We start from the raw sequence: 72,089 nt of genomic DNA, 5'->3' as shown, positions 1-72,089 counted from the left end.
GCATAAGGAAAGTAGAAACACTATATTTGGGAGTTTTCATGCAATTTGGAAACCCCCAATACCTTTATTATTTGATCACATGGTCAAATCTTGTTGTCTTACTTAAAGGTGGAGTCTATCATAAATGCTATATAAGCTACCTTTCCAAATCCCACTTTCGAATATGGATCAAGATTTAGTCACGTGATCAAATATTTATCACTTATTTGAAATTGGGACTTGAAAATTTCCCAAATTCTCTAATATGGTGTTTAGGACAAAATCTGATGTATCATTATGATGAGGGGAGGAAAACTACTCTTCCATGGTTCTATTCCATTCATCTTTGTGGGGACCTTCAAGAGCATAGTGAACACATAGAATATCCTATTCTTGTAGGATGGAAGGAAGTTCTACATCATAAATTTATCGTGTGGTGATGAGAGTAGTACCATAGAGTTGAAAATTTGTATGCTTCCATCCTGGTGGAGTGTGAAGAACAGCCATTCACACAATATTGTAGGACATAGGTGAATGAGGAGAGAGAAGATGGTGTTTTGGTGTTGAAGAAATGGAGATCACTGAAGTAGGGATAGGGGAGAGAAGATAATATCTTAGTCAAAGGAGGACAATAACTAAGAGAATGAGAGGTATCATACTTTAAGAAAGAGGCGTAATAAAGAAATAAGAGTTTGTGGGGTAAGGAATTTGGAAACAGTTGTGAAGAAGACTTGACTTGGGGAAGCTCATTGAGTTCAATTCCATTTGAGAGATGAGCACTCAATGGAATTGATGAGCAAGAGCCATGTGATGATTGTGATGGGTGATGTACTCTTGGTGAGGATTGATAGAAGGGACGTTGCTATATGAGATAGAGGAGTTCGAGAAGGCATTGTGATGAGGTGTAATGTAAAGTTGAAGAGAATGGGATGGAGTTAGTGTCATGAGGTGTAAGTTGGAATGATGAAGCATGCGTGATGGAGTTAATGTCATTCGGTAAAAATTGGAATGATGGAGCATGTGATGGATTGGAATGTGTGATATGAGATCAATAAAATAGCATGAATTGAGTATTCCAGAGAGGAGGAACTACAAATGTAGGAGCACTTAGAAAGGAAAGTGGGGCTAAGAGAAGTGATAGAGATTATGAACATTGCCATGTCGATGAACATCCACTATGTGAAAGCTGTAGAAGTAGTAGGCATTTAGAAAACTTCAAGATTATATAGGTAGTGCAACAATGTCACTAGAAGAGAGGAAACTAATAAAACATGAAGAGCTATTGCAACTATGCATCAAATTCCTGAGAATCTTTAGAGTGCATAAAGAGGCAATGCTTATCAAGAATAATGTACTCAACAAAGGCTAAGAGAGGTTGTAACTCAAACAATTAGCCACATGGAGTAGCTTGTAAACAAAAAAAAAAGGCCCTTAGGTATAATGATGACGGAGCATATGCAAAGAGTGCATTGATTTATGGATATAAGGCCAATGACATGAAGCTAATTCCCATTGAGTTATGCTCTCAACTTTACCAAGTCAAGGAACTTGTATTGCATTCCGGACTAGCAATTCTCAGCCCATCGGAAAAAGATCTCATCAATTTTTAGTGGGGATAACTTGCAATTTCTACAATAAATCCTAATTTACAACAAAAATTAGGTTTTACTAGCCACCTTGGAATTCGTACTAGCCACATTGTTGTTTGTAGGATAGTAGACAAGTCTGATATCCCTTGCATGTAGCCTCTCTTTGACAAAGTGATAATGTATCTCAATGTGTTTCGTGTGTTAATGAAACACTGGGTTCCGTGCCACTAGAATGGCACTTTGATTGTCAATAAACAAAGGAGTAGGCTTCGTGATAGATACATCAAGATCAGCCAACAAATGTCTCAATCATACACATTCAACTGTAGTAGTGAAAGATGCCTTGTATTCAGCTTCCCAAGATGTTGTGGCAATAGTCGATTGTTTCTTGCTAAGCCAAGAAATGCAAAAAAAGCCAAGAAAGAAACATTTTCCACTTGTAGAGTTACGAGAATCAAAATTCCTAGCCCAATTACAATCACTATAAGCATGTAATTGCAACAGCTCCCCCTTGGCCTAAAGCAATCCAAGAGTCCAAGTGCCCTGCAAGTAACGGAAAAGATGCTTCGCAGCTTGCCAATGTGACATGCGTGGGCTGTGCATTTATCTGCTCAAGGTTGAAACTACAAACTGAATATCTCGCCTTGTGTTGCATAGATAAATAAGGCATCCAACTATTGGAGCATATGTATAAATGTCAAACAAATCACTGTCATCATGCAAAGACAACTTAAGTCCACTCTCCCTTGGTGTACTTACTGGCTTGCAATCCTGGAAGCCAAATCTCTCAAGGAGTTTACCAATATATCTTGATTGTGACAATCCAATGCCTCTAGTGTCATGAATAAACTAAATGCCCAAATAGTAATGCAAAGGCCCCAAATTTGGCATATCAAAAGTTTGCTACAAATTTTTCTTAAATGCTGAAATTTGAACAGTATGTGGCCTTGCAAAAACTATTGTTTAACATCTTGATGTAAATTCTGATCAGCCATAGGCTAAATTTTTGCATTATTAAATGGAGAATAGGATAAGGGGTCTTCAGGAGAAATATGTCAAATAAACAGACTCACAAGGATTCACGGAGTTCAAAAGTAGTAAATAAAGCATATAGAGAAAGAATCAACAGTAACCACAATCAACTGACCCAAAAAATAGGTCAATTGAGCCTGCAAACAATAAACAGAAATTGCTGTAGCCAAAACAGAGATCAGTAAGGGTCAGAAACAGGTCCAAAATTTTGAAACGAAAATGGCAGACTGCAAAATACTCACAAAAGATGCAATAAAAATGGCTGAAAACTGTCAAAAGATTGTCGCCCAGGCGTAGATAAGTTGCAATAGTCATAATCAAGCTAGATCAGTAGCAGAAGATCGAAAAACAAACTTGAAACAGGAGAAAACTATTCTCCAAACTAGTGGATCAAGTTCCAAAGTACGTTATCCCCAAGTGGCAAGCTTATAGAGTTAGACATGTTAGCAAGTGTGTGATTTCTGAAGAGTTAACAGAACTCCCGCCTCAAAGAGAAGTGGATCATGAGATCAAGCTAGTGCCAGGAGGGGCACCAATTGCAAAGAGACCTTATAGAATGTCCATCCCGAAAGAAATTGAGCTGAAGGAATAACTCAAACAACTGTTAGATCAGGGCTACATCCGTCCTAGCAGTTCACCATGGGGAGCTCTAGTATTGTTCCAGAAAAAGAAAGATGGAACGCTTCGACTGTGTATTGATTACAGAGGGTTGAATCAATCAACTATCAAGAACAAGTATCCTATTCCTAGAATAGATGAGCTTCTTGATCGTCTTCAGGATGCGAAGATCTTTTCCAAGATTGATCTCAAATCTGGTTACTATCAGATAAGGATTAAGGAAGAAGATATCCCAAAGACGGCCTTCAACACCAGATATGGACACTTTGAGTTTCTAGTTATGTCATTCGGGCTTACGAATGCGCCTGCCACCTTCAACAGGTTAATGCAGGATATCTTTAGGCCATATCTTGATGACTTCGTGCTCGTCTTCTTCAATGACACTCTAGTCTATTCCAAACAGGAAGAAGATCATGAACCCCAACTTCGGATTGTCCTTGAGACAATGAGGGCACACAAGCTGTATGCTAAGATGAAGAAATGTGCATTCTTCAAGCGTCAGATTGAGTATATGGGATTCATCGTATCAGCGGAAGGAATCTCAATGGATCCATCGGCCAAAGTTAGAGATGTGCTAGAATGGCCAATACCAACAACCGTCAAAGAAATACACAATTTTCTTGGATTGACAGAATGGTATAGGTTTTTCATCAAAAGTTATGCTTTGATATTAGCAGCACCTTTGATGGATCTACTGAAGAAGCAAACATCCATTCCATGGTCAACCGCTGAACAATCTAGCTTTGATAGATTGAAGCAAAGTTTGGTATCAACACCTATCCTAAAACTTCCAGACCTCAGTAAGGAGTTCGAGGTAGTAACGGATGCTAGCACGCTTGCCTTAGCATGTGTGCTCATGTAGGAAGGTCATCCTGTAGCGTACTCTTCAAGGAAACAGAAGAGCCATGAGAAGAATTATGCTACCCATGATCTAGAATTGTTAGCTATCATCCATGCTCTAAAGCTTTGGAGACACTACCTGTTGGGTAACAAGTTTATTCTAGTGACTGATCATAAGAGTCTCAAGTGGATCTTTACCTAGAACGCGCTCAACATGAGGCAACGTCGGTGGATTGAAGTGTTGGAAGAATACGACTTTGAAATCAAATACCGACTTGGAAAGGAGAATGTAGTTGCTAATGCACTCAGTCGCAAGGCATTCCTTAATTCTCTAAACTTGCAAAATCCATCAATAGCTAGATCTCTAGCTACAAAGGTATCCATGCCAAACAATCCAATACTTGAGCTAGCTAGAGAAGAAGCATGCCATGATCCAGCCTATCAAAAGATGCAAGCCGAACATGTCAAGATGACAGGGAAGTTGCAACCACTTGACATTCCCCAAATGAAATGGGAATTCATGAGTATGGACTTTGTTGTTGGCTTACCCCAAGTTTAGGGAGGATACAACTCCATTATGGTTGTGGTTGACATGCTGACTAAGGTTGCACACCTTATTCCAATAAAGACAAACTATAAAGCCTTAGACATTACAAGGTTGTTTATCAAGGAAATATTCAAGCGACATGGGTTACCCAGAAGAATCATTAGTGATCATGATTCTCTCTTCACATCACACTTTTGGAGAGCTATCTTTGAAGCTATTGGGACTCAACTCTATTTTAGCACAGCTTACAATCCCCAAATTGATGGCCATGGAGCGAGTCAATCAAGTCATTGAGGATATGCTAAGGGCACACTGCTGTCATGAACCAAAAAGGTGGATTCAATACTTTCGTGTTCAAAGGAGACGGGCCAGGATCATAAGTCCGCGACCAAGGCAAGAAGGTCGAAGTGTCGATGGCTCCTAAGAAGACTCAAGGCGCAAACGCAGGAGGATCATCTCCTAACATCCAAGTGGACATTTCACCACAAGTCCAGGTTTCCCTCCTAATTTTGTTTTACGTCGTAATATTTCAATTGTGCATGATTCATTTACGAAAATTAGGATGCATTTCTTTTTCCATTGAAATACCTTGGCTAAATTGAAGGAAATAACTTCGATCAAAGAATCGGTCATCTGTATTAAACGAATGAAATAGAAGAGCATAAGATCTCTATGCATTACTAACAAGTGGTTTTTATGCATTGTAAAATAACAAACTTAGATTAACTAAATGCCCATCTTTACAAATCAAAAGAATGATAGTACACTTCAATTATGCATGGAAGGAATAAATCGCATGTCGCATTATTGAACATCTTTTCTTCGAATTAATTCTTTAAAGAAGGTTGCTAACAACCATAGGAAATTGCTAGGCATGGAAATGGTTCTTAAATTTGCGTAAAGTAGATTAAAATCTAGTCAATTGGCTTGAATCTCAATCAACTATGTAAATAGTTACGAAAGGTTGTGTAATACTCATTCAGCGTACGAATATCTCAGTTAGAAAAGAAGTAGGAAAAATATTGCAGGGTTCACATAAAACCCTAACGCTTAGTAGCATAAATTTTGAATGCATGTTCTAGATGAATCAATAGAAGTTATGCGGTAACTTAGCATATGCTTTGATTTTAACCAGAAAAGTAGGGTTTGTACATCTACTCAAATGTAGGCAATGAATCAATGTGGTTACGAAAATGGTATCGTAAATATCTTCAAGAATAGACAAGTGAATTGGTTTAAACCTAAAAACCTAAAAATCGTGAGGGACTCGTTTAGGAAGGGTTATTTCAATGCAACATATCCCAACGAGCTAACTAGAATTTAGCACGTTGAGGACATGACCTAATCGCTCTTATTGCTAAAATTGAAACTCGTAAACCTAAAAGACTTACCCACATTCACGGAATGTAGGGACAATAGGATGTACTTACGAGAGACGATCTAGGGTTTCTACCCTAAGTATCGCTCCCTAAAAAGATGAAACTCAGTTTGAATTTGGATCCTTAGAACCGACAATATCGGCCTAGTGCAATCAGGAACGGGTTATTATTAAGACATCCTAACCCTGTTTCCTATCTAATCATGATTTCGTGATTAGAAGACGCCATTCGATGGGTAGAATAGTCCCATGGATTAGGTGCGACACTTGGCAACAAGTTGCAGAGTCGCATGATCTTGTGATTTGATCACAAGGGAATGACCAATTCCTCGAAATGAGATTGGCAAATTCTTACACAAGTTTATCTTGCAAGAGGATGAATAATCGTACTGATATAGTACCTTTCTTGGGTAAAGTGACCAAGATACGGGGATTAGATATTTGCTTGGAAGCAAAAGACCAATTAGTAAATTGGCATCCTGTCAATCTGAGAAAGCTATGTATCTCTTTGACAAATGTTGGTATTGGCCATTCTAGCACATCTGGGTCCATTGAGATTCCTTCTGCTGATACTATGAATCCCAGATATTCAATCTAACGTTTGAAGGATGCACACTTCTTCATCTTAGCATACAGCTTATGTGACCTCATTGTCTCAAGGACAATCCGAAGTTGGGGTTCATGATCTTCTTCATGTTTAGAATAGACTAAAGTGTCATCGAAGAAGACGAGCACGAAGTCATCAAGATATGGCCTAAAGATATCTTGCATTAACCTGTTGAAGGTGACAGGTGCGTTCGTAAGTCCGAATGACATAACTAGGAACTCAAAGTGCCCATATCTTGTATTGAAGGCCGTCTTGGGGATATCTTCTTCCTTGATCCTTATCTGATAGTAACTTGACCTAAGATCAATCTTGGAGAAGATCTTTACACCCTGAAGATGATCAAGAAGCTCATCTATTCTAGGGATAGGGTACTTGTTCTTGACAGTTGATTGATTTAACCCTCAGTAATCAATACATAGTTGAAGTGTTCCATCTTTCTTTTTTTGGAATAGTACTGGAGCTCCCCACGGTGAACTGCTAGGACGGATATAGCCCTGTTCTAGCAATTGCTTGAGTTGTTCTTTCAGCTCAATTGCTTTTGGTATGGACATTCTATAAGGTCTCTTTGCAATTGGCGCAGCTCCTGGTACTAACTTAATCTCATGATCGACTTCTCTTTGAGGTGGGAGTTCTATCAACTCTTCAGGGAATACGTCCGCGTATTCCTTTAGCCAAGAAGGTCCTTCATTAGACTCTTGTTTCTGATCTAACTTGTTGAGTTTGATCAAGTAGATAGGTAATCCTTTTCTGACTCCTTTTATGATCCGAGATACTTTGGCCAATTGGATTCTTGGCACTCCAGCCTCACCTTGAGTTGTGACTAATTCCCTTTCAGAGTTTCGAAAGGAAACTTAACCCTTTTCACAGTGAATGTGGGCATCATTAGGCTTAAGCCAATCCATTCTGAGTAGACCCTCGTGGATACCTAAATTCATGACTCTCAATTTGACCAAAGTCTTCTTTCCTCCCAGAAAGAATTCCACCTTAGCAGTTTTCCTCATACAAGTAACCTCACGACCATTTGCCAATTCCACAAACAAGGTAGGTGCTTCCACTGTGGCTATTCCTAATCTTTTTGCACATGTTGGTGAGATAAAGGAATGTGTACTGCCACAATCAATCAAGGTCTTGAAACTTTTACCTTGATAGTCCGACGGTGTCTTTGAATCACCGAGAATTGGCGATTCGGGCCTTTCTTGGGTAGAGCGAGATGGACTGTTGCCCTTTCGAACTCTGCTTCCATGGTTGGATCTTCTTCTTCTTCTTCTTTGCACAATTGCCTATGGGCAACGTAGGCGGTTCTTCCTCTACCTCTGGTAGTGGCTCCTTGACCACATCCCGTTCCTTGGAAAGGTGCTTGGTGATGTCCTCCACCAAGCTTGGGACATTGCCTCTTGAAGTGACCGGGTTTGCAGTGGAAACATCGGAGGTTTCGGCCATTGCTTTGAGTAGGAACAAAGTTGTTGACGTTATTAGTCCTTGCTTTCTTTCTTTGTCCCTGATTATGACCTTGAACTCTCTTCATCTGAGGTTTGAATGCTCCTCTGTTCGGGTCATTATAAGACCAAGCTTTGTCACCCCTTGGTCTAGATTGCACTTCCTGAATTATGGGCGCCACTCGAATGAGTGCATCCAGAAGATCTGATGGATGCATAGATTCGAGACGGGTATTTACTAGTGGATTTAAACCAGCACAAAATTTGGACACCTGTTGTGTCATGTCCATCTGCGGCGCATACTTTAAAAGTGATACGAATTTAGAATAGTATGCATCAAGAGTGAGTCCCAGCTGTTTTAGCTCATAGAACTCATTCATTTTCTGCATGCGATATGCAGGTGGTAAGTATCTTCCCTACACGGATTTCTTCAGCTTCTCCCAGGTAACGAATCCCTCTGCAATCCCTGGATCCCTGCACCATTGCTTCCACCAAAGCCTGGCTTCGTCGGTGAGCTTTAGCTTGGCGAGCATAGCTTTATTGGTGGGTGTAGTACCGGCTGCTTCGAAGTAATCCTCTATGGATTCAATCCAAATTTTAGCATCAGCTTGAATGGACTTGCCTCTCCCGTCAAACTCGGGTGGCTTAATCTGTTTGAGAAGAAAATTCTTCTCCTGGATTACAGCAGTACTTGATGTAGGAGGTGAATTAGGAACCTGTACCTGGGGTTGTGCCTGGATAAAGATTTCTTAACGTTTATTATACGATAATTGTTATTGATTACATCTTCAATTCTATTTTCACGTAAGCAAGGTAGCTACTTAACTTTTTATCAATTCTCATGCACAATTAGACATTGATAAAAAGAAGTCTTATTTGTATTTATATGGGCATTGCCCTTTCGGAATACAACATTTCTTGCGATGATAAGCCAACTGTTATATTTAGTTTGTGGAGAACAACGTTGTATTACATTTATCTATAGGAACTATCTAATATTATGGTTTCGGGTCATGGATCTTCAGGAATTGGTAAGTCATTGGAAGTTCAGGGTATCCTTTCCTCTGGAACCCATTGTTTTCATGGCACCCTAACTCTTTAATCCTGTGCACACATCCCAAGGCAAGTATGCTAGCATTAGTTACTACCTCGAACTCTTTATTGAGGTCTGAAAGTTTTAGAATAGGTTCTGATACCAAACTTTACTTCAATTTGTCGAAGCTATTTTGTTCGAGAGTTGACCATGCAATGGAAGTTTGCTTCTTTAGTAAGTCTGTCAGAGGTGCTGCAATCAAAGCATAGTTTTTGATGAAGACCCTATACCATCCTGTCAATCCAAGAAAGCTACGTATTTCTTTGGACAGATATTCGTATTGGCCATTCTAGCACATCTCTGACCTTGGCTGGGTCCACTGAGATTCCATTTACTGATACTATGAATCCCAGATATTCAATTTGACATTTGAAGAATGCACACTTCTTCATCTTAGCATATAGCTTATGTGACCTCATTGTCTCAAGGACAATCCAAAGTTGGGGTTCATGATCTTCTTCATATTTAGAATAGACTAAAGTGTCATCGAAGAAGACAAGCACGAAATCATCAAGATATGGCCTAAAGATATCCTGCATTAACCTATTGAAGGTGGCAGATGCATTCATAAGTTCGAATGACATAACTAGAAACTCAAAGTGCCCATATCTTGTATTGAAGGTAGTCTTGGGGATATCTTCTTCCTTGATCCGTATCCGATAGTAACCTGACCTGAGATCAATCTTGGAGAAGATCTTTGCACCCTGAAGGCGATCAAGAAGCTCATCTATTCTAGGAATAGGGTACTTGTTCTTGACCGTTGATTGATTCAACCCTCGGTAATCAATACATAGTCGAAGTGTTCCATCTTTCTTTTTCTGAAATAGTACTGGAGCTCCCCATGGTGAACTGCTAGGGCGGATGTAGCCCTGATCTAGCAGTTGCTTGAGTTGTTCATTCAACTCAATTGCTTTTGGTATGGACATTCTATAAGGTCTCTTTGCAATTGGCGCAGCTCCTGGTACTAACTTTATCTCATGATCCACTTCTCTTTGAGGTGGGAGCTCTGTCAACTCTTCAAGGAATATGTCCGCGTATTCCTTTAGCCAAGAAGGTCCTTCATTAAACTCTTGTTTCTTATCTAACTTGTTGAGTTTGATCAAGTAGACAGGTAGTCCTTTTCTGACTCCTTTTATGATTCGAGATACTTTGGCCAATTGGATTCTTGGCACTCCAGCCTCACCTTGAGTTATGACTAATTCCCTTTCAGAGTTTCGAAAGGAAACTTGACCCTTTCCACAATGAATGTGGGCGTCATTAGGCTTAAGCCAATCCATTTCGAGTAGACACTCATGGATACCTAAATTCATGACTCTGAATTTGACTAAAGTCTTCTTTCCTCCCAGAAAGAATTCCACCTTAGCAGTTTGCCTGGTACAAGTAACCTCACAACCACTTGCCAATTCCACAAACAAGGTAGTTGCTTCTATTGTGGCTATTCCTAATCTTTTTGCACAAGCTGGTGAGATAAAGGAATGTGTACATCCACAATCAATCAAGGTCTTGAAACTTTTACCTTGATAGTTTGACGGTGTCTGAATCATCGAGAACTGGCGATTCGGCTCTTTCTTGTGTAGAGCGGCATGGACAGTCGCCCTTTCGAACTCTGCTTCCATGGTCAGATCTTCCTCTTCTTCTTCTTCGCACATTTGCCTATTGGCAACGCAGGCGGTTCTTGCTCTGCCTCGGGTAGCGGCTCCTTGACCATGGCCTGTTCCTTGGAAAGGCGCTTGGCGATGTCCTCCACCAAGCTTGGGACATTGCCTCTTGAAGTGACCGGGTTTGTTGTTGTGGAACCAACGAAGGTTTCGGCCATTTCTTTGAGTAGGAACAAAGTTGTTGACATTGTTAGTCCTTGCTTTCTTTCTTTGTCCCTGATTATGACCTTGAACTCTTTTCATTTGAGGTCTGAATGCTCCTCTATTCAGGTCATTATAAAACCAAGTTTTGTTACCCCTTGGTCTAGACATCTCCTGAATTATAGGCGCCGGTAATCCTCCATGGATTCAATCCAAATTTTCAGCATCAGCTTGAATGGACCTGCCTCTCTCGTCAAACTCGGGCGGCTTAATCTGCTTGAGAAGAAACTTCTTCTCCTGGATTAGAGCAGTTTTTTATGTAGGAGGCGAACTAGGAACCTGTACCTGGGGTTGTGCCTGGATAAAGGTTTCTTAACGTTATTATACGATAATCGTTATTGATTTATATTACATCTTTAATTCTACTATCACGTAAGCAATGTAGCTACTTAACTTTTTATCAATTCTCATGCACAATCAGACATTGATAAAAGGAAGTCTTATTCGTATTTATATGGGCATAGCCCTTTCGGAATACAACATTTCTTGTGATGATAAGCCAACTGTTATATTTAGTTTGGGGAGAACAACATTGTATTACATTTATCTAGAGGAACTGTATAATAGTATGGTTTCGGGTCATGGATCTTCAGGTTCCGGTAAGTCATTGGAAGTTCAGGGTATCCTTTTCGTTGGAATCCATTTTTCTCATGGCGGCCCAACACTTTAATCCTGTTGGTGGGGATTACATGGGTTACTTCCTCATATACATATGAGTTCATCTCAACCCTCCGACCTCGAATATGTAAAGTTGAGTTTACGTGAGCTTCCAAAAAAATGAACAACTTCACGATTTTCAGGTCTTCCAACCACTTGATTCTTTTTAGGTTGGTTTGTAGGTAAGCAAACCGGTGGGCGGCTATATAGTAGATTCCTGAAACACCCGTCGATCTTCGTTCCATGTACAAAGGTGATGGATTATAGATTTGCTCTAGGATGTTTATCATCTTAACCCTTTGTCGATAATGCGAAGAATGCATTGCAGTCATAACATGATTCGAAATACTAAGAACTTGTTCCACGCTTCATAATTCTGCAAGACAGCATTGAAGGTAAGGAAATGTTTGGAACATCAACATGTGCTTTACTTCTTCTTATTAAGATTTCATAAAAATAATTCCGTTGTTGGTTGACTCTGATACCAACTGTAACGTTTCCATTTGTATCTTCAGGACACGTCTTAGCAATCCATCGAAAAGGATGTCTAGAAAACTCCGCCCGGCACTCCCATGGAATGTTACGGGGTTTGCGATCTAGGGCTTTCCGCGTCTGCCATATAGCAGAAGTATTCCGAAGGATCGACCTGAATTAGGGTTTTCTTTATGGGTCATTTCCTAATGGCAACTAGCGTGACCCAAGCGAACTACTTTACGCAGAAACGACAGGTCCGAAGCGGATTCACGCTGCACTTGGTTCAAGGAGAATGAGAAACGAGAGGGATGGAAAGCTCAACCTCTCTGCCATAAGGCATAGTCCCATTCCGTTCCCCTAAAACAGCGTAAATCGGGTTCAATCATAACTCTAGGTCAACACTTTTGTTGTTCGTGTTCTTTGACGTTCTTCCTACTGTCCATCGTGATTTGAGAAAAGGTCCCGGCCAACTGGGACCACCCATCCGTAGGACGGACCTATGGCCCATCCTCCGCACTTTCCACGGGTTGTTTTAGTTATTTAATTACTTGACACATTACTTAGACATGTAACAACCAACTTCTTTAATTAACCCATTAGGCACTGGTTCCTTCACGTAATCTTATCACTTGACATAGAAAAACAATATCAGACAAGTTCCTTATTAACAGGTTATCATATTTATCTTTGAAAGACAAAGAGTCCAGCCTATAGGCTTATCCACAATCCGCCTGAAGGCTATCCAGCAATCCACAGGGATTGCTAATCCAAATCTGCCCGTAGACTAGTATGCAGGCCTCGAGATCCAATCTCGAGTCATGTTAGCCTCTTCTGCAGGGCCCAGAAGGCAAGGAATTTATGGCTAGAGCCCCCCTGGCACCCAAGCGTCCTCCTGCTCCAAGTAGCGCTCAATGGAGAGACCTCTCGCGGCAGGTTCGGTCCACTTGCCCGGTGCGGTTAACAACCCCCTTGGTTAGGGTCACGCAGGCAGTTGACGGTAACTGAAGCTGCCTCTCCCTTCAGGCCTTCAACATGAAGTATAGATATCCATTTATCTCTTAATTCATTGATCAAACAAAGTCAAACAGTGCTCTAAAATCTGTAGCAAGCAGAAACATTTTTCATTGATCGTTTTTGTTGGCAAACTGCTAAGGAATGAATCCCTCCTTTCGAATGCATCCTGCACTCGATCCGGGATGACTTGCAACTTGGCAAGATCCCCTATATCCTAGGTTAGAGCGTACCCTATTAACCCGACTCGGTCAAACCTTAAGTTCATTGGTTATTTCAATTTATCGGCTAGTCTTTAGTTTCCAATCAATCTTCCTTACTCAAGAATGATACTAAATTAGGATGATTATTCATCCTCTTGCAAGATAACTTGCGTAAGGACTTGCCATCCTCGTTGGGAGAATTTGGCCATTTCCTTATGATCCAAACACAAGATCATATGACCCCACATTTGTTGCACAAGTGTCGCATTGAATGGAGTCACGAAACAATCTGTTCCTGATTACATTAGGCTAACGTCGTTAGACCTAGGGTTTCCAAGTTCCATCTTGTAAGATTCTTAGGGACAAACCCTAGTTCACTTTCCAAATATGTTTCACTGTCCCTACATTCGATGAATGTAGGCAAATATTTTGGGTATAGGAGTTTCAATTTTGGTAATACGTATCGATTAGGTTACGTATTAATTCCTAGTGAATTTCTTGGAATTTAACTCATTCTAAACGAGTACTCCGGGGTTTAGGTATTTAGGTTTGTGCCAAATTTTTTAACTCTTGGAGATAATTACGTTAACATTTCATAAACGCATGACTCATTGTCTATGCGTAAATTAAATTTTCAACCTTAACTTATCGATTTAAGGTCATGCATAGGTTAGGTTAATTCCGGCTATTCTTCCTATAACTTTGGGAACAAAATTCATACTAAACAAGCAACCTTTTCCTTGATAATTTATGCACTTGACAAACGATAATTTCCTAGATTTATGCATTGTAAGAATCATTTCATGCTTTGCAGTTTCCATGATGATTCATTGCGAAGAGGATATGGGTTAATAATGCGATATGCAGAATAAGGTAAAATTTTTCTTTGGGAAAATGGGCCCTATAGAATCTTAAGAGAGAACTTCCAAGGGGAGAAGTAGCCTTCAAGGCTATGGGCCTAAGGGGTTTTTTTAAGAAAACACAGGGAAGAAAGGAAAGGTCATTTGGAGTAACCTTTTATGGGGGGGGAAGCGCTAAGGGAGCCTTAGAGAGAGATTTTTTTATAAAGGGTAAAAAGTAGCCTTTAAAGGCTATACCTTTCGGAATGAGGGAAAAAGCCTAAGGGCCTTTAAAGACAAAATCGGAGGGAGAAGGGGGTAATCCTAAAACCCATAGTAAGGGGGGCTAAGGGAAATTAAACACGGGGGGGGGGGGGGGGGGGAGTGGTTCCAATGCCAAGGGAAAGGGGGTGATTCCAAAGCCACGGGGAAGGGGCCTAAAGGAATTTAAACACACGGAGGAGGGGGTTTCAAGCCCAAAGGAAAGGGGGGCTTAAGAGGATTTTAAAACCCGGGGAGGGGGTTTCAAGAGGCACAGGAAGGGGGCTTAAGAAGGCCCCCCCCTTGGAAGCTTCTAAGCTTCTAGAAGCTTATCCACGGGGGGGGTGAAAAATGATTTCCCCAGCGACGGCAACGAGGCCTGCGGCTGCAAGCGGCGGCGCCAAGAGGTCTCGCAGGCAGACGACGGTAGCTCACGACTAGCAGAGTGCTCCTCAAGCCCTCTCTCTCTCTTACCCACTGCTCAGAGTTGTATCGTGGCGGCCCTCCTGCTTTCGTCTTCCTTTGTCCCCTCACGGTAGCAGTAGGCCGTCTCTTCTCCCTCACGGAGATTCCCCCCCCTCCCAGTTTATATAGGTAAGGGGGAGGGACTCCTTCCTCCCCTATGTGTCTGCGCGACGGCGGTTTGTAACCAGCGAGCTCCATCGAGGAGCTTTTTCCATGCATTCTATTCCCCTCCCTCTCCAGCATGACAGTTGGCTGGGGAGGGGAATAAGGAAAAAAAATTTGCATTATCCTTAGGAAATTCTCAAAAATGCTATATCATTATCCCCATTACTTAAAAGGGGGTTCATGCGATTTGTAGTGTTTAGTATATTACACATGGAGTTTGCTAATCGGCTAAGAGAATTTGTTCAATTATTGCAATAAGCACAAAAAGAGGCTGACAAGAGGTGATGGAGTTGTAGGAAGGTGATGATGCTACAATATGACTTTCGCCCAAGATTCATCTTGGTGGTCAAGGCTTGCATGAATTTAACAACTTTGGGGATTGCCAGGAGATGCAGTATGATCAAGAACAATCATTGTTTAGATATTAAACTACAATAATGTAATTTCATAGGTAAAGGTTCAAGATGATGCAAGACCACAATAGTGCCTAAAGTAAAAGATGTTGGCTAAGCTTTTTTTTTGTATTGAGATTGTTGTGTAATTGTGGAAACTTACACTCTCACATAATCATGCATAGTATAAAGAAGCTTAGATTCATGTGATAAGCAATGATGCGATGCTCATGGGTTAGTAACTTACACATTTAAAGGGTAATTATAACACTAAAGAAAAGGGAACATTGAGGGCAATTTTGAAAATAGTATGGTTGCAAAAACTTAGTGAGGATTTTTGGTTCTTCATGTTGATGTTTTTACTTGGTACCTTCTAAAGGGAAAGCCTTTTTGGTTTCCCATCCAGTAACAATTATCTCATTTGACCATAAGATAATTTTTTCTAGCCTTCATCAATCCAAGAACATACCTAGCTCTTGTCATCAAAGCAAGGAAAGCCTTAGTTTCATGCTGAGAAGTAGTATCTAGCACTCTAGGTGATTACATAAAAAAGTACTACCCTGCCAGGTCTTATGCGAGCTAAAATACTATGCATTTTACCAAAGTCAAAGTTCTCCTCAAAGAAAAATGTGGGGACAGGAGTATTTTTCTAGATTATTTCCTATCAGTGTTGAGTTATTGGTTTCCAAAAACTAGCAGGGTGGCTACTTTGATGTTTTCTCTAGCTGTCGATCTTATTTTTCATAGGTTTCAACTCCTGCCTTATGCTACTTAAGGAGATCTCGTATCTTCCGACCTTCGAGCATATAGTGCCTCGATATCTTTGGTGAGCCCAATGTAAAGGCTGGGGTGAAGAGTCAAGTATGGATATAGGTATGGATATAGATGTGTAGATACTTTTTGGACAAGATACTGTAGGTCATGAAGTACCTTACATAGCTACATGAGCTTAGATGAATAGATGATGCAATTGGGATGCAGCTTTTGGTTATATGTCTAATGCTCATTGAAGCTTATTAAGTCCCTGGTGACACAAGATTATTCTAGGGATAAACAAGTGCTTTGTATGCAAAAGATACAACAAGTGCTAGATGCTTGTGTACAGTTGAGTGATCTTGGATATGTAACTTATGTCACTTCTAAAGTTTAGAAGAAATTCGAGAATTTATGCAAGAGGCTTGTTGTATAAGGATCAACACAAGCAATGCAAGAAATAGGAAAATGAAAAACAAAGGAGGTAGAAAGAGAAGAAATCAAGGATGCAAATCTCGAGGAAGTTACTATCTGTATATCCTCTACATCATGTGCGTTCAAGGCCTATTTTTAAATATCTTTATTTGTGAATTTTTCTTAAATTAAGCATAACCCTTTTCTTCTTTTCAATCTATAAATAATCCCTTTATGTTACACCCTTTTGTATGTTAGAAATGTATAAAAATAGTATTTTAAAAATACCTTATTTTGAACCATGTGATGCACACATATTCATGAGTAACTTACCCAAGATGAAAATGCAACTAGAGAAAGATAAACTTATAGAAGAAGCACAAGATTACTAAAGTTGAGTATAGACCTACTTTACAGTTGTTTTTGATACGCCTACTAAGGATGTGAGCACCTATGCAATGACTGTCTATGCTGAAAGTATGAAGTCTATAATTTGCCTTATAAATTATGCTTATACCATGACAAGTGATGGTTTGAGTTTCCATACTAATGATGTCTCCACACCTACTATGGATACTTTGAGTCACTACACAAATGATTTTATTTAGATACTATTGATGCTTTGAGTACCCATGTAGATGAAACCTTATAGGAGCGGAAAGTGGATAAGATAGATAAATGATATGCATTTTTTGTGTATGCTTGAGGAAGCCTATGAGACTCATATACTACTAGATGCAATAGAGACTATTGATGTATTGAGTAGCCATATCACAGATGCCTTAGAAAAGTTTTTAGTGGATAATTCAGCCATTGCAAATGTAGATTTTCCTAGTGTATATGAAAAGTCATATAAATCTCATGTTTTACTCGATGGAGGGACTTAGAGGGATTTTGGTGACTTACTTTATGCATGTGATTTGTAGTGCATTGTTATAGTTTCTAAGACACCTTAGGAGTTAGAGGGTATGTAGATAAAGGGTATTGAATGGGATGCTCCACAAATGTAGACTATTTTGGATGCTTTGTTTACAGCCTTGATAGGAAATGTAGAGATGTTTCAGGATATTACATGTCTTGATGTTTTTAGTGATGCTCAAAGTGTGTTGGATGCACCAATTATATTAAATGTATATGGACAAGGTCATCAAAAGTAGCTACCTATGTGTAGGATTCAGAAAGAGTAGGCGTATTGCTATGTCTTTGTATATGGATGTATTTCAAGCATGTATATGGAGGTTCCATAGCCTCTAGTGTTTGCATGATGCACACCCAAGGTCTTATGACCCAAGAGGGGGTGCTTAGTGTGGTGCTAGAGTTGTACAAATGACTATGATTTTGATTTATGATCTAGGTCGATGCTTGCTTTTGTGCATGGTCAGAGAGGAACTCACTATTTGGGTGTTTGATCCACGCGGTTGCATAGTTGGCACAAAGGATGTACAAATTAGTAGGGGGTGGATGTCGTGCTATTGAATGAACGTCCAACGTGTGAAAGCTCTAGAATTAGCAAGTGTTAGGACAACTTCAAGATGATGCAGATAGTACAATGATGTCAATAGAAGAGAGGAAACTTATAAAATATGAAGGGCTATTAGATGTATGCATCAAATTATTTAGAAGCTTTAGAGTTCATAGAGAGGCAACGTTTATTGGGAATAATGTACTTAGGAAAGGCTAAGAGAGGTTCCAACTCAAATAGTTATCCACATGGAGTATCTTGTGAATAAGAAAAAGGGCCCATAAGGATAATGATGGTGGAGTATATGCAAAGTGATGCCACGAGGCATATTTCACGGTGGATTTCGTGCCACGGTGGATTCCGTGAGGTTTTACAGTGGATTCCGTAAACTTTGTTGACCGGGGCTCATACACAAAGTGGATTCTTTGTGCGAGAAGTTGATGGGGATGCCTATCCTTTTCGGGCATTTCATTAATTTAGTGTGTACATGGGTGATTCCATAGCGGGTGATTCTGCAAAATACATATTAAATTAATAAACGTTTATGAGTTTAGAGTGTGCACTCGTGATAAATTAAGGTTAGGATTGATTTCTAACCAGTTGATTTATTTATGTAGCTGAAGACTGCTAGGTATTCACTTTTGTTAGTTTAATTGTATTATTTTACTAACGATTGTGAATGCTTCAGTTGATGTGTAGAGATAGCAGCAGTGGGGCGGAGGAAAGCATTATAGGATATCATGTATTCGAGTTATCACTTATATTTTGATGGGCACATACCTTAGGCATGGCGCCTATATTTTGTCGCGCCTATTTTTTAAGGCGTTGGATATTTATTTATTATTTTGTATGCGCATGGGCGCACGATTATGATATTTGTATTTGGACATTGTATTGGGTATTCCTAACTCAATGGACGCCCGCCCATTAGCTTTATTTCTATTTTGTGCTAAAGCAAACTCAAAAGCCAAGAGCATACTATTTTGTAATTTGGGCTATTATTTGAGCTTAAAGATGATTAATACATAAAATACATGCTTTGTGGAGCACTCACACAAGGCATGGGGGGAGATTGCATCCAATTGGTCTCTTATTCATGTCGTGCATGCTTTCTACCTTGAGTTTTGTGCAAAAAGTAGAGTTCTTTTGTTCTTGGGGACCTTCCGGTGCTCACTACGCGATCATACAGCATCCAATCTGTGCACCACTTGTATCAGAGCGAAGCTGAGATCGAGAGCTTCCAATCGCTACCCATCTTGCACGAAGGCTGAGCTCCTGGAACGATCGAGCTTTACAGTCAGTCTCATCGCGAACAGTCAATACGGGTGGATTCCCGGCGGTCAAGAACCCCTATCTATAGCTTTTGATCACGAAGGACCTGCCTGAGGAAGCGGAGGACCACGTCAATATCTCCTTCTATCAAGTCGTTTTTCTCAGAGACCAGAGATAAGTTTAATATTCTTCATAAAAGCTTCAAAACTAAGCTTTTAAAAAGCTTAGCCAACCTAATTTCTAATTCCGTGGCGTCAGTATACCTTCACTGTGATTTTCGCGGCAGAAAAATGGCCCCCCTTCCTAAAATTCGACGTCACAGACATATTAAGCTTCAAGCTTAATCACTGAAGTCTAAAGTCACCAAAAACTTTCAAATTGGTCAAGTTCCATAAGTTTTGCAACTTTGCAAGTTCTGCAAGTCAGCAGAGGTCAAAACTGACTTATGCTAAAAACTCCCATAGGGACGGTTCCTGCATAGAAGCACTGAACTGCAAAGTTGTTCCATGGAAGACTCTGTTCGCATACGCAGACTTGCTGAACCAGTTTCAGCACATGCAGAAGGTCATACGCAGATTTAACGAAGATTTCAAATCTCGCAACCGCAAAAGTCGAAGACCGTGGAAGCCATAAAAAAATCTATAAGCCTTGTACACCCGACTTTGAGCTACGCTCATCCCGCTAATTGGATTTTGAGAGTGTGAGGTCTTTTGAATTTTTATAGGATGACGGAACAAAATATGGATGATTTAATGGCTGAAGGCGATCTTCCTGAACCTACGATGGAACAAAAATTGGATTTAATTATGATGCAGTTGGACGAAGAATGAAGAGCCCAGCAAGCCTTGCAAGTTCAATTGGCCAATTTACAAAGATCGACTACCGACAAAGATGGACCACAACCCGAAGATCTTATCCGACAAACCATCGATGCGACTCTCGAAGCTCCATCCATCCGCAAAGAAACAAAGATAAGTAAAAGAAATTTCAAATTCCGTACTTTCAATGGCACTCGAGATGGAAAGATTGTTCTTGCATTCATCAGTCAGTTTGATGATTACTTTCATGAAGAGACATACACTGAAAAAGATAAAATTAAGTGTGTCACTAATCATTTAGTAGATACAGCATCTCTTTGGTGGACTGTGGTTCGTAAGAGCATAGATTGTCCCACTACCTGGGAGAGTTTCAAGAAGAAGTTTATGCAGAATTTCCTTCCTCCACAATTCCATGAAAAAGCCATAAAGCAATGGGACCTTCTTCAGCAAAGAGATCATGAGCCTATTTCCCAGTACACCGAACACTTTTGGAATGCTTTACTCCAACTACGCATGCTTGAAGACGTACCTAAAGCGACTCACAAGCATAAGTTTATGTGTGGATTACTTGGGCATTACTACGCTGAAGTCAATATGTTCAAGCCTGCAACTCTTGAAGATGCAATTTCTTTAGCTCATGACACTGAAGACAAGTTTCGAGGAAGAGACAAGCGTCCACAACAATTTCAAGCAAATGGTAACTATGGTTCTAAGCAATTCAATTCAAATTTTAGAAGATTCAATCAAAGTTGATTTTCTTCATCATCTTTCCGTAAGTCTTGGACAAAACCACCTCCTTTGCCATCAAATACTAATCAAAACCCTAAGCCATCCTCACAGCCAAATCCTAATATTCCTAGACTTCCTGCCATTGCAAACAATGTATCTAAAGCCAAACCTATAGTGTGTTACAAATGCCATTAACTTGGACATCTAGCACCAGCCAATTGCCAATCGAAGAAGCCACCTGTCCATATCAACTATCTTGGACCAATGAAAGATGAAGAACATGAGGAAATGCCTAACTTTATGGAAGATGAGGATGATATTACTACTCCTTCGGATACTTTACCAGGTATGCCAACTCCACATTCTTTGTTGACAATGAAATGTTTAGTGCATGGAAAAGAAAAGATTATTTTGCATGATGATGGTAGTACACATGATTTTATTTCTGCAAAGTTAGTGAAAGAATTGAAATTATAAATTGTTTCTACAAATTATCGCATTAAAGCAGCATTCTTAGGAACAAGGTATAATGGAACAGAAGAGGTGCATGATTTAGAAATTCAAATTGGTGAATACACTGAAAGAAGGAATTTTCTAGTTGTACCATTACAGTCCAGTGATATTATCCTAGGTATGCCTTGGCGTCATCAGCATAATCCTGACATAGATTATTCCACACGTTCAATTAAAATTCATTTTCAAGGAAAACACATTACATTATATGGTATGCACGCATCCAATAATTTTCCACTGCTTACTCATACTCAAGCTAAATGTGCATTACGAAAAAGTAGTAAATCTTATCTAATTTGGGTGAATGAACTTCAAGCTAAAGAAAAACATATGCACCCTAGGCATAAAGACTTCCTTGCACAATTTAAAGATTGTTTTGCTGAAGATCTACCACCTGGACTACCTCCTTCACGTTCTGAAGACCACAAAATAGATTTAATTCCTGGTACACAACCACCCTGTAAAGCACCATATAGGCATAACCAGATTGAACAGAAAGAAATTCAAAATCAAGTTGAGGAATTATTAAACAGAGGATTAATTAGACCTAGTAGTTCTCCATTTGGCGCACCTGTTTTGTTGGTAAAGAAGAATAATAATACTTATCGTATGTGCATTGATTATGGTGCCCTAAATAAGATTACTGTAAAGAATAGATATCCAATTCCTAGGGTAGATGATCTTATGGATAAACTACAAGGTTCTGCCATATTTAGTAAAATAGATATTAAATCTGGTTATCATCAAGTGAGACTAGATAAATCTGATATATTTAAGACTGCATTTAGAACACAATTTGGTCATTATGAATTTCTAGTGATGCCTTTTGGATTGACTAATGCATCTGCTACATTTAGTAGAATGATGAATCGCATATTTTTGAAATATCAGTATTGTGTTATAGTATTCTTTGATGATATCTTGGTATTCAGTAAAAATGAGAATGAGCATTACAAACATCTGTCTTTGGTTTTCAAGTTGTTGAAAGATAATCAATTGTATGCTAATCCGGAAAAGAGCGAGTTCTTTCAAACCGAAATTGAATATCTAGGTCATATTGTATCATAAGAATGTATTAAGGTTGACCCTAAGAAGATAGAAGCAATATTGAACTAGCCTATACCTAAAAATGTGCATGAGTTACGTTCTTTTTTAGGTCTTGCTAGTTTTTACAAGAAGTTGTGCGAAATTTTTCATTACTTGCTTTGCCTTTGACTAAACTTTTAAAGAAAGGTATTGTTTATCATTGGTCGGATAATCAACAGAAATCTTTTGATTTATTGAAACATGCATTAACCCATGCTCCTGTATTACAACTACCTGATTTCAATAGACCATTCTTTTTAGTAGTTACTGATGCTAGCGGATCTGGAATAGGAGCCCTACTTATGCAAGATAATCATCCCATAGCCTATTCTAGCTGTAAACTGAAACCATCCGAACTTAAATATTCCACATATGAAAAAGAATTGTTAGCTATTGTACAAGCTTTAAGACAATGGAAGCATTATTTAATGGATTCTGAGTTTATGATTAAGACTGACCAACAAAGTATTAGACATCTCCTTAGTCAACCCCAAATATCTGATCGACATATCAAATGGACAGCTTTTATTCAGAGTTTTCATCCCCTTATCCAATATCAACCAGGTAAAGAAAATGTAGTAGTCGATGCTTTAAGTAGAAGACCCACTATTCATAATATTTCTGTCATATCATTTGATTCTCTAACTCCTATGAAAGATACTTATCATCAGGACATTACTTTTCATGCTGATTGGAATAAATTAGTTGGAAATAACTGGATTCCTATTGATTCACTGTCTTATAATGATGGATTCATGTTTTATGAAAAGAGATTATGTGTTACAGTTCCATTTAGATCTTTTGTTTTGAATGAGATTCATTGTCCTCCATATCAAGGTCATAGAGGTATTATATCTACTTTGCATACATTGACTAAAGATTTTTATTGGCCACATATGGACACTGATGTATCTAACTTTGTTTCTGAATGTTTGGTTTGTCAAAGAGTTAAGATACATCATGGTAAACAGTATGGTTTACTTATGCCTTTATCTATTCCATCAAGACCATGGGAACAGATTTCTATGGTTTTATTACTGGTTTACCTAATACTAAAACTAACCATGATATGATTTGGACTGTTGTAGATAGGTTTAGTAAACAAGCATATTTCATTCCATGCAAGAAAACTTTAACAGCATCTCAGGTAGCACAATTGTTTTTGAAAGCTGTTTTCACTAATCATGGATTACCAAAAGTTATTATTTCTGACCGTGATTCTAGATTTTGTAATAACTTTTGGATTACTTTGTTTGCTAACCTAGGAACAAAGATTGATTTCTCATCTACATTTCATCCTGAAACTAATGGACGAACAGAAGCCACTAACAGTACTATTTTAGATCTTTTACGTGCTTACACTATTTCTAAACCACAGACATGGGATACACATTTACATTTACTGCATTTTACATATAACAATACACCACACACAGCTACAAAGAAAGTACCGTTTGAAGTGATTTATGGTTATAGATTATCTACACCTGTTGCATCTTTATCAAATAGAATTCAGAGTGCTGATGATATTGCTAACATGCACAATACTATTTTTGATGACGTTAAAGACATGATTGCCAAAGCCCAACAATCATATACAAAACAAGCTAATAAGAAAAGACACGCCATGAATTTCAAAGTTGATGACTATGTTTGGTTGAGAATAGAAAAAAGTAGATTACAAAGTGTAGATAAACACCCAGTTGTGAAATTAGCACCTAGATTCTATGGACCATTCAAGATCATTCAGTTTGCCATAACCAAATTCATGTGACCCTACAATCTCTACAATGCCATTTGTTAGCTCCAACAACTCTATCTGAACATATCTTTAGACGAGGGCATGTTGTCATAGAGCCGATAGTGGGCAATAGGACAGTTGGAGAAACTAACCATGTCAATCGACTACAAAAATTACGTAAGGTGGCCATGGCTAGGGTTCTAATGATGCTAGGTAATGAAGAGTTAATAGCAACCAAAGGTCGACATGAACACAATTTGCTAATGAACCAAGAGAAATTGTTTAATTATTATATCAAGCACAAAAAGAGGCCGACAAGAGGTGAAGGATTTGCAAGAAGGTGATGATGCTACAGTAGGACTTTTGTCCAAAATTCATCTCGATGGTCAAGACCTGCATGAATTCAAAAACTTTGGGGAGACTCAAATATCCATGAGATGCACAATGATCAACAAGAACAATAATTTTTTGAATGCTCAACTGAAGCCATGCAATACCATATGTAAATGTCCAAGATTATATAGGAGCATATAAGTGCCTAATGGGAAGCCATATGATAGAAAAACTTCCTACTTGAGCTCTCTTTGTGCATTGAGATTGCTTTGTTATTGTGAAAACATGCACTCCCACATAATCAAGCATAGTATGAAGGAGCTTGGATTCACACGATAAGCAATGATATGGTGCTCATAAGTTGGTGACTTCCACATTTAAGGGGATAACACTAAAGCAAAGGGAACATTGAGGGCCATCTTGGTTTTCAATCGAATAATATTATCTCACTTAAAGATAAGATAACTTTTCGTAATCTTCATCATCCAACAACATACCTAGCTCTTGTAATCCAAGCCATGGAATCCTTAGTCTTATACTAAGGAGTTGTATCTAGCACTCTAGGTGATTACATCAAAATGTATTCTCTTGCCACCAATTCTATGCAATCTTAATTGCTATGTGTTTCACTACAGTCAAAGTAACCAAAGAGATGCAATTATAAGGTAGAGAAGTGATAATGGTGTTGTTTGTAAGCGGTTGCCCTAAGTAGGTGGCAAGCTCAAGAGAAGGCCACATAGGGATAAAGTCTACACAGGAGGAGGATGATGTGGTGGGAGGCAACATAGGAGGACACCATGCCCTAGGAGATGTGAAGTCAAGGAGAGTGGCTAAGATAAATGGAAATGTGTGTAGAAGGTCTTTGGTGGGTGAGATGAAGTGGGGGCACAACTGGGGAATGCTTGGTAAAGGTCATGTGAAGTTGAAGGCCAAGTGGTGCTAGTAGAGTAAAAATGGAAGAGAGGCCACATGGACTTGTAGTAGGTATCACAAAAGACACGAGTGAGGGTTGATGAGTTTGTAGGTGGTGGGAGTCACTAGGTGTTGGCGCCCTATGTGTATGGGGTGAGGGACATCACATATTATGGATGTAGTAGAGAACAAGAGGATAGAGGGTGGTGGAACTTGGAAGGCACTCATGTTTGGAGAGACACGAGATCAAGAATGATGGAGGATGCGAGGGTATATATGCAAAACGTGAATGTAGGTGTCCCAGGTGGGCATGGAATTGGTGGGATAAGATGACCACCCATTGATTGTAGATTGGATCATGGTGAAAAAGGGTGATACTACAAGATTAAGTAGTGTGCTGCTTCATTCACTTTTTGGTGGTGTAACAGAGGATTGAGTAGTAGGTATGATGTAATACATGATGGTACATAATGCTTGGATCAGTGTTATCTTGTGTAAGAAAAAGAGAAAGCTAATAGACAAGCATGTGAGCTAATACAGTTTGTTCATGTGCTTTGATACCATGTGAGAAAATAGAAAGCAAGGGAATGCGAGAGGATTGAGTAGCAGGTATGATGTAATACATGATGGTACATAATGTTTGGATCACTATTAACTTGTGTCAAAAAAAAAATGAGAAAGGTAATAGACAAGCATGTGAGCTAACACAAGTTGTTCCTGTGCTCTGATACCATGTGAGAAAAAAGAAAGCAAAAGTGCTAGACTACAAGAGTGAAAGAAAAAGTGTTTTTATTTATACAGATATGTTTGCATATACAAGAGCCTCGTAAAGAAATCAATGTGGGAGGTGAAAAAAGGTGAATCTATCCTTATAAAGAGATCGATATAGTAGGTGAGAAAAAAGTCGATAATGCAATTCATAAAGCAAAATGGGGAAAAGCAAGCTGGATAGATAAGATCGTTGCAATCTAGTAGGTGAGAAAAATGTGGATAATTCAATTCATAAAGAGAAAGGGTGAAAAGCAAGGTGGATAGATAAGAATACTCCCTTGTCTTGCTGAAGGTAAACCTCTAGGATAAGGGTTTTAGTCATAGAATAGGTAGGAAGATGACATCTAGGATTGTGAATTCATTGCTATGGAGTGCATGAAGCTTTCACTAGGAGCCTACAAAACAAACCTCATTTCTTGTAATTATAGATTTTTAGGATATGAGAGTGCACAAACTTCTGCAGTGGTAAAATTAGTCGTCTATTTTCGTTCTTGGGGTAAAATGTGAGAAACATGCATTATGACTAATAATGAGATGTTCTATTATTGGCCCTCGTTGGTGTTCACAAAGTTTGTTATTGTATTTGCCTTTGTTCTACAATTGGCTCTCTAACCCTATTGCCAAAAAATGAACAAATTCCTTATGTATGGGTTTCACATTTATCAAGTATTGTACCATAAAAAATTTATAGTCAACGGACATTGACTCCACTACTTACAACTTGGTAGTAAAATTCGATAATTGCCTAAATTTTCATAGTCAAATAATAATATTTACAAGTTACATGAATCATTTGAAGTCAATCCATTCTCTCATTATGTTTACTGGTTATAAATTACATTGCTATTTAGTTTTACTAGATAGGGGTTTACATTTCTAAATAATATCTATTAAAATGGCCAAACTACTTACTGGAAATCACAAAATCAAATTTCTCAATGGTTATAACTAAAAAAAGTTCTAATTTAACAATTCCACTCCGATGATGTTCTTTCTAGTTATAATATGAATATGCTACAGAGGAAGTGGATTAGAGTTCCTTGTGAGGTGCAACTTATGTCTACAATGGCCGACCTCGCCTGTCCTACTATGACCTTGCGTTCTTTTTTAGACCTGCTCACTAGAACATCCTGCACTGCATGCAACAACTACAGTCAGTTAGAGAGCGTGGATAAACAAGTGCTCAATGCACATCCAGCTATTTACCGACATGACTGATTCGGCTGCTTCTGCTGCGGCCTCGTCGAGTACTGGGAATAACATGAATGTGTGGACGAGTGAGCAATGCACGATTTGTCGCGGAGGGTCTCCGTCGAGCCCGGGTCGATGGGAGGCCACATGGAGGCTCATAAAATTGATGGGGAGAATGGGTCGACGTGCCAGGTCTGCCACAAACTGTTTTCTACCGTCCACGTTCTGTCTGGACAAATAAGGGTGCACGTTCGGCCCAAATCGCAATCAACAGATCACTTAAATCGCACCATTCGTAAAGCAAACGCGACATGGAATCGCCGAGGCTCGACAAAACTGTGCCGATGAAGTTCACAGAAAAAGGGCAAGATTGTCTTCATTCACGGATAATATGACAGTCTATCCAGCTGCAGGGGAAGGCCATATCATGATCAACTCGCCATCAACGTCGGACCTTCTGCCTTCCGACGTTATGCCAGTGACAATGCTTTCCTCCGTGAGAACAATAACACATAATGAAGTTGCCCATGCAGCCATCTAATCTTTGTCGGATCGTTTCGTATCCGAGATCTAATAGCATGGCAGCATGCCAATAATAAATCGTGTGTATGTTAATGAATCATGTGTGTGTATGTACGTTCTAAAACCATATATATATGTGTGTGTATTGATATATGTATATTCATATAAAATTTGTGTGAATGTATCGATATATGATTTTTCCATTTACTTTTAATACAATCTTTTTGTTTCCTAAAAAAAGAAAGAAAAACTTATATAAGAAAGGGGACCAAATGAGTTCGAATACTTGCCAAAATCGTCCCAACGGGTGACTTGCAACTTTAGAGGCATTTGGCCCCTCACGATGAGGAGCATGGGGCCCACTTTCTCTGTTCTTTAGACATATTCTATATCAATCCATGGAGGATGGGGTTCACTCTCTCTCTCTCTCATGTCGACGATGCCCACCGGCACGTCACGGCAAGAGACCAAACGACCAATGTTTGTGCTAAACGGAAAAATCGACGATAAGTAGATTTAGACCAGGTTGAATGAAAATGTTCTAAGAAAGAACTCTCTCTCTCTCTCTCTCTCTCTCTCTCTCTCTCTCTCTCTCTCTCTCTTTTTGTGTATCTCTATGTTTTTGTGTCTGTGTCTGTGTATTGAGAACGGATCATCACCAAGCGCAAGGAGCCATGCTAGGAAAGTGCCCACCTAGCCACCCCACCACCTCGCCACCGCGCCCACCCACCCACCCCCCCCTGGCGGCCCACCCGGCTTCCCACCTCCAGTAGGCCCTAGCTCCACCTCTGCCCCCGCCATGGCTGCCTTGACCACGCAGATGAATCTTATTCCTAGTAAACAAGGCATCGATACATGTATGACTACCTCCTCCATTCAAGGCCAACAAGCCATGGAGGAGCATAGGAAGGAGGTTCTACCATGTCTCCCTCTTCTAGATTGCAATCTTCCTACTCTCCCCAATAGTCCAAAGAACTCATCTAGGAGGTCATCAAACCTATCAAACCTCCAACTAGGTGTGATGTATATAGTGGCTCGTCTAATGGACCATCATGAATTTGCATGCTTTCGGTGTCCAAGTGATGCTGGGCACACAATGATGGTTGTATCCAACCATTTCTATTTTCAAAGCTTCATAGCTATTTCCTTTGTAATAAACTTTTCTTATTTAAATGGCTTTCATCACTTACTTGTTTTGTTCCAACAAATTATGCCAAAAACTCAAACAATATGTCTCATGTGTTATATCATACTTTCACCAACTTTGAGATTCTTACTCCAAACACTCCTTTTTGGGATTAAAGAATGCTTTCAATCTTCTCATTTATATTTGATTCCAATATATGCATTGAATGTGTAATAGACAATGAATCACATTGCAACATGTCACATTGTGCCTTCTCTTTTTGTAGCCATATCAATGAGATATTAAGAGAGGTTACATCATTCTTTAATTGTAAATGTGTTAAATCCTTTTATTCTAGGAAACACATGCCTCAACAAAATAATTGTGTGGTTATGAGAAGTGTCCGATAATAATGGAGCTATTAGATCAAGCATGACTTACAAAAGACTCCTTAATCATGAAATACTCCAAAAGGCCACAAAAAGACCATGATTGGAAAGTCTCACCAAAGACTCTTTAGTCTCGAAATACATACCAAGGCCAAAAAAAGTCTACCATAGCATAGGATAAAGACTATGACCTATGGGCTTTCTACTCATTTTCCAGTAGAAAACACAAAGCACTAATCATACTTTCTATCATGCCTATGGCTTTTTATCAAACATAATACAACTTGTCAGGAGAATTTAAAATTAATGCATTTTCAATACATTATTTATACATAGGCTTCTTTGAATTTGAGATCAGATAGCAAAGTGTACTCTCACATTATAAGACTTAATGCATCTACAACTACATTAACATGATCTAGCTCGTATTGAATCATTAGATGTAAATTTTGAATTTAAAAAGTTCATTTAATGTGTTTGTAAAAAATCAATGATTGGTTTAACAAATATTTTATGCTTGTTGATCGGTTTTTATGACAATATCGAACCCTATAAGATAGTATTTCCAAATATCCAAAGCATGAGCTAAAATCAATAATTCTTTATCATAACTACTATAGTTTTGTTCAAAAGACTTTAATTTATGGCTCTCATAGGTGATAATGTGATTGTTCCATATTAAAATTGTATGTATACCTGAACCACTAGCATCGGTGATGATAACAAGAAAGAAAGGCAGAGTCAAATCAAGCAATTGAAAAATAGCTAGGGCCCCTTAAAAAAGAATATTCTTTCATAACAACATATTCAAAGTCAAATCAATCAATGAGAAAAAATTTGATAAAACTTTTATCAAACCCGACTAATCCTAGAAAAGATCAAACTTCATGCATACTCTTAGGATTAAGCCAATTCTATTATGGTTTGAATTTTCTCAAAATCAATTGTAATACCTTTAGTAGAAACTATATGCTCTAAATATTCCTTTTGATTTTGGAAGAATAAGCTCTTATCAAGTTTTGCATACAAGTGATTCTTATATAGTAAGCCAATGCTCCTCTTCTGATTTTTTGAAAACCAACATATAATCAAAGAAAATATTTACAAAACCTTGATAATTTAAAAAACTTTTTATTCATCATGCATGCAAATGTAGTCTGTATATTAGTGAGGCAAGTGGCATCATACCAAATTCATGATGAGATCAAATTGTATCCTAAATGCAATGACTAAAAGAAAATGAGCAAATAGCGATGCCCATTTTTCATATAAAATAGAAGCACCGCTATTTGCATCTATTTGCATAACTAATAGCAATGCTATTTACAATGCAAATAATGATGGTATTTTGAGGAAGAAAAGGATCGACAATCTGAGAGTGGCATTTCTACGAACCAATTGCGAAAAAGAATGAAAGAGAGAGTGTGAGAGCTCATAGATTTGAGAGAAAGAGAGGTAAAGAAAGAGAGAGAGAAAGGGGGAGAGCTCATCACCTCCTCTACCATCGTCGCCATTCTACGCAAAGAAAAAGGAGAGTGTTGCAAAGGAGAAGGGAGGCAAGCCCCGAAGATAAAGAAGAAGGCAGGTACGAAAGCTTTCATCTTTAAGCCTTTGAGGTAGGTACATTACCTCTCCTTTCTTTGTTTTTTTTCTTCTTTATTTATTTATTTTTGTTTGTGAAGAGATGCACTGAGAAAGAGGGAGAAGAGAGAAAAGAAGAGTAAGGGAAAGAGAGGGAGAGAAAAATAGGGAGATAGAGGGAGAGAGAGAGAGAGAGAGAGAGAGAGAGAGAGAGAGAGAGAGAGAGAGAGAGAGAGAGAGAGAGAGAGGGAGAGGGGGAGGGGGAGGGAGAGGGAGAGGGAGATATATAGAGATGGAAGATGAGAGAAAAATAATGATGGAGGGAAAGAGAAAAATAGAGGGAGGGAGGAAGAGAAATAGAGAGAGGGAGGAGAAAGAAATAGAGAGGGAGGGAGATACAAATGTAGAGATGGAGGGAAAGAAAAAAATAGAGAGCGAGAGAGAGGGAGAGAAAAATAGAGAAACAAAGAGAGAATGCGACAGAGGGGGGAGAGAGAGAGAAAAGTAAAGAGAGAGAGAGGAGAGAAGAGACAGATAGATGGAGGGAGATATTATGTCTCATTTTGTTGTTTCTCAATTTTCTTATTTTCTCTCTTTATTTTTTTTATAGAGAGATAATTGAGGGAGAGGAAGAGAGGGAGAGAGAAATAAAGAGAGGGAAAAAAAAGAGGGAGAGAGAGAGAAATAAAGAGAGATAGGGCCACTTTCAATATCAAAAATCATTAACCAAGCAATGTTGGACTTTGAGTTAAATGTAAGAAAAGTGTACCAATCATGCTTTACATTCAGATTGTAATTGAATATTATATTTGCCCTAGAAATAATTGCAAAGAGGTGACATTCCATCCCAATAAATGCCCATATTGGGCCCCAGTAAGAAAACTTTACATGCGTGCAATACATGGAGTACCTAAGATGATAAACCCATTGGAGGGCACAGTGCTAACTATGCCCTTGATACCAGAAGAGATGGGAGGCCTTTGGACATTCCTTCAATCTTGGAGCATGAGAGATGGAGGTAATTATCAATGCATTACTGCCCATGGATGCTAGGAGCATTTGATCCATTGAGAGACAAGGTGTCCATACCATTATATGATGTATGTTGGGTATTTGACATAGAGACAGCACTTGATCTCCTAAGTATACAAGCAAAGTACAAATGGAGTGATGCGATTGTGACCGAGTTGTTCAAGTACATCCTATGCTTCTTTATCTTCGAGTCCATTATAAGAATGGTTTCTACTCTCTTCAAAGATACTTGGTTTTTTTCACAGATTGCTAAAATATCATATATTGGCACCTAAAAATATGATGCCTGAGTGTCGTGATGATGCAAAACTAATGTTAAAAAATCTTGGCATAGACTACAATAGCATTCATACATGTGTCAATGATTGTGTGCTATTTCAAGGAGACTACAAGACTACTTTAGTATACTTTTCATTATGATTGTGTGCTATCAAGTTTGAGAATCTCTTCTTTATGAGTGAGTCCCAGCTATTGTATACATTCTCAAACTACAAGACTACTTGATAAAGAAGAGTGAGACACTTTTCACTTATACCATGTATACATCACATGTTTCACATGTTAGGCATGGCAAGCTTGACAACGCAGCATCCACAAAATTGATCCACACATAGAGTTGAGCGAGTACCAGTAGAGTTTTTGGCTCAATCTTGCTCTAGATGGGGTGAATTCATTTTGTCTTCGTTCAACTTCTTGCAATGTGTGGCTCGTAGTCCTTGTGAACTACAATATTCTGCCATGGATTTCTATGAAGAGGGGACACCTAATCCTTAACTTTCTCATTCTTAGGCATTATAAAGTCAAGAACATGAATGTCTATCTCTGTCTATTAGTTTATGAGCTCAAAATTTTGTGGGAGGAGATTGCTATGGAAGATATGAGCAAGCATGTTGGTAGGCGGTGCATTAATATATAAGTCATTCTTATGTGGACTATACATGAATTTTCGGGATTCGTGAGTACTAAGGTAAATGAGCTTTTTTTCTCATTGTTGATATCTAACATGGATCATTTATGTTTGTGTTGACTAGATAGAGATATTGTGAACCTCGAGTTATCATGCATCTCTAGGCATTTTGCAGGTACATTCAAAGGCAACGAGATGCAAAATTGATGAAATTTTTATTTTTTTAAAAAATATGAGTCTCACATTAACATGTGTCAAAAGGAAAAAGTGGGCAAGAGGATAGGGGAAACAAGATGGATAACATGAACGATATGTATGGCATAAAAAATAGGTGTTCATATGGAACAAAATTTTAAAAAATCATCTAAAAATGGAATAAAAATTTAATAACAAAAATTTTATTTGATGAAACAGAGTGTAGAAAAAAAAACTACTTTGATAAGAAAAAGAATGTGAGAAAAGCTAAACATACTTTCGGTGAGAACTAGGAGTACTCACGTGAAAAGAAGGTAATAATATACACAAAAAGTTGAACGAAAAATATTTTGAGAAGATCCCTCACTCAAAACATAGTGCAAAAAAATGAAAAAAAAGTCAAGGGAGAGGTTTTTACAGGGTTATGATGTCAAAATGTGATTTTGGTGACAAGAATCGCATTTTTCCTTAATTTTTAAAGCACTAAAACCTATTTTTACCTATTTTTTCCTATTTATTTATGAAAAAATAGATTATTTTATGATCTATCATTATTGACTAATTATGAGAGCTGAAAGATGATTTTCTATCAGAATTTTATTCCATGGTCGTCTCTTTTCCCCACCCGAAACCAACAAAATCTTCAATTTTACTATAAAAAGGCACTTTTTGAGTTGTAATTTAATTATTGCGACTATTTATCATTACGGTTCTGCATTTCTTTTATGCACAGGCCTCAATCATGATGCAAATAAGATTTAAACGAATTTTCATTCCAGATAAATTTCATTTAGACCATCAAACATTTAAAAAATTTTCCTTTATAAAAATGAGGCATACCACTTATGTGCATGATGCGGGTTTTTAATTAATTGATATGGACTACCAATGGACCACTTGGCGATCATTCTTCAGTGGTGAACCCTTTCCCTCACCCTCCTGTTGATCTTGGAGCAATCCGATCACCTCCAGACAAGCATCCTTCAGCCCCTCTTCTTCTTGATTTCTCCCACATGAATTGCCGTTTAGAAGAGAGAGAGAGGGAGGAGAGAGAAATACTAGATTCTTATCAGACCATTCGGGCAACCATTTTCCAAGCCAAAAGTGGTGGTAGAGAGCGAAGATCTTCGTTATCCGAGTGCTATGATTGCTTCAGGGGGTTACATTGAGGTGGGAGATGGCTGCCGCCATGTCTTTTTTTTCCTTTGCAAACAGAAAAAGCAGTCGCCCCTCTCCCCCATCGCATGAGAATTGGGGGTGGAGGACCGAAAGGTCACACCCCCTCTGCCTTGTAAGTCCATTTCACACTTAACTCCTTTTGATCTTTTCCTAATCTATGAATTTTTCTTGAATAAAACACAACCCTTTTCTATTCAATCTTTAAGTGAGCCCTTTATATGATACCCTTTTGTATGCAAAAAATGTATAAAATTTGTTTTTTAAAGACCCCTTATTTTGAACTCACATTATATGTACATATATTCATGAGTAAACCCCCCGAGACAAGAATATGATATTGGAGAGAGTTCTTATGTTTTAGCTGTGCTTTACTATTTGAATTTGACTAAATAATTCAAATTATATCCTCTACTAATACTAAATTCTTCCTCTTAGTTTTTGTGGTATTCCTTTACGGATTTTGCTTGAATATGTGGAATTCATGCCTATGAACCTAGAATTCTGTTGTTTTTTCCATGGAATCAAGGACTTCACATGTAATAGTGTGACCTAGATACTCATATGTGCCATTTTTGTTCTATGACCTTCCAATGCACTATCTTTTTAGAACCTAAGCCTTTAACCTACTATGTATGGATGCACCTCTTTGTAGCTATTTACTTTTGATAAATTGAAACTCTTAGAGAGGAGGAGCATAAAACATAGCAAAATGGAATGGGAAATGGGAGTGAGGAATGGGAATGGGCAACACCATGATTTGTTGTTCCCTGTGGCTATATAGTAACATGGAATAGGCATGAAACAGGGAATAAAGATGGAAAATGAGGACATGGAACCCAAAAATGACTATTCCATGTTGCTATGGGATAAAATAAGCCCCCCCACATCCTAATGGACCGAAGATTTATAGTGGATAGCAAGAACAGTGAACATTATGATGAAGCTAGAAAGATCCCCAAGTACAAAACCCCTCCTCGGAGCCCTAACTCTTGATAAAGTTGGCTTAGTTAAAAAAGATCTAGGATCGCAACATACAATACAAATATTGTGCCTTTGCTGCTACAGATTCAACATCCTAACCTAAGGGTGAAATAGTATTCTCCAAGAATGGGATGCATATGCTACAACCAATTTGAGTGTGGCATCTAAACTATGAAGAACCATGAGCATCCACTTGTTGGGAATCCTAAGAGCATGTTGGGCATCTGTACCTATGAGCCGACCAGAGGGGGACATTAGAATGCCTTGGGCTAGGGATTCTTTTTTGGCACTTTAGTTTTTTTTTCAAATCGCCCATCTTGGTCAACTGGTTAGTCTTCTAGAATGTCCTAGTTTCTCTTATATGGCATCCCAAATTTTTCTATTTATATACTTTGTATTCTCTCATTTCTTGGAAAGTTTTGATTGATTATTTTGGTAGCTAGGCTACTCACTTTGGAGGGGTCATAGCCACTACTGGGGCTCAAGTAGGAAATAGAGCTCCACTCATCATGTCAATGTAGTGCAGAGAATCAGATTGCTGCCACTATGTGTTTTATATATAAGTATGTTCATCTTCTCTTTCTCCTCTTTGCAAACTCTCACAACTAGAGACTCGATTCGACTACACTCTCACAAAATTTCTCCCAGCATCTTTTTTGTGAGTCCGACGTGGAATTAACTAGGGTGAGGGTTCAATCATGGAATTCCAACTAGATGTAGATGTGTCTTGCAAGGACATGGGGATTCAACTAGATGGGAACATGTTTTGTAGAGGGAACAAGATGCATCTATTTCAAACATTTGTAACCTATATGCAACAACATGAAGAAGACTAAAGATAGAGATGCTAAATTTGATCCTAAGTAAACTTGATTAATTTGATGGGTCAGATGTATCTCAATATCTTAGAATCTATAACAAGGAGATGCAACTACTTGGTGTTCCAAAAGATATGGATGATGGTGTATTTATAATGGATCATGGTGAATGACATCAAGACATAAATTTGAGATATACGATTGAAACATATCATAACCTTGGAGAACTTCAAACAAGTTCTTAAAGAATAATATTTTATGAACATTCTAGAACAAGACAATGATCTAGAGCAAGTCACTACAAGGTCTCAAGATTGTGTCAATAGAACTATTATAAGAAAAGCAAGAGTTGCAATTGTAGATTATACAAGTTGAAGAAGATGCTTTACATAAAGGTACAATAATAATTATGAAAGATTAACTTGGGAATTTTTCTGGGGTAAGTTACTCATGAATATATGTGTGCATCACGTGGGTTCAAAATAACGTATTTTTAAAATATCATTTTTATATATTTTTAACATACAAAAGGGTGTAATATAAAGGGATTATTTACAGATTGAATAGAAAATGGTTATGTTTTATTCAAGAAAAATTCACATACAAGGATATTTATAAATAGGCCTTGAATGCATGTGATGTAGAGAATATACATATAGCAACTTCCTCGAGGGATTTATTAGTTATTTTTTCGGATGTTGTTCAGGATGCTAAAGATGCTAAGGACTTGTCTAATACATTCTCGAATGCTGCAAATGTGGTATTTACAAATGTTTTGACTGAGATTGTTGATAATACATGGATTTATGGTGCTAATGGTGCATATGTGGTGTCTAATGATACAGATGTATTGACTAAGGATGACGATGATGCATTGACTAAGGTTGTTGATGGTTCTAATGCTTTTATTGACAAAGTAGATGTATTGGTTAAAGTTGTTATTCAACCTAATGTATGAGAGGAATGCATAGAAGAAATTGAGATAGAGTCACCATTTATGACTATTCCACTTAGTTGCAAAGGTGCCAAAATACTTGAAATAAGGTGAGAAAGTTGATGAAATGTTGCTGGAGGGGTTTTTGTCAAAAGGTCGTATCCATAGGGGATCAGTGATAGAAGGAAGTAGAGGATAGGATATGGAAGAGAAGAAAAAGAATAGACAAGAGGTAAACACAATAAAGAGAAAGCACAATGAATTGAATCAATATGTATTGATAGAACCTAGAATCCCTTGTTCGGCACTACACTCAGAAGCAATCTCCAAGCATTAGATCTCCCAGAGCTCCCTTGTAGATCAAAAATGTTCATCAAACAACAATTTCATCTCTGCTGCTCAGAACTCAAATCTAATGGCTCTATTGGCTCCGAAAGGGCGGTAAAACACCAGGACACCTAGTTAAGAATCTCCTAGTTCACTTCTTCTTCTTTTAGTTCCAAGTGCTGTTTTCTGTCTCTGTCAACTGCGATCGCGACCCACACAATTTCACCCATCTTTCTTAACTAGATGAAAAAGGAAAAACTAGTTGAAAAAGCCACATGCTTTTTGCATGCCACCTTATTCTAGAAGTTTTCTTAACTTTTTAGGATATTTACAATAAATAATATCCAAAATATCAAAATAGATTAAAATTATCAAAAAATCTAGTATTTTTGGACTATCCATGCGACGGACACTAGCACTAATGACTCACATGACATTGACTCTCTAGATCAATAAGAAAGTCGGATGATGATGCACTCTAGAGTTTTTCACACTGTGTCCGCATGGTGGCACAACATCCACCCCCTATGAACCTGCACATCCTCTGGTATGTGCCACCGATGCATCACTCAGGTCAAACACCGATAGTGTCAACTTGTCACTTATCATGTATATAAGAAGGAATTCCTCTAGATCATAGATCAAGATACTCAACATTTGCATAACTCTTGAGCCATACCTAGTACCCCCTCTAGGGTCATAAGACCTTGGGTGTGCATCATACACTAGAGGCTGTTGAATCTCCATATACATGCTATCAATGAGCCCATCAACAAATACATAGCAACATGTCTACTCTTTCAAAGTCTAGTGTATAGAAATCTACTTATACAGACAATTGTGTACCTCATCAAACATAAATTGAGCCTCACTTGCATCCAACACGCTAACCATTACCAAAAATAGTGATACAGTCCATATCTTGAAGCATCTTAGAATTGTCTATCAAGGCCTTTGAAAAATCATCTGAAACATTTTTCAAATGTGGAGCATTACATTTAACATCCTTTAAAGACATATCCTTGAGCTCAATCACTGTCTCATAAACGATAATTGTATCTTGCAAATCATGTGCATCCAATACTTCACCAATCTCCCTTTGAGTCCCTGCATCAAGTAAAACATGATCTTTATAAACCTCTTCAGATGCATTAACAAAATATATAGATGCAATGGCTTACTTTTCCACTACAGGATCTTCCAAGGCATCTATGCTTGTCTCAATATCAAACTACAAATTATATTCCATATATTTTCCCTCTTGCTTGCTATCTTGTTTTTTCTCCTGCCCAATCTCTTCCATAACATGTTTGGGAGGTGGCTAATTTGTAGCTTTAGGCTGGTCCACACTTCTTTTTGTCACTCTTTTAGATGTCCCTACATTATCTTCATCTCTCTTCTATTTCTTTGCCACAAGTACATCCATTTTTTTTCCTTTTTCTAAATACGCATCCCCTGAATATGCATCTACGCTTGATTCCCAACCAATTATGTCACCAATTTTTTGCCCTGCATGAGCTATTTAAATATTAGTAACTTTTCTCTTTTCATCTACATGCAAAGCATGTGTCCATATTGCAGCCTTTGGACCAACCACTTGACCATGCATTCTATCCAACTATAGACCAAAAGTAGAAGTATGTACAACCGCATAAGCATTTCAGACAGCCAAGTCTTTCAACAACTTCTGAATATCTCTCTTTCCAAAAATCAAAGCAATAGGAAATCGTGTTTCTTGTGGATGGATCTTGCCATTTTTCCAAAAGATGAGCAGTCATGATAGGTAGCACGATTCTTTCTCTCATGCTGCAAACTATCACACCACGAGCACACCACATACATATTTTTCCTAGCTTAGGGGTTGTTGCATGTCCTTTTTCATCCAATTTTGGAACCTTTAATTGAAGATTCCACATACCTTTGACCAATTCATCTAATACATCTTTCCTAATAGTGGAAACAATATCAAGTATATCCATAGGGTTAGCCACGACTCTATTTTAAGACTTATCTCTGTAGTTTGATCCTTTAGCAAATCATCAAGCTTCTCTTGAAGCTCAAGATCTGCTGCTTGTAGAAACAATTCAACTATCTGACTTGCAAGAGCTTGCTATTCTATAAGATCTAACTGCTAACTTTCAAATTCTCTTAACAATTTTGTAGCCACAAGACCCTAATTAGGTTTAAAAACCCACTCCTAAAAATTCTTACATGCGTAAACAAACTCGTGTCTTCAATTAAAATTCTTCCCTAAGTGTCTTCTTGAAAGCTACCTAGTCAGCATCCTGCACGTTGTCATCACGTTAAGAGTTGAAGGTCTACCACCGGGGCTTTTAGTGCAGAAGAAGGGTTTGGGATTCAAGATTCAGAAAGGAAAAATGGATTGGGTTTTAATAAGATTCAGGAATTAGAAGTGATTTAGGTATGGAAGAGGAATTCAAGCCTTCTCACTTTGTACTTAGCAAACATGAACAGAAGGGATAAGACTAACTTGATTACATCAAATGCTTCAAGATACATACATCATTTCATAAAGGATATTTTCAGATTTCCAATTCATTTATGAATGTCAAATGCAAGCTCTAATGGCATTTATTACATGTACAAAGATGGATTTCAATCCTTTGGGACAAGTATATTGATGCTAGAATCAAACACATCCAAGATTTGGGCCAAAGATGCATGAAATGGATTGAAAAGGAATAATTTTAGCTTCAGCCCTGTTTTAAAATAGAAAATTCCAGCCCATAAACAAATTCAAAATGAGTGCATAAACTCAAGAAGAAGCACTCTTGATCATCTATGAACTATGTCATGAAGAAAAGAGGTTATTTTCCTCTATTACAATCATAAAAAACCCATGTTTGCTCATAAAAATGGATGAAAATAGTGGGCTGCCCTGTTTGTGACTAGTTATTCTAGCCCATAACAGTCCATAAGTCTTCAATATCTTCACCCTTTGCTTGCCCCAAAGTCACTCAAGTACTTGGGCACAAGTCGGGCTTCATTGGACCAAGAATAAGGTAGAGAAGATGAGAGAAGTCGTGCATAAGAGCAGGTTGAATCCTCTTCTCTCAGATTTCCCCTCTTTTATAGACAGTTTCAGCATGCATTTTCCTCAGACCAAAGAGGCAGAGAAGTGGAGCTCTCACCAAGTTAACATCTTCAATTTGTTGGCCTGTCAATCTTCAGTTTGCATGCTCCAATCCATGCATCTCAGCTCCAGCTTTCTCCCAGTTTCCCTCAGGCAGAGCAGCCCGCATTTTGCGCCGAAAAACGCGGGCTGCTCTCTGCTCCAACCCTGGTCACTTTTTGACTAGCCTAGGTCACCTGGTGGTCACCTTAGTCAGTTACTTTTGGTCCCATGTGGACCTAGTAGACTTTTGACAGTTTTTGGCAATATTTTTGGATTTTTGTCCATATTTTTGTACCTGAATTAATGTGATTTATCCAGCAAACTGTTAATTACTTCTAGATGTCCAAGTTTTAGGTTCCCATAGACTTATTTTTCATAAATGTACATGGTATAACTGCAAATTATATGCTAAATACAAAAGAACTTGTATAATTAAGGTAGATATTGGATAACAATGCCTGAAAATATCTCATATAATTCCCAGTGAAACTCTTCTGAGTTCATAAGAATCCCATGATTTATATCATGGACAGTAAACTCTTTGACATTCACCCCCTCCTAACCTGCACATCCTCCAGCATGTGCCATTTCATAAGATTACAGGTCAAGGAGGGTCTTCTTCTTCTTCATCTTCATTCTCTAACCCTTCGTCTTCCTGCATGTTTTCAAGTAAAGGGCTTGTATCAAAGTCATCAATTTCATAAGTTGAAGATTCTCTTCGTTTGAAGAGTTTGATTTGTTTCCCAGCTATTGGAGTCTTTATCATGGTCCCATCCATTTCAGCCAAAGAGTAAGTAGCATTATTATATACTACTTTTACAACATATGGTCCAAACCATTGCTTGGCTAACTTCCTATGAGCACTATATTGATTATTCAGGCTGCTATCATAAACAAGAACCCAGTCATTCTCTTGAATAGCTCTTGGACGGAGTCGATGGTGCTTATCAAAACTCTTCTTATTCTTTAATCTTGCTGGTTTTAGCCTTTTAATGGCTATTTTAACATCCTCTGGCCTTCTTTCAAGTTGCCTTATGCGTAAAGACAGCAATTCTTCCATGTTCATGCCTTCATCCCAAGGCAAGATACTCCATGTGACAATGGATTCCTCAATAGGCATAATAGGTGGTTGTCCATACATGAGTTCAGCTAGCATATATCCTGTCACTGCACTATGGGTTGTTCTATCAGCCCATAATGCAAATGGTAGCATTTTAGGCCATTCCCTCAACTTTCCTTTGCATGATTTTGCTAAAGCTTTAAGGATTGGTTGATGACCTCTCTCACTTTTACCATTGCCTTCAGGGTTGTAGGCTGAAGTGAGAGATAGCTTAATCCCCAATTGAGCAAAGAAATGGCAAGCTTCATCGGCATCCAATTCTCCTCTATCAGCAGTTACTTTAGCAACACATCCATACCTGCAAAATACTTCTTCAAGTAAAAATCTACAAACAGCATGAGTGGACTTTGTTGTCAAGGCCTTTCCTTCCACTTGATTTGTGAGATCTTCTCTAGCAAGTACTAGATATCTCATGTTCCAAATTCTTGTAGGCATGGTTACTAAATCAATAACCCATCTATAGTGAATAGATAAAGGATAGGTAGAGGTTGAAGCCCATCTCTATGCTTTACCATAGAATACATTTGACAAACATGACAAGACTCAACAAAATGCTCAATGTCTTTATACATGTTTTGCCACCAAAATTTCTCTTTTATTTTGGCAAAAGTACCCCATATGCCTCTATGGCCAGCCAATAGGCTTTCATGGAATTCTTGCATGACCTGTCTTTGTGTCTTTTTGTCACCTAAGACACGAACATGCGCTCTTCCTTTCTTCTTTGCATGCCTCGCCATCTTTAAGAAAAAAACCATAGGCTTTTCTCTTAATTCTCTTGAACTATTCATGAGTCCATTCTTCCTTCTTTGTCATAGTGCTAAAAAATTGGCCGATTTTTAGCCATTCATCTGCATAATATTCTTCTTTAAAGTGTGAACAAACCATAACAAAACATGGAATATGCTGTTTACTAGCTGTCCATTGTCCTTCTTTAGTTGATGCATCCATCCTGGCTGATGTAAAAGTTGTATTATCAGCTGAACCTGTTGTTCTTGCTGTACTTTTTGTTGTAGCTGCATTAGCAGCTTCATTTATAAACTCTGATTCTTCTTCATCCATCATTTTTTCTTCATCCATATATCTGGCACGTGAAAGCATGTCAGCAACTGGATTTTCTTTACCTGCAATATGTTTCAAATCAGGATTTAAGGATTTAATATAGGCTATCCATCTTAGCATGGCTATTTCAGGAGTGGAACAATTGGCTATCATGCCCAAGAGTGGTAGGCAATCTGTCTCGACTATAGCATGTGCGCCCATGAAGTACTCCCTGTCACATTTTAATGCAGTTACTACTCCCCAAAGCTCTCTTTTAATTTGAGCATACCTTCTTTGTCGTTCATTAAGAACCTTTGCTCCAAAGCAGATCACATATCTGTTGCCTTCAAGGTCGTCTTGACCAACTACCCATCCTATTCCAATAGGACTTGTGTCCACTGTGAGTATAATGGGTTGTCCATTAGAGTAGTTAGCCCTCTTTAAAGTGGGAGCCGAAGTCAGCATTTTCTTGAGTTTTCGAATATCCTGAGTGTGTTATTTTGTCCATAGAAACCTTTGGCCCTTTCTTAGGAGCTGGTAAAGACTTTCAGCAACATGAGCAAAATGTGGTATCCAAATAAGGTAGAAGACACATGCACAAAGGAATCTTCTCACTTCTGAAACATTTGTACATTCTTCTTGCATCTTGCTGATTGAATTTATTTTAGATGGAGAAGGCTTTCGGCATATGGACCACACATATGACCGACCACAAGAACTTCTTCAACTCCAAAAACAGATTTAGCTCCTGAAAGAGTAAGTTGGACTTCTTCTAATTTAGATAGGATTTGAGCACAATCATTAATATGATCAAAAACAAACTTTCGACATCCAAGTTCATTGAGTTCTTCATTTTTCTCATGAACTTCACATCCTTTGATTGGAACATCATCAAGGAAAGGAAGAGTCAATTGAGAAATATAATCCCTCAATACTTTATGCATGGCATTCATCATGTGAGCTACTGAATTCGTAGCCCCTTGAGGTAGGGTACACATGCGGACTAGGCCAAGAGGTGTCTTCATTGTAGTAATGTCACGGCTTTCCAAAGCAAGCTGAAATTGGTTGTAGCCTGAATATAAGTCTCCCATGGAATAGATTGCCCTTCCTGCAAAAGCTTCAGCAAACTCATCCACAATTGGTCGTGATCCAACATTTCTAATAGTGACTTTATTAACGGGTTGCAAATCTTGAATGAATCGTAAAGATCCGTTCTTCTTAGGTATGGTAAACCATCGGTTGGAATATGGAGCTGAAGATGGCTCCAATATTTGCATTTTTATCTTTTCATTTAAAAGTTCCAATAACTTAGGCAAATGAGCCCTTGGAACCGGAATTAGTTTAAGATTCCAAGGCACATGTGGGACCGTAAAAATTACCATTGGAGCCACAATGCTTGGATCCACACAGCCGATTTCATGCGGCTGAAATGAAAAGGCTTTACCATGGTTTTTTAACATCTGCATGAAAATTTGTTTTTCAGCCCCGGCAAGAGAAAAGAGTCTTCACCAATTTTCAGCTTTTGTAGACTTTCAGCTGTAAATTGATGGCCAATATCTTAAGGATCACGAAGGCTTGGTTGTTTAGATACCCTTTCTGCCAATCCTTCGCTTTCAGGTGGTAGAGGAGTAGCTACCGGCTTGACCTTCTTATCAACTATTTTATATTTTGTTTCTACTCTTGCTTCATCCTTGTTTGGCTGTCCAAAGGCTTCATAACCTGCAAATTCTTGAATTATGTCATACATATCCAATGTACATACCTGTATGGATTGATTTTTAGCTTGATTTTCTACATGAACGGCGGAATAAATTTCAGCCATTGTATCATTATAATTCAACCCATAAAATAGACCTGAAATTTCTTCATCTTTAGGTAAAACATTAATTTTCTTCAGTTCTTGCTCCATATGACTCAAATACTTTCTTTCAGCCCTGTTCATGGCTGAAAATTGTTTATAACAGCCCACTCCATTGGCTGAAAAAACCTGCAAATCAGCTTTAGACCTTGCCTCCTTCATATGTGGGGGCAATTTTTTATGACATGATGCACTACCATAGCCTCCACTTATAGCAGCGCTACCCGAAAACCCTTAAATTCTCGGGCATTAGGAGGAATGGGACGATCTCTCAATCGATCCCTATTCCGATGGTGATTAACACAGACAGTTAGGAATTGAACAGCCTTATCATTATCTTTGCTTCTTATCCGAGCGTATGATGAACCATCATCAATAGCCTTTGTCTCTAAACGAGACTTGGAAATATATGGTTGTCCAAGAATGATTGGATAACTGCAAGAATCTTGAACAAAGAAATGAAATTCATCTTTTACGTTACTAATAGTAACTTGTACATAAGGACATGCTGCATAAAGATCGCCAGAAGAGTTATTGGTTGCCTTCATGCACCACCCTGGGTCCACGTCAATGGGCCATCCACCATTCTCATAGAGACTTCTTAACATAACATTAATTTCTGAACCATGGTCTATAAGGGCAATGCATGGAGTTTCTTTCTCACCGATTTTAACAACAGTTTCAGTAGTCGCCCTTGCCCAATGGATACGAGAATAGTGACTACTTAGAACAAAATGCGTTTCACTTTCTTCCTGCATGTTGTGAAGAAAAGTCTCTTTCTTTTGCATGGGCTGCACTTTAGATTGAGAAGTTTCCACCATTATGGATTCTTCAGCTTCTGCTTCATAAATGTCTTCATCTTTGGCTTCTATGGCTGCAATCAATTCTTTGATTTCCTCCAAATGAATCCCTTGAGTTTTCAGCTTTTCTTCATCCTGCAAATACACATGAAGTACTTGCAAAAAAGCATGTACAGATTCTTCAGTTTTCTCACCAACCTATTGTCTTTTTCATTTAATTACATCATTTATTACATCATGAAATCCTCGTTTTGTAATACCGAGAATTTCACCTAATGTAAATTCAATTCTACTTCCAAGAATCCTTTCTTCTAGGATCCGTTTAAGATCCGTTGCGGTCTCTATGTCTAACTGCAACTTGTAACTAGGATGTTTGCTTTTTCTTTTTCCTTCTGTCTTCTTTGCTTGAGGGGCATCTCCCATGTCAAATTCTGGTGGTGATGGATTTTCAGCAGCCTTCTGTTGGTCTGGTTTGCTTCCTGTTATGCGTTTAGTCGGTCCTGAAGAAGAAGGACCGGCAACATCTTCTTCTCTTCTTCTCTTTTCTTCTATCATGGCTTCTTGATTATGAATTTTAGCTAGCCGGGAAAAAGCTGAAAATGAGTCCACAGGCTCGAACCATCCGGTTCTTCCCGGAATACATTGCCTGGCAGTAGTTAAATCATCCTTAGTTGCCTTGCCTTGTTCCATGCATTCCAAGGCCTGCGTCCACACTTTAGATTTTGCATTAGTTTTACATGCTTTAACAATTTCATTAGTTGGCTCAATTTGCAACCCACAAGTTGCAGCATCAACAGCTGCATAGGTTGTTCTTGTTGCCAAATCCTCCAATCTTTTCTTCATGCCGCCGTTACTGAAGTTTGGCTCAAGAGGAAGCCCGGTTTTGGTTGCATGAATTTTGCCATCCTTCCAAAAGACTAATTTTTGTGCTTCGGCTTCACGGAATGCTCCACACTCCCTCTTGTCATGTTGAAGGCTATCACACCAAATGCAGCGTCTTTTAAAGCCTTCTCGTGCAGGTCTTTGGGCGGATGACCGACCCCTTTCTTCTACTTTAACATCAAGCCTTTCTACTTTAGAACTAATTTCTGTTAAATTAAGATGGAGATCCCGCATGCTTTTAATTAACTCATCCATGACATCCTTCTTTGGAGAAGGAATAACAGAATTTCTTGGTTGCTTGGCCATAGAGATAGGAGGTCGAGAGGCTGGAACAGGCTCCTTCATAGAATCAGTTATTACAGGGGTTGAACCCCATCTTAGGCACAATCGCTCTCTTCGAGCAATCATATTAACTGCTTCAGTGACATCACTCCAAGCAGTTTTTAGTCCCGATTCAGAGTAAGGGTCTTCAAGTCGATCAGTCAATTTCTCCTTAAGAGAAGAATCTGCAGCTTTTAAAAATAACTCAATATTTTGACTTTCCATACCTTGTTGGTCATCAGGATCTAGTTGGGCAAATTTGCTTTCAAACTCTCGATGAAGAGCAGTAGCAATTAGACCCTTATTGGGCCTTTCAACCCATTCGATGAAGATTTTCTTTGTCATAAGGCCAGAATCTTCAAGGAAAAATTCTTCTCGAAGAGCCTTCTTGAACACAGTCCATCCAGCATCTTTTTGGGAAAGACCATGAATTCGGTCCTGGAGGCCATGCACAGCCAGGCAGGCAAAGTAACGACTCTAGGCATGTTGAGGAACTCCAAAGAAGACCATCTTGTCAGTGTAGAGATGGATAAAAGAGGACACATTTTTCCCATTAAATTGCTTGAGCTCATGCCCAACTGCTTCTAAGGCCTTAATGGCAGCAGCATCAATCCGTTCTTCTTCTTGTCTCCGTTGTTTTTGCAATTGCAACTACTGCTGAAATTGCAGCTGTTGTTGTTGACTCTCTTGCATTAGATGAACCAACTGTTGCAAAGCATCTCCTCCCGAGCTTGATGATTCTCCCATTGGACTTCTTCTTCTGCAGCGGACCTTCACGTCGGGTTCACCACTCTCGTCGCGTTACGAGTTGAAGGTCTACCACCGGGGCTTTTAGTGCAGAAGAAGGGTTTGGGATTCAAGATTCAAAAATGAAAAATGGATTGGGTTTTAATAAGATTCAGGAATTAGAAGTGATTTAGGTACGGAAGAGGAATTCAAGCCTTCTCACTTTGTACTTAGCAAACATGAACAGAAGAGATAAGACTAACTTGATTACATCAAATGCTTCAGGATACATACATCATTTCATAAAGGATATTTTCAGATTTCCAATTCATTTATGAATGTCAAATGCAAGCTCTAATGGCATTTATTACATGTACAAAGATGGATTTCAATCCTTTGGGACAAGTATATTGATGCTAGAATCAAATACATCCAAGATTTGGGCCAAAGATGCATGAAATGGATTGAAAAGGAATAATTTTAGCTTCAGCCCTGTTTTAAAATAGAAAATTCCAGCCCATAAACAAATTCAAAATGAGTGCATAAACTCAAGAAGAAGCACTCTTGATCATCTATGAACTATGTCCTGAAGAAAAGAGGTTATTTTCCTCTATTACAATCATAAAAAACCTATGTTTGCTCATAAAAATGGATCAAAATAGTGGGCTGCCCTATTTATGATTGGTTATTCCGGCCCATAACAGTCCATAAGTCTTCAATATCCTCACCCTTTGCTTGCCCCAAAATCACTCAAGTACTTGGGCACAAGTCGGGCTTCATTGGACCAAGAATAAGGTAGGGAAGATGAGAGAAGTCATGCATAAGAGCAGGCTGAATCCTCTTCTCTCAGATTTCCCCTCTTTTATAGACAGTTTCAGCATGCATTTTTGTCAGACCAAAGAGGTAGAGAAGTGGAGCTCTCACCAAGTTAACATCTTCAGTTGTTGGCCTGTCAATCTTCAGTTTGCATGCTCCAATCCATGCATCTTAGCTCCAGCTTTCTCCTTGTTTCCCTCAGGCAGAGCAGCCCGCATTTTGTGCCGAAGAACGCGGGCTGCTCTCTGCTCCAACCCTGGTCACTTTTTGACCAGCCTAGGTCACCTGCTAGTCACCTTAGTCAGTTACTTTTGGTTCCGTGTGGACCTAGTAGACTTTTGATAGTTTTTGGCAACATTTTTGGGTTTTTGTCCATATTTTTGTACCTGAATTAATGTGATTTATCCAGCAAACTGTCAATTACTTCCAGATGTTCAAGTTTTAGGTTCCCATAGACTTATTTTTCATTAATGTACATGGTATAACTGCAAATTATATGCTAAATACAAAAGAACTTATATAACTAAGGTAGATATTGGATAACAATGCCTGAAAATATCTCATATAATTCCTAATGAAACTCTTCTGAGTTCATAAGAATCCCATGCTTTATATCATGGACAGTAAACTCTTTGACAACGTACAATTCAATAATTTGCAATTTCAATTCATGTACAATGATCCAAATAAAATACTGGCTCCATGAAAGTTGAGCCACCCCAAAGGATTCCATCTTTTGAGCATAGGTATGTACATATGTAGACAAATTCCTACCATTAAACAACTTCATCTCATGCTCAACTGCTCTTGCAGAGCATTCATCACAACAATTTCTGTTTGAGCAGAAGCATGCATCACTTGTTTCTCTTGTTGTACATACATAAGTCTATCCATATTCTACACTAACTACTACAAAATAACATTGGAAATTGTGCTCAAAGGTTCTCCCATCTTGTCTTTCCTTCTGATGACCTTTCACGTCAGGTTCACCAATGTTGAAGTGGTTTTTTTCAGAAGATCATATTCACCAGGGATTAAAGATAGAAGGAAGTAGAGGATAGGAGATGGAAGAGAATAAAAAGAATAGACAAGAGGTAAACATGATAAAGACAAAGCACAATGAATGAAATCACTATGTATTGATAGAACTTGAAATGCCTTCTTTGGTAATACTCAGAAGCAATCTCCAAGCATTAGATCTCCTAGAGCTCCCTCGTAGACCAAAATTGTGCATCAAACAATAGCTTCCTCTCTACTACTAGGAATCCAAATTTGATGGCTTTGTTTCCTCCGAAAGGGGGGTAAAACCCTAGGACACCTGATCAAGAATCTCCTAGATCACTCCTTCTTCTCCTAGTTCAAAGTGATGTCTACTACCTATCAACTATGATCGCGATGCGCGCGATTTCACCCATCTTTATTTTCAATGAAAAATCCCAAAATTGGCTAAAAAGTTAACTTGCTTTTTGCATGCCACCCTAACCTAGAAGTTTCCCTACTTAACCTTCCTTTTACTAACCTCATCTTTTCTTCTTCTTTATGCAATGTAAGCTTTCCTCAAAAAAGCATGCTACGCATGCGATGAAAGTATGTTATTTTAGCATCTTAAACTTATTAACCTTAAAAGGCTAAATCTTCTTACTACCCTAGAGCCAATGGCCAAGTTGAAGTCACCAACTGCATTCTCTGCTTGATCTTGACAAGAATGATTTCCGCACATCATCGCAACTGGGATGATCGACTTACAGAGGCCCTCTGGGCATACAAAACCTCCCATAAGGAAGCTACAAGACATGCCCCTTTCCAACTAGTGTATGGTACCGAAGTTCTCTTCCCTATTGAACTAGAATTTTCCTCTTTGCGAGTGGCAGTTAAAGAATGCTTGGGAGATGATGAGTCATTGCAATGCTGCCTCCTGCACTTGGTATGTTTAGACAAGATTCGGCGGATGACCTTACACTGCATGGAAACCACTCAATCCTGATGTAAGGCTTACCTTGACAGCTTCATCAAGCACAAGGATTTCAAAGAAGGTGATTTGGTTCTATCCTATGATTCGAGATTTTGCAAGTTTCCTAGCAAGCTTCAACAATAGTGGATAGGCCCGTACAAGGTACTTGCAACCCTAATGGCTCTGTCTAGGTGGTGCAGACCATTGATACCTTTGATGATCCGTTCCTAATTAATGGTTATCACCTTAAGAAGTACTTCTCTCCTTGGGGATCTTGACAATCACATTCACCCCCTCCTTTCCACCATTGGCATGGCACTATAATTCTTATTATGCTACTTCTGATAGCCATTCTTCTGCCACTCTTGAAGAGGTGCATGCAACCCTCTGTCCCCTTTGGCCCACCTCTTGCCTTAATATCTTATCCTCTATTTTTAATCAGTCACGGTGGAGAGGATGGTTCTAAAAATTTGTGTTTCTACCATTTCCCTTCTAAAAAAAATAAAAAACAAGAAAAAAGAGAAAAGAAAACTGTTATTGGAGAAAATGAAGAAATTCCCTGTCATAGCAGGCCTCGTTCTTCAACTTTGACATCTAGATTCTCCACCTTGGAACTAATTTCTATAAGATTCAGTTGAAGGTCACACATGCTTTTAATGATTTCATCCATGACATCATTTTTTGAAGGAACAAAAGAAGAAAGAGTTGGTTGATTAGTCAAAGGAATAGGGGATTGTGAAGGTGGAACAAGCTCCATTAATGGAGTTGTTGAAGTTGAAGTAGAGCCCAATCTTAGTCGCATCCGCTCTCTTCGAGTAATCATATTAACTGCATCAATAACATTTGTTCTTGCAATCTTAACTCCTGATTCAGAGCTAGCATCTTCTAGGCAATCAGCAAGCTCCTCTTGTAGAATGGGATCTGCAACCTTAAGGAATAATTCAATCTTTTGACCTTTCATACTTTCTTGGTCGTCAGCCTCAATTTTTCCAAATTTACTTTCAAACTCATGGTATAAAACTGTTGCAATTGAACCTTTGTTGGGTTTCTCAACTCAATCGGTGAAACTTTTTTTCGTCAGTAGACTAGAGTCTTCTAAGAAGAATTCTTCACGTAGTGCTTTTTTGAATGTAGTCCAATCCGCATCTTGCTAAAAAAGACAATGGATTCTTTCTTAAAGACCATGCTTGGCTAATCTAGCAAATTAGCAACTCCATGCATGTTGCAATACACCAAAGAAGACCATTTTCTCAACATACAAGCGAATGAAAACAGAGACATTTTGACCATTGAATTGTTCTACTTCCCACCTACGTTCCTCTAGGGCCTTGATAGCTGTGGAATCAATCTTCTCTTCATCTTGCCTTTGTTGTTTTTGTTGTAACATTTGGATTTGTTGTTGTTGATTATGTTGCGGTATGCGCACCAACTATTGTAGAGTATCTTCTAAATAATCCCCCATCTTGGAGTTCTGTAACACTGACTTTCAGGTTGGGTTTACCAATGTCGCAGCACGTAGGGTTGATGGTCACCACAAGGGTTTGGCAAGAAAACTGGATAAGATAGATAGAGATGTGTCTTCAAGAGATAAGTAGATTATAGTGATGTTTAAAGGTTCAAGAGGTACTTCATGGTCAATCACATGGGTTTGAGAGAGAAGAATGTATGGGGGTTCAAGAGCTTAGACTCCAGAGATGGTAGAGATAAGAGAAGGGTTCAAGGTTTCAAGCCAAGTTCTTGAAGATGTTAATAGAGCTTCCAACTGGATGTTCTTAGAAAAGATCACAAGAGTAATATCTCATAAGTTCTAACTCAAATCAAGCTTTTTTTCTTGACTATAAGAGCAATCACAAATTATAAAATCAAGTACAATATGTTGTCATGTGTCATAAACAACTCTGCATCCCATCATTCATACATGATGCCATAGCATGAATCAATTACAACGCTTGTAGGGCAAAGAGACTTGCTTGAAGAGAGCTTCAAATTGATTTTCTAATAAGGATAAGTTACCACATCCAAGAAATAAGAGAAAAAGCTCCTCTTACATGTTTTTGGTAATTTACATGTTTTTCATACTGTTTTACAGAGCTAATTAGCTTGAAATGCATTTTTAAGCTCAATAAGAGGTACATGGGGTTTGACTCTAGCCCCAGCAATGATGTCCTCTATCCTCATATACATGTGTCAGTGATGCTTGTGTCAAGGTGTAGGATATTTGGATTAGCCAAACTGAAATGCTCAAACAATTAGTATCCCTTGTGTAGGTGGAATTTCTGGCTATGTCAAAGTTTCCTCAGTGTTCCTCCTAGATGTAGACTAAGGTTGGGCTTGCTTTGAAGATCCTTGGGCTTGCCTCATCAAGAAAATTGTAAGCTATCTCTCGATAGGTCCTTAGTGTACTAGGGCTCTCCTCTTAGGGAGTTTCTCTCTAGGCCATCACATTTCAAGGAGAGAGACGCCAAGGCATTATTGATTAGTGTAATTCATGACTCTCAATAATGGCCAAAACTTGTCTCTAAAGAGAGAATGGAAGCAGCCTTAAAACTCATAGTATACTGGGCAATAATAAACGTAGTCCTCCTCCTATGTCTTTGGCTCTAGTTGGCACATCTGACATGTCTGCTTTTTTGGATATATGGATCTATATCTGCATGAGAAGAGGTGCAAAATTGGCCAATAACACATCTAAGCCCATGGGGAAGGTGGGTGTCCATGTATCTTGGATGGACAAAGCTCCTCGACCAATGCCCCAATTTTTTCCACACCACTCAAATCCACCTAGGTCAAAAGACTAAATAGTAAAATCACAAAGTATTATGTACACAAGCCATCTTCCACACCTCTTGGGTCAAATTGAAGGTAGATAAATTACCATAGGTCATGAGCATCTTAGCAACCTCTTGGATCATAAACCCAAACTATTGTGTCCCAAAATATTGTGCACACAAGCATACCATCACCCCTAGAATTAAAAACCCCAAAGTTCTATCACCCATGTAAACATGAACTCAAACCAATTGCCCCCTCTTGGATCATTAGGCATCAAAAGTTATGTCCACATAGCATTTTTACACCAAACAATATGTATCTATAAGTCTCTTGCTCCAAGAAATCCAAAGAACCACCATGATCAAATGGTATAGTTAACCCATAAAACCTTTGAAGCATCCCATGGTGGCTTGCAACTCTCCTTGGATCATAAGGTCCCATCAAGTACTTTCATATCCCTTTTTTCAATATGATCAAATGGTTTTTTCCCATAAAACATACTCACATTTGCTCCATCTTTGTGCATGCTATCCCTCTATCTAGCATCCATGTTAGGTTGTCATGCAACAGAAGTAGAAACATAGGTGAAATAGCTTACTAGTTCTAGCTTTGAAACCCTCAAATCCTTAGATAGTCCAACTCCATGGCATATAGCTCTCCATTTGGTGTGGGGAAAATACCTTAAAAATCACCTTTATGATGCACAAGATCTACATTCAATAGCTCTTGAGCACAACCTTGCAAACAACCTATTTCATTTGGCAAACAAGCCTCATCAGATATACCATGCATGTCTGTCATATGTCCTTCAAAAATTTCATCAACCTGCTCACCTTGTTTCAAGCATTTTGGCACCTTTGCAACTAAGTGGAATAGTCATAAATGGTGACTCTATCTCAATTTCTTTTATGCATTCCTCCCATACATTAGGTTGAATGACAACTTTCACCAACACATCTACTTTGTCACTCAAAGCATTCAAACCATCAACCTTAGTCAATGCATCATCATCGTCCTCACTCGATACATTCGTATCATCTGACACCACATCCGCATCATTAGCACCATAAATTCATGTATTATCAGCAATCTCAGTCAAAAAATTTGTAAGTAACACATTTGCAGCACTCGAGAATGTAGTATACAAGTCATTAGCTCTAGATCATGGTCTTATTTTAGAATCTTCATAAAATATTATTCTTTAAGAACTTCCTTGAAGTTCTCCAAGGTTGTAGTACATTTCAATCGTATGTCTCAAAGTTGCATCGTCATGTCACTCACCATGATCCATTACAATTACACCATCATCTATATCTTTTGGAACACCAAGTAGTTGCATCTCCTTGTTATAGATTCTAAGATATTTAGATACATCCCACCCATCAAATTAATCAAGTTTACTTCGGATCAACTTAAGAATCTCTATCTTTAGTCTTCTTCATGTTGTTGCATATAAGTTACAAATGTTTAAAATAGATTCATCTTCTTCCCTCTATAAAACTCGTTTCCATCTAGTTGAATCCCCATGTCCTTGCAAGCAAGACACATCTACATCTAGTTGTAATTCCACGATTGGACCCTCACCTTAGCTGATTGCACATTGTTAGGGGGGCTTTTGTTGAAAGGTCATATCCACTAGGGATCAGAGATAGAAAGAAATAGAGATAGGAGATGGAAGAGAAGAAAAATAATAGACAAGAGGTAAACACGATAAAGACAAAGCACAATGAATTGAAGCAATATGTATTAATAGAACCTCGAATCCCTTGTCTGGCACTACTCAAAAGTAATCTCCAAGCATTAAATCTCCTGGATCTCCCTCATAGACAAAAAATGTGTATCAAGCAATAGCTTTTTCTCTGGAACTCAAAATTCAAATCTGATTGCTCCATTGGCTCCGAAAGGGGGGTAAAACCCCTAGGACACTTGCTCCAAATCCCGACGTGCACGATTTCGCCCATATTTCTTTCTTTAAGAAAAATCCAAAACTGGCCAAAAAAGTAACTTGCTTTTTGCATGCCCCAGCTTTTTAGGATATTTACAATAAATAATATCATGAATGTAAAAAATAGGCTAAAATTGTCCAAAAATATAGTATTTTTGGACCATCCAAGCCACAAACAGTAGCACTAATGACTCAGATGACATCGACTCTCTAGATCAATAAGAAAGTTGGATGATGATGCATTCCAGATTTTTTCACACTATGTCCGCATAGTGGCATGACATCCACCCCCTCTGAACCCATACATCCTCAGTATGTGCCACCAATGCACCACCTAGATCAAACACCCATAACTTCAACTTACCACTTATCATGCGTATAAGAAGGCATCCCCTTGGATCATAGATCAGAATGCTTAGCATCTACATAACTCTTGAGCCATACCTAGTACCCCCTCCAGGGTCATAAGGCCTTGGATGCACATCATACACTAAAGGCTGTTGAATCTCCATATACATGCTATCAATGGACCCATCAATAAATACAGACAATTGATTGATGGACCGCATAGAAATCTGCTTATAGAGACAATTGTGTACCTCATCAAAAATAAATTAAGTCCCACTTGCATTCAACACATGTTAACCATCACCAAAAATATTGAAGCAATCCATATCTTGAAGCATATTTGAATTGCCTATCAAGGCCTCTAACAAAGCATCTGAAACATTTTCCAACTATAATGAAGCATTACATCTAGCATCCTATAAAGGAATATCCTCGAGCTCATGAACTATCTCATAAATGATAGCTTTATAATCTCGCAAATCATGTGCATCCAACAAGTCACCAATCTCTATTTGAGTCCTTGCATCAATTAAAACATGATCTTCATAAACCTCTTTAGATACATTAAGAAAATCTATAGATGCAATCGCTGACTCTTCCACTATAGGTTCTTCCAAGGTATTTGTGGTTATCTCAATATCAAATTGCAACTTATATCCCAAAAATTTGCCCTCTTTCTTGCAATCATGTTTTTGTTCTTGCTCAATCTTTTTCATAACATGCTGAGGAGGTGGGTGATTTGTAGCTTTAGACAAATCCACACTTCTTCTTGTCATTTCCTTAGATCTCCTTACATTATCTTCATCTCTCTTCTATTTCTCTTCCACAAGTACATTCATGTTTTGTCCTTTTTCTAAACATGCATCTATTGAATATGCATCTATATGTGATTCCCAATCAATTATGTCACCAATTCCCTGCCCTATATGAGATATTTCACTATCAGTAACTTTTCTCTTTTCAAGTGCATGCAAAGCGTTGTCGTATTGCTGCGCATTCGAGGTGTGAAAACCACCCAAAAGTTGTGTGTGTGATTTGATACTTTGTACATACTTAGTTGTTGTGTTTACATTTATTTCATGCGTAAGAGTATAGCGAGGAGGAGTTGGAGGCATAGTGATCAGCAAGATGAGATGCTTTCAGCCTATGTTGAGCAAGGTCAAGTGGAAAGCAGTTTATCGTGCTACAAACGAATGCAAGATGAAGGTTGTATTCCTTGCAAGGCAATATTTGTCATTAGCCTTCAGGCATGCATAGTAGTCATAGAGAAGATGACATTACTAGAAATTGGACAAGCAAAGGTGACACAAATGCATTCAAGGATGTGTTGGATGATGGGGCTTCACCAAATGCAGCTGATTATGAAAACAGAACTGCATTACATCTTGCCGTTAGTGAGGGACATTGCTCAATAGTGGAGTTTCTACTTCAATATAATGCTCTTGTCAATCCAACGGACCATTGGGATAGAACAAGTGTTATGCAAAATGGCTGATGCAACACTTCAACTTATAGATCATACATATCGGCTTCTTTGCGAGCATTACGGTATGTACGGGAAGTTGAAAAGGTGGAGGCCGCTTTTCTGCGTGTGATATGCTATGAAAAGGAAGAGTGGCTAAAAAGGGGGTTTTTCTAGTTCAGGGAGAAAAGCCAATTTGGGAAGGAAAGGAGAAAAGAAAGGGGCCATTAATCCTGTCGAAAGGGCGAAAAAGAGGGGGCTCTCTGGTTTTTCCTGAGGATGGAACGGATGGGAAAAGGGGCTGGCATTCTTGGATCTACGGGGAAGAGGGAGCCTTTTCAATCTGGAATCCACTAGTGAAAAGTTTTTCTGGCATTGGAGCCGAGTTACGTTGAAGTACAAGTATGCTGCAGTATGATTTGAATTTACCATCATTCAATTGTCTGCTACAAACTGGCAGCAACAAATTTTGTGTTTTTGAAGGAAGGTTGCTCGACGGCACATTCTGAATGGGTTGGGAGTGAGCTTTCTGCTGCCTGACAAGAGTCGTCGTTGTGATCCAAAGCATCATAAAAGCATGAGTAGCTCCCTGATTACCGTAACGGACAGTATGTCCAGCCAGAGAACATAAAGCTGGAGCAGACGAGGATGAAGAGGAGATCACGGCATACGTTGAGGGAGGATGAGTCAAGGGTGATTCCCACTCTTTTGAATCAAAGGGGGGTACCAGTAATCATATTGATCCAATATACCCCGGATGCAAAAAGCTCAAAGGCCTCTGCACAGATGAATTCTGAACATCCTGAAGAGATTGGAGCTCCTACAGAAGCGTAATCAAATAAAAGTATCGCCAGTACTTTGGACTACGGGAATCAATCTGGATGGAGGACAGGAAATGGCACGAATTGAACGGAAGGAAGGATTGTTTCTCTGAGTCGACGGGAACTGGGGAAGAGCGACACACTCAACAGCATTTGGGACCGTGAACAAGACTCTTGCTACTACACGAAAAGAAAGGCGCATCTTCGATGATCCAAGACGGCAAAGACGCATCTCAAGTCGGCAAAGGCGCATCTTCGATGATCCAAGACGGAAGAGTGCTGCTTCTGAAGCTCCAAGGAACACAAAGAACAATATGTTAATACATGCACTACTTGGGATTGGCATGCTCTGTCTTCGTCCTTGCATGGGTCCTTCAATTTAGAGGTGGCCTCCCGCTAATCGCACACAACACACAGCTAGCAGACAGGTGTTTCAGGAACAAAGAGTTATAAGAAAGCAAAGAAATTTGACCTTATCCATGTCAGCCTTGTCCCTGTTCTTGGGGTTGTTGGTGAGCAGAAAACAAAGTCGACACAACATTCAGTACAGGAATTATGAACATTGGGTCTTACACCAAATCTATTGGCTTGTCGTGATGCATAGGCGTCTGAAAAATCTACCACAGAGAAACTTTTACAGTTTTGTCATGTTCTGATCCACTGCACAATGCTCTAGAAGTTTACTCATATTCGAGGCCAACCCTGGACATAGTAGCCAATGCTGATTATATTCACCCAAAACTATGGCAGAGAAGAAATACACTTAGCTGTTTTAGTTGACAAAGCTCTCTACTTGCATAAGAGTGAAAGCAAAATCCAGCTGCCTTATCGTACTTTCAGGGTTGATTTTCAACATTGGACAGACAATAAAGGGCAATTTGAATCCATGAACTTCTGGGTCAGTTGCATGACCATTTTTGTAAGTGATATGTCATCTACAGCTACGCTTATAAATTCTTGCTGGTCTCTGGCAAGCATGTAAAGAAGTTCAGATTTATGATGCATTTGAAGCAATAGCTTTGCTATGGTAACCAGCATTGGGCAGCTCTGACTGAATCTTGGAGTTCTCAGCCATTAAAGAAAGACAAAAAGGGAAAAATAAACCAACTTGTGTTAGTAAACATGTATCTTTCTTTCATGCTGGAACGAATACTTGTCTTTATTTCGTCAAGAGAAACTTGCCTGCGTTTTTTTTCTCATGCTGATATGTAAGAAGGAGCTTCGAAGATCCATATGATCATTATAGCAGAAGGATTAATTACATCGGAATTCATCTTATATTTTGTAAACATCTTGGCAGTAATACAATTGTTACTTGGCCTTATTTCCTCATCTTGCTTATTCATCTGTTTGATCTTTTATCCTGAAATTTATCAAGGTCTTCTGAAGACGCGACTTTGCTTTCATAAACCCTTCGACATCTTTGGTGAACCCGACGTGAAAGCGTCGCAGAAATTTCAGGATGGGAGATACTTCAGCCTCTATTTCAGCCTCTTCTACAATTCCAGCTACGTCTACTTCAGCTCCATCAATGACTGCTACGTCAAGTACTTCAACAGAGGATCTAAAGCAGATTTTGCAGAATATGTCCATGTATATGCAGCTCCAAAATCAGTAGACACAATTGTATATGCAGCAGCAGCAACAATTGCATCAACAGCAGTTGTCTCAGCAAAGGCAACTCTATTCGGAGCAGGAGAATGCAAACAGCGTGACTAAGGCTATTGAAGCAGTTGAGAATGAGAAGAAGTTATTTGACGGCCGTAATGTTTCAGCATATTTGAAAAAATATGAGATCAAGTTGGGGTTTTTCGGAGTTCCAGCTGGACTTATGAGTAAGTACTTCCTTCGTCTTGTCACACCCGCTTTGAGGGCAAAAGTGACTGATCTTTTTATTCAAAATACACATTGGCAAGATTTTAAGAAGGCCCTGAAAGAAGAATATTTCCTTGAGGACTTTGGTATGGCTACTCGGCGGTCATTCCGAGAGTGGGTCTACATGCCAAACAAAGGACTAGCTGCTTCAGAGTTGATTCGAGAATTTAAGGAGAGGTATAGTCAGCTTGATGCCATTGAAAAAAGAGCATTCGATGTTGAAAAAGTTGAGCTTTTCTTGCAAGCTGCAGATCCTGCTCTTCAGGAAGAGTTGGGTGAGCTTCTTGAGGATCGCACGAAGCCTATGGGTCTTAAAACGGATTGGCAGGATGCTCAGGATGCAGTCTCGACTTTGACCAAGAGGAGGATATGGAAGACTTGTCTACAGAATGGTTCCATGACACCTACACCATCATCTGCTCCTATGCCTACTTCTATCCCTGTTATTTCTTCTCCTCCTCAGCTAGTTTCTTGGCCTATGCCAGTGCCTACTGTTTCCACTCCACCTATTCCTCCTGTTCCACGACCGATGCCTACACCTTCTGCTCCAAAACCATCCACTCCATCGGTGCCTACCTCTCTTGATGACATAATCAAAGGCATAACAGATTTGACACTGGAGTCAGTCAAAGCGGAGTTGGTGGGAAAGTTGAAGGAGCAGTTTGCTTCGACTGCGCCTACTACTTCTTCTAGTGCTCCTACTGCACCTAGGAGTGCTCCTAGTGCACCTAGGAGCAAGGAGGCAGAATTTGGTGCGATAATACGAACCATCAGCATTGCAGGGATTGTGAATCTTTTCAGGATGCAAGGAGGCAGAATTTGGTATATTGGGGACAAGATGGTAAGATTTGGTTGACTGAGACAGGAGCTCCACTTGCTACCAACTTTGGTAAAGGTGGAATGAAGAAGTTAGTGGATGACATGGCTGCGCGTACTTCTTATGTGACAGCTAGAGGTGATGCTTCTGCATATGGAGTCCAGATTGAGAAGGGATCAGAGACTCAATCAGCACTATGGACTTATGCTATGGAGACTACAAATAAGGGGAAAATTCAGCAAACTGTTTTGACTAGTGCAGGCTCTAGCATCAGATCAGAGACAGGTTGGGACTCGCCTGTTGACAGGTACTCTATTTATGATTATTTGGCTAAGTCTCATGGTGCAGATGTACTTGTTGAGGAGAAGCGTAAGAGGGATGAAGAAAATCCAAGTCCAGCTAAGAAGACTAGAGGGGGTGAGTTTGTTACTCCACCTACTGCAGGACCGTCTTCAAGACCAGGGCCAGATCGACAGATAGAAGATGCTCAAAAGAGAGAAAAGAGGCAAGAGCCTAGAGAGAGAAAGCAGCCAGGGTTTAGATTGATGTCTGATATTGAAACATTTACGGACATGAAGAAAATCTTTAATGACAAGATACTTGGCAGTGAGGTGACTTTCACTATTTCTGAGGTTTTGGGCATCTCGAAAAGAGAGTTTCAAGATCAGTTTTAGGAGGTCCTGAAGAGGAAAAGACATGCATTGTCTACCATTGATACACAGAGAGTTTTGATTGGGGAGTTGGATGAGGATGAGGATGAGGTTATGGTTGAGAATGCTTCTGTTTTTCCGCAGGTAGAGAAGAGGGTTCAGCCTATGCATTATGTTGAATTTGATGAGTCTGTCTTGATACCGCGTAGTCACTTTTCGCGGAGCCATTAGGCTAGGGCAACTACAGAGACGATGGTAAAGATTGGAGAGAAACAGGTGCCTTATGTTGCATTGGTGGATCATGGTTCAGAGATTAATCTCATAGTTCGTGGAGTTTATGAGAGTAACAGATGGCCTATGGATGTAGAGCATGGGTGGCGTATGAGAGCTGCCAATAACACTGCAGTTGATTTGTATGCTGCCTGTCCTAGTGTCAGGGTTTCTATTGGTGATGTAGAGGAGGATTTTCATTTCTTTGTGCAGGATTCATGCTCTTATCCTGTAATTCTTGGACAGCCATTCATCACAGAGATGCGCATGGAAACAAAGGTCATGGATGATGGATCTGCTTATGCACGGATTCGCAGTAAAGATGGCATGAGAGCAGTTCAGTTTATGACTGTGTGTGTGAACCATGTTAGAAACAGGGATACTCTCAGAGATGCACCTTTGCCCACTGTGAGGGATTTGGGTTTTCACTAGGTACCGCCGTTTCGCGAGACGATGGTGGTACAGAGGAGAGGAGATTGGAGTTCTCGCCTCCTGGCAGCAGTGTTTTCTCCTCTGGTTTTGTTGGGATTTCAGCAAACAGTTCGATGAGCTATCAGAAGACTTCTAGGTTGCCTAGAGCTGCCAGGCAGTATATATGCAAGAAGGAGAAAAATTTGAAAAATGCAGGAATTTTGGAGGATGATGAGCACATAGATGGGATGTATGACAGTGTGATTTGTGCAGATACGATGACTGAGATGGGAGATATGCTGAAAACTGATATGCAGAATTGTCATAGTAATGTATTAGTGCAGTCCCTGGACATGTTTTATGAAATTGCAGATTTTGTGTCACAGATTGAGTCAGAGGCTGAGGTAACTCAGCAAAGAGTATTGAGTGCTGAAGAAATTCAGCAAACAGAGTTTCCAGCTGGTTATGATCAGCTTTCAGAGACACAGAGGGCTGAAAACTTTCAGCCAACAGAGTTTACTGCTGAAATATTTCAGCATTCAGAGTCTAGGGCTGTTCCTATGCAGTCCATAGAGCAGAGGGCTAAAGATATTCAATCATTGGAGTGCAGAATTGCTGATTTACAGCAATATATGTGTAATGCAGAAGAGCATAATGAAGCCAGGGTTGACACGAAATACAAAACTGTGGATAAGAAGGTGAAGCCGGTTGCTGTACCGCTTCCACCTGACAGTGATCAGCAAATAGAGAGGGCTGCTAAACAACAAATTTTGAGGAATCTGAAGCATATTGGTCATAAATTTTCAGCAGAGACTCTTGCTGAATTGAAAATTGGAAATGGTGATTTCTTGCTACACATAGAGAAGCAATGCTTTCAAGAGATGCTTGAGCGACATGGAAGGGGATTTGCTTTTTTCCCGCATGAGATTGGATGTGTGAATCCTGATATTGTTGCCCCTATGGTCATTTTTACTATTCCTCATATCCCATGGAATCTTCGACCTATTCCGGTGCCTAAAGCACACTTGCCAAAGCTAATTGATTTATTGAATGAGAAAATCAGGATGGGAATTCTTGAGCCTTCATCTGCACCATACTCAAACAGGTGGTTTACAGTTCCAAAGAAGAATGGTACTCTCCGATTTATTCAGGACATGCAGCCAGTGAACAGAGTTACTATCAGGAATGTTGGTATAGGTCCAATTGTGGATGAGTTTGCAGAGGCATTTGCTGGACGTGCCATCTATTCTTTAGGTGATTTGTATTCAGGATATGATCAGTTTCAGCTGGATTTGGAAAGCAGGGACATAACCACCATGAGAAGTCCTATTGGGCTTGTCAGGATGTGCACCTTGCCTCAAGGTGCCACTAATTCTGTTGCGCATATGATGAATGCCATGCATAAGGTCCTTCGTGATTACATACCTCAGCTTACCATGCCTTTCTTGGATGATGTGCCCATTAAGGGGTGTGCAGAAGAAGAGAAGAATGAGAATCTAAATGAGCAGGGATGTAGATACTTTGTGGCTGATCATATTTCAGCATGTGAGAAGATTTTGGCCAGGTTAGAAGAAGTGAATTTGACACTTTCAGGGAAAAAATCTGTTTTTGGAGTGAATGAGGTTGTCATTGTTGGGCATATGTGTGGATATTATGGCAGGAAACCCTCACTTGATAAGGTGAATGCTATAGGCAAGATTGCGGAGTATTGTTCTACTACTTCAGAGGTACGGAGATTCATTGGAGCTTGTGTGTTTTATATGATTTGGATACCTCATTTTGCACACATAGCAGATTGTTTGTATCAGGTGCTTCGAAAGGGACAGAAATTCTATTGGGATGAGAGTCACACTAGAGCTATGCGGAAATTGAAGAAGTTATTGCAGAATTCTCCTACTCTCAGGAAAGCGGATTATAATTGTGGAGGGCCTATTGTATTGACAGTTGACACTAGTCCAATTGGCATAGGTTGGGCTGTGGGTCAAGATGATGCAGATGGAAATAGGTATGCTATTCGGTTTGGGGCGAAAGTCCTAAATGAGAGACAGAGGAGATATCCGCAAATCAAGAGGGAGCTACTGGGGATTGTTACGGCTCTCAAATGTGACAAGGAGTACTTTATTGGAGCTTCAGTTGTGGTAGAGATAGACTGCTTGCCATTGATTGGTATGATCACGAGTTGCTCTACTCGGATATAGCTATGCTGAGATGGATTGCATACATCAAGTCATTAAATCCGGAATTTAAACACATAGCAGGGAAGGATAATCCAGTGGCAGATATGTTGTCTAGAGCCAGATATGATGATGAGGAGACTCTACTTGCAGAAGAGGATGATGCAGAAATTTCAGCCACTATGATTGATCATGTTTGTCATGTCTATGATATTGTGGCTTTCATAGAAGAACTCTATGTGGGAGATTGGTTGCAGATTGGCAGGTACCTTAGTACATTAAGCAAAAGAGATGAATGGACAGATGAAGAGTTCAAGAAGGTCAGAAGGAAAGCCTATGGTTATTTTCTCAAGGACGGATTTCTTTGGAAGCATCCGAAGAAAAGAGGCGGATTACCTTTGCGGGTTGTCTGCGATAGAGAGACACAGTTACAGGTGATGAGGGAGTTTCATGAGAGTCCTTGGGCTAGTCATAGAGGAGTGTGGGCTACTTATGAGAAAATCAAGGAGAAATATTGGTGGAAAGGCATGTATAGAGATGTTTCTCACTTTGTTGAGACTTGCAGAGACTGTCAGATGTATTCAGTAGTGCGTCATCGAGATGAGCTTCATCCGACCTATCCGTTATGCATTCACTATAAGTGGGTAGTTGATTTGGTTACCATGCCTATGGGTCTATGGCAGATGAGATACATTGTTTTGGCTAGAGAGGATCTTACCAATCATGTTGAGGGCAGATCTTTGAGAACGAAGACCACTAGTGCAGTGTGTAAGTTCTTATTGTAGGAAATTTTCTGCAGGTATGTTTGTGTGGGTAAGATCACTGCGGATCGTGGTGAATTGGATGCAGATGAAGCTAGGGAGTTTTTCTCTCAGCTAGGAATCAAGTTGGCTCTAACTAGAGCATATAATCCAGAGGGAAATGGGAAGAGTGAAAGAGGGCATCCACCGATAGTGAAAGCATTAGCCAAAGCATGCAGAGGACGGATTGGAGAATGGCCGAGACTTCTACCATTTGCTTTATGGGCTGATCGTACGACTCATAGTGTTACCACAGGATATATGCCTACAGAGTTGATGTATGGTCAGAAACCGGTTATGCCGACTGAGACTTGTGCTTTGACTTGGTCAGTTTTACCTTGGCAGGAGGATTTGACGAGAGAGGAGCTCTTAGCTCTTCGGATTCGACAGTTGGAGAGGAGGCCAGAGGATATTCAGCTAGCTATTGACAGGTTGAAGGTTGCTAGACTAAGGAATAAGGACAGGTTTGACAGCAGGCATCGCTTGCGGCCTAGAGCAATAGAAGAGGGAGATTGGGTATTGTTCTTTGATAGCAGACATGAAAATCAGCATACTGCACTTCGGAAAACGGTGAAAAGATGGTTTGGGCCATACATAGTCAGACATGTTTTTGATAATGCAATATATGAATTGACAGAATTGGATGGGACAATGCTTAGAGTGCCTATTGCTGGAAAAAGAATCAAGATTTTCAAGAAAAGAGATGATGAAGATTATGCATTGGAAGAATTTGCAAGAGAACAACAAGAAGAAACTCCAATGGAAGAGACAGATGATATGATAGATAATCTTGTTGATCTACCGGAAATGCATAATGAAGAGATTGATCTGTTTGTGGATCTTGATGATAACGATCATGGGTAGTTGGCCCATCCGGAGGATGCGCAGGATTAGAGGGGGTGGATGTCGTATTGCTGCGCATTCGAGGTGTGAAAACCACCCAAAAGTTGTGTGTGTGATTTGATACTTTGTACATACTTAGTTGTTGTGTTTACATTTATTTCATGCGTAAGAGTATAGCGAGGAGGAGTTGGAGGCATAGTGATCAGCAAGATGAGATGCTTTCAGCCTATGTTGAGCAAGGTCAAGTGGAAAGCAGTTTATCGTGCTACAAACGAATGCAAGATAAAGGTTGTATTCCTTGCAAGGCAATATTTGTCATTAGCCTTCAGGCATGCATAGTAGTCATAGAGAAGATGACATTACTAGAAATTGGACAAGCAAAGGTGACACAAATGCATTCAAGGATGTGTTGGATGATGGGGCTTCACCAAATGCAGCTGATTATGAAAACAACATTACATCTTGCCGTTAGTGAGGGACATTGCTCAATAGTGGAGTTGCTACTTCAATATAATGCTCTTGTCAATCCAACGGACCATTGGGATAGAACAATTGTTATGCAAAATGGCTGATGCAACACTTCAACTTATAGATCATACATATCGGCTTCTTTGTGAGCATTACGGTATGTACGGGAAGTTGAAAAGGTGGAGGCCGCTTTTCTGCGTGTGATATGCTATGAAAAGGAAGAGTGGCTAAAAAGGGGGTTTTTCTAGTTCGGGGAGAAAAGCCAATTTGGGAAGGAAAGGAGAAAAGAAAGGGGCCACTAATCCTGTCGAAAGGGCGAAAAAGAGGGGGCTCTCTGGTTTTTCCTGAGGATGGAACGGACGGGAAAAGGGGCTGGCATTCTTGGATCTACGGGGAAGAGGGAGCCTTTTCAATCTGGAATCCACTAGTGAAAAGTTTTTCTGGCATTGGAGCCGAGTTACGTTGAAGTACAAGTATGCTGCAGTATGATTTGAATTTACCATCATTCAATTGTCTACTACAAACTGGCAGCAACAAATTTTGTGTTTTTGAAGGAAGGCTGCTCGACGGCACATTCTGAATGGGTTGGGAGTGAGCTTTCTGCTGCCTGACAAGAGTCGTCGTTGTGATCCAAAGCATCATAAAAGCATGAGTAGCTCCCTGATTACCATAACGGACAGTATGTCCAGCCAGAGAACATAAAGCTGGAGCAGACGAGGATGAAGAGGAGATCACGGCATACGTTGAGGGAGGATGAGTCAAGGGTGATTCCCACTCTTTTGAATCGAAGGGGGGTACCAGTAATCATATTGATCCAATATACCCCGGATGCAAAAAGCTCAAAGGCCTCTGCACAGATGAATTCTGAACATCTTGAAGAGATTGGAGCTCCTACAGAAGCATAATCAAATAAAAGTATCGCCAGTACTTTGGACTACGGGAATCAATCTGGATGGAGGACAGGAAATGGCACGAATTGAACGGAAGGAAGGATTGTTTCTCTGAGTCGACGGGAACTGGGGAAGAGCGACACACTCAAAAGCATTTGGGACCGTGAACAAGACTCTTGCTACTACACGAAAAGAAAGGCGCATCTTCGATGATCCAAGACGGCAAAGGCGCATCTTCGATGATCCAAGACGGAAGAGTGCTGCTTCTGAAGCTCCAAGGAACACAAAGAACAATATGTTAATTCATGCACTGCTTGGGATTGGCATGCTCCGTCTTCGTCCTTGCATGGGTCCTTCAATTTAGAGGTGGCCTCCCACTAATCGCACACAACACACAGCTAGCAGACAGGTGTTTCAGGAACAAAGAGTTATAAGAAAGCAAAGAAATTTGACCTTATCCATGTCAGCCTTGTCCCTGTTCTTGGGGTTGTTGGTGAGTAGAAAACAAAGTCGACACAACATTCAGTACAGGAATTATGAACATTGGGTCTTGCACCAAATCTATTGGCTTGTCGTGATGCATAGGCGTCTGAAAAATCTACCACAGAGAAACTTTTACAGTTTTGTCATGTTCTGATCCACTGCACAATGCTCTAGAAGTTTGCTCATATTTGAGGCCAACCCTGGACATAGTAGCCAATGCTGATTATGTTCACCCAAAACTATGGCAGAGAAGAAATACACTTAGCTATTTTAGTTGACAAAGCTCTCTACTTGCATAAGAGTGAAAGCAAAATCCAGCTGCCTTATCGTACTTTCAGGGTTGATTTTCAACATTGGACAGACAATAAAGGGCAATTTGAATCCATGAACTTCTTGGTCAGTTGCATGACCATTTTTGTAAGTCATATGTCATCTACAGCTACGCTTATAAATTCTTGCTGGTCTCTGGCAAGCATGTAAAGAAGTTCAGATTTATGATGCATCTGAAGCAACAGCTTTGCTATGGTAACCAGCATTGGGCAGCTCTGACTGAATCTTGGAGTTCTCAGCCATTAAAGAAAGACAAAAAGGGAAAAATAAACCAACTTGTGTTAATAAACCTGTATCTTTATTTCATGCTGGAACGAATACTTGTCTTTATTTCGTCAAGAGAAACTTGCCTGCGTTTTTTTTCTCATGCTGATATGTAAGAAGGAGCTTAGAAGATCCATATGATCATTATAGCAGAAGGATCTACAAATGCTGCAGAATTAAATCGAGTGGCCTAAAACTAGTGGATTAATTACATCGGAATTCATCATATATTTTGTAAACATCTTGGCAGTAATACAATTGTTACTTGGCCTTATTTCCTCATCTTGCTTATTCATCTGTTTGATCTTTTATCTTGAAATTTATCAAGGTCTTCTGAAGACGCGACTTTTCTTTCATAAACCCTTCGACAGCGTGTGTCCATATTGTAGCCTTCGGACCACCTCCATCAGTTGGCCAAGCATTCTATCCAATTTTAGACCAAAAGTAGCAGCATGTATAGCCGCAGAAGCATTTCGAACAACCAAGTCTTCCAACAACTTCTGCATACCTCCCTTTCCAAAATTCAAAGGAAGAGGAAATCTTATTTCTTGTGCATGGATCTTGCCATATTTCCAAAAGACGAATTGTTGTGCCAAGGCCTCCTGATAGGCAGCACAATCTCTCATGCTGCAAACTATCACATCACATACATCTTTTTCTTGGTTTAGGGGCTGCTGTCCATCCCCTTTTCTCTTGTTCTTTCTCATCCAAATTTGCAACCTTCAACTGAAGATCCCACATGCATTTAACAAATTTGTCTAATACATCTTTCTCCCTGACATTGGGAACAATAGCAGGTATAGTCATAGGGGTAGCCACAGAAGTGGGTGGCTTACTAGATACATCAACTATCTTGCCTATTACACTGGGCAAGCTAGAGACATGCAATTTTTCTCTTCTTCTATGCTTTTTTAGAAGTGCGGTAATAGCTAATTCCTTGACATGTCTCCACTCTGTTTTAGGACCTATCTCTATAGTTTGATCCTCTAACAAATCATCAAGCTTCTCTTCAAGCTAAGGATCTACTACTTGTAGAAACAATTTAATTTTTTGACTTGCAAGAGCTTGTTATTCTCCAAAATCTAACTACTTAAATCGACTTTCAAATTCTCTTAACAATTCTGTAGCCAACAAGACCCGTTGTAAAACCCACTTCTGAAAAGTCTTGCGCGTAATTAAATTTGTGTCTTCAATGTAAAATTTTTCCCTGAGTATCTTCTTGAAATATACACAGTGAGCATCATGCATGTAAAATTCAGTAATTCGTGCTTCCAGTTCATAAACAGTGATCCGAACAAAATACTGGCTCCATGCAAGTTGAGCCATCCCAAACAATTCCATCTTTTGAGCATAGGTATGTATATATGTAGATAAATTCTTACCATTGAACAACTTTATCTCATGCTCAACTCCTTGCAAAGCATTCATCACAACAGTTTCTGTTTGAGCAGAAGCCTGCATCACCTGTTGTTGTTGTACCTGTATAAGCATATTCATATTCTACACTAAGTGTTGCAAAAAATCACTAGAAATTGTGCTTGAAAAGGTTATTGTCTTTCCTTCTGATGACTTTTCATGTCACGTTCACCAATGTAGGAGGAGTTTTTTTCAAAAGTTCATATCCATCGGGGATTATAGATAGAAGGAAATAGAGGATAGGAGATGGAAGAGAAGAAAAAGAATAGACAAGTGGTAAACACGATAAAGACAAAGCACAATGAATCCAATCAATATGCATTGATAGAACTTGGAATCCCTTGTCTAGCACTACTCAGAAGCAATCTCCAAGCATTAGATCTCATGGAGCTCCCTCGTAGACCAAAAATGTGCACCCAAACAATAGCTTCTTCTCTGTTGCTTGGAACCCAAATCTCATGGCTTCGTTGGCTGCGAAAGGGGGGTAAACCCTAAGTCGCATGGTCCACAATCTCCTAGTTCACTTCTTCTAGTTCAAAGTGCTTTTTACTACCTGTCAACTACGATTGCGATGTGTGTGATTTGCCCATCCTTTTTTTTCATGAAAAATCCAAAATTGGCTTAAAAAGTAACTTCCTTTTTGCATGCCACCCTAATGTAGAAGTTTTCCTAGCTTTTTAGGATATTTATAATAAATAATATCCAAAATATCAAAAGTAAGCTAGAATTTCCAAAAATCTAGTATTTTTGGACTATCCATGCCACAGACACTAACACTAATGACTTAGATGACATTGACTCTCTAGATCAATAAGAAAGTTGGATGATGATGCACTCTAGATCTTTTCACACTGTGTTCGCATAGTGGCACGACAACGTTGAACTCACCAAAAAGATGTTGGGAGAAATTTTGTGAGAGTGCAGCCACGCCAAGTCTTGTGAGTGTTTGCAAAGAGGAGAAAGTGAAGATGAACATACTTATATATAAAACACATAGTGGCAACAATTTGACTCTCTGCACTACACTAACTTGATGAGTGGAGCTCTATTTCTTGCTTGAGCCTTAGTAGTGGATTCGACCCCTCCAAAGTGAGCAGCCTAGCTACCAAAATAACCCACCCACACTTTCTAAGAAATGAGAGAATACAAATTATATAAATAGACAAATGTGAGATGCCATGAGACAAACTAGGACATTCCAGAAGACTAATCATTTGACCAAGATGGATGGTCTAAAAATATAGCCAATGTGCCTAAAAAGAAACAATAGACTAAGGCATTCTGATGTCCCCCAAGCTCTGGTTGGCTCATAGGTACATATACCTAGGATTCTCTTACAATTCCCAACAAGTGGATATTCATGGTTCTTCACAGTTTAGATGCCACAGTCAAATTGGTTGTAGCTCATGCATCCCATTCTTGGAGAATACTACTTCACCCTTAGGTGAGGACTAATTTTTTGGTCTAGCTGGAAGCAGCCTACACTTGTTGAATATGCAGCTCAAGTTTTTGATTTTTTCGTACCTCCCTAGGTACACCTCTTCATCAACAAATACTATTTGACATCATCGACAAGACAAAGCTGCTCTTCATTGACAAACCTTTAGTAATGTGAGCTTTCATTCTAATTGGATGAGGATGTAAGTATGGGGGTTGTCCTCCTGTATCTATCAACACAGCATGAGACTAATTTTTCTTTAAATCAACTTTGAGAGGTGAGGATTGAGGGATGTTATGACATTGGCGCTAGGTACATTTCCATTTTCTTATGCACATATGGGATGAACCTTTGCCATCACCACACGACATGTCACTCTATTTTGTTCATTGCACTGTAAGGCTCCTTGGCCTACCATCTTGCACTTATGCTTCATGGATTGGGATGAAATCAACAGTGCACATTGGAATACTTCTTTTCCATCATTTTTCTTATCAATTTTTTAACCAAGTGCAAGATATGGATTCTTCTTCCTTCCTCTTTGAGTGACATGGGCCATGCTGTAGTTAGAGATAGATCTCTCATTCTCACATAAGCGCATGTTGAGCTAAGTGCTATATTCTTCGGTATCAACTTGACGATTTTTTGTCAATAATGCTACCTCTGTGGGTGTTGGTACATGGTCCTTGCCATGCTGAGAACACGTGTTGTGATACCTCTATGGACAAATCCGATCCCTCCCGCATCGATGACAGTCCACCATGACCACTTGACTAGGCCAAATATTTCTAATCCTATCTCTTGCAATTATCTATGTGTGTCCTGACTTAAGTGTGGGGATACAAGGTTCAGATCACGATCAAGTGCTAGGACCTTGCTGATTAAACAAACTATTCTGTTAAGGTTTTAATGGGGATGTGTCCCTACGCATATTGTCTATATATATTCATGAACATAGTGGTATTTGATCTTTAAACAATATCGTGTTTTATCTAAGCCCTATTGAGGTTCCTTTTCCACCTAACCATCATGTTCTATCCCGTCCACGTGGTCTTTTCATGCCCCTTTAGGCCTTTTTATCATTTTAGTATTCTTCCATGTGAATGTATTCTATGTTCATCGAAATTGAAATGTGACCTTACAACCTTATTTGTCCCTTTGAACTTGATACTTTACCTATTACTACCCTTGTTCCAAGCAATAGTTCCTCATTTATTAATTTTTGAAGAGTTTTATGCGAATTGGATGTGTTTCCATGCGAATATGTCTTTCTCACCTCGGAACTACAATCTGACATGATAGCCCTAATCTCTCTCTTCTCTTGGATAATTTTCCCTTTTACAACCTTTCATTCTGACATATAGATTGGCCTTTATTCATTTTTTGCATCTTGAGAGTTCTTGTACAACCTATCATTCCGACATAGAACCCTGTTTGTCTCTTTGAGCTTGACACTTCATCTTTTTTATGTCCCTTATTCCAAGAAATAGTTCCTCATTTATTAATTTTTGAAGAATTTTATGCGAATTGGAT

This window comes from Lygodium microphyllum, chromosome 26 (assembly GCF_053477565.2).
Source record: "Lygodium microphyllum isolate KBCC chromosome 26, Lygodium_microphyllum_v1.1.10, whole genome shotgun sequence".
In the NCBI taxonomy this organism is placed as follows: domain Eukaryota; kingdom Viridiplantae; phylum Streptophyta; class Polypodiopsida; order Schizaeales; family Lygodiaceae; genus Lygodium; species Lygodium microphyllum.
This window is presented reverse-complemented; position numbering follows the sequence as displayed.